At 41.2% G+C, this 72089-nt stretch overlaps 1 protein-coding gene across 3 annotated transcripts; it reads right to left on the minus strand.

Annotated features, from left to right (window-relative positions):
• Positions 1–9094: 9094 nt before the first annotated feature.
• Positions 9095–53531, minus strand: DWF5 (Ergosterol biosynthesis ERG4/ERG24 family). Of its 3 annotated transcripts, XR_015693439.1 has the most exons (14): positions 53272–53522; positions 52561–52783; positions 52339–52394; positions 52135–52237; positions 51889–51954; positions 51657–51770; positions 44523–44649; positions 38272–38372; positions 11806–11931; positions 10350–10414; positions 10183–10264; positions 9970–10052; positions 9367–9820; positions 9095–9281 (listed from the first exon to the last, which is right to left on the minus strand). XR_015693439.1 is itself a non-coding variant. In XM_087695010.1 (13 exons), the coding sequence occupies exons 1-13, from the start codon at positions 53376–53378 to the stop codon at positions 9754–9756; spliced, it is 1320 nt and encodes a 439-aa protein (XP_087551136.1). In that variant the 5' UTR covers positions 53379–53522; the 3' UTR covers positions 9095–9753. The 3 variants fall into 3 exon arrangements, 1 of the variants encoding a protein (XP_087551136.1); XM_087695010.1 differs by having other exon boundaries at positions 9095–9820; XR_015693440.1 differs by lacking the exons at positions 9095–9281; positions 9367–9820; positions 9970–10052; positions 10183–10264 and having other exon boundaries at positions 44402–44649; positions 53272–53531.
• Positions 53532–72089: the final 18558 nt, after the last annotated feature.

Below are 72089 nucleotides of genomic sequence, written 5' to 3' on the forward strand. Positions count from 1 at the left end.
TTAGTGGGCAAATAATCATAGTTTGATAAATATATACTTAGGACATATAGACACTAAAGTACCTAGAATCCTAGACTATCTTCTAAATAAAAAATGATGACAATTCAAAAACTCGGTCTTTCAAGCAAAGATAACTCATGTAATTGTCTAGCAACGTTTTAATGTAAGATCATAAAAGCAATTGGCTAGCAAACACTGTAACAAACAAATACTCATGCTAAAAGTAACTTAAACATAGAGCTAAGTTTATGCAACTTTTTTTTAAAGGTTTCACAAACACCAAGTGTACAATATGTATGATGTCTAAATAAGAATTTCAATTTAAATAAATTAGATCCTAAGATTATCCTCAGAGTATAATATACATACACATCTCTTGAAAAACCATTGTCATCCAATATGCTATCTTTAGAATGTTTTTTTTTTAAGCTTCCATATGAAAATATGTATGAAAGGAGGCATAGATGATGATTAGCTTTTCCTCATTAGTTGCCTCATGTATAGACTGATAACTTCTCAAGTTCTAAAATTCGCATGAGTCTTGTGCTAGCAGGGGTTGTGACTTGCCTCCCAATGAATATCAATGATGGGAATACACTTCTTTATTCAATTAGCTTGCGGTGTATTAAATTTATAATGGGAATGGTCACTTGAAAATGCATACATAGACATAAGGCTTAAAATAAATGACATTTACTCAATAAAACTATCTAATCTAAAGAATTGAATTGGAACTAACTTAGTAGCCAAGAGAGCATAAGCCATGAATAAACTACATAATTTCTAGGAGGTGCCTTACACAAAGAAGCTAGAATCAAATGATATAAAACAATTTATAAATGTTGTCTAATATATAAGCATAATAGACTAGTACAACTGATCATAAGTATGTATAACTTTTGGATTAAAAGTCTTTAGAAGTATACATTCTTACAAAGCTTATATCTAATGAACCATTTGCATGTTTAATTAAAGACTAGAATGAGAAATGTAAGATATCAATCTCTCTCTCTCTTTTCTTTAAATATTCTTTCTTATGCCAATTTCTCAAAGATTAGGATCCTCGAGAGTGTGTCATGAGAGTTTTTTGTCTAACAAAAATAAATAAATAGTAGGTCAATGTATGAGTTCCCTATTGTTCATCAAATTCTAGATGGCGAATACTTTTTTTAATTAGATTATTTATTTAAGATATAAGCAAATCTCAAACTGAGAGCCTTACTTGTTCATGGTTAGAGATTTTGAAGTATCAACATGTCTCCTCGGTTCTATTCTTGATTTGGACTTGGATGATGTTGTTTGAGGTTATTGGTTAGATATTTAGAGTTGCTTGTGGGAAAATTGAAGTAGTATCGATTGTTGAGAATAATCCCAAAATCTTGATCCATCCAGTCTTGAGTCTTTTGCATAGAAGCAAGATCTAAATAGTTGTAGATGGCAAATTCCACTTCACGCGGGCAAGCTCTGAATAAATTTGTGTAGGGAGAGGAGCAATAAACACTTATTTGTTGGCGTATTTGAGAGAAAGGCCTTATGGTGCTTTAGAAGGACGCCCTCCCATTTGAGTTTGTAGATTCTGCCCTTTTTATTGATAGGTATGGCTATGGCTATGATTTAATTAATTAAGGTCGGGATGGTAGGGTAGGAAATCTCACGAGGGTCCGGGATTACTAAGCGCTATCGTTAGCGGCAATAGTGGTAATTTATTTTATGCATGTGATTAACAGCAGGCGTGCTGGGAAGAAAGCCGGAAAGGACATTCTCAGCATAGATAGCTGTATGTACTGCTGCTACTTGAAGAAGTCGAGAAGAGACAAAAGCGTGGACCTCCTGAGTCCATGACTCAAACATTGAGGCCCAATTATTAACTCCACCAATTTGCAAGGAACAAGAAAGAAATTAGAGAGGAGAACGTATGCACGATACAATCTCCCACCATGCATATACTTATGATTCATCTCCTTTTTCAGCCTTCAATGCTTTTCTTGCATAAATGCCATGCTTATCAAATACACCTAAACTGAGGCTTACAAAAATAATAATCAAACCTTTTGGGCCTTACAAAATAATTGTATCCAATAAATTAATTGTGCATGAGAAAGATACACAAAAGTACAATAATTTCACACTACTAAGTTTTCAATCATAATTAATTTCTAAACATTAAAATGTGCTTTGTCAAGATATTTATTCCACATAAGTTTTGCTATAATCTACTCACCACAACACAAAGCACATTAGTATCATTCCATCTATCTAGCACCCTACAGGTTTGGTGAAGAAAAAACCATAAGAAATGACATTTATACAAAGATACATGGCAAGTAGGGTTTTCTAAGAACAGAAATGGTCTTTGAGATAGTCTAAGATATCCAATATTAAGTTTTAATAACTTAATGAGATATTTGGATGAATGTGAATACGTGCAATGACTTATTTTGAGAAGAACAAGTCTTTTAAGTTGAAAAGTATCAAAAAGTGACGTGTTTACAACAAAAAAGTAGTATTTTTGACTATTTTGAAAAAAGTTTCACAATTATGCCCACACTAACTTCTTGACCAAATTTGTTCATTTCGATTTGAGTACCTAGATGACCCTATTCTGAGTTGATATAACAAAATCATGGTCAAGACAAGCTGCAGCCAAGCACAAGGCTTGCACATAAGAAAATGAATTTTTTTAAAAGCGCTAAAGTAAACATGGAGAAGACTAACAAATGCTTGTGGATGTATGTTTGTGACAAATACCAGGGAGATTTGAGACTATTCTACTATTGTGATTAACAAGCATGAAGCAAAAGATAAGTGATTCTACCTCTTTACAAGTGCCTTTAGCCTAGAAAGACTTGCCTATAAAAGGTTTTTTTTTTAAATAGATCTGAAGATATCTTTACCTACTATTATAGGTGAGGGCTAAGAATGTTTGTGTGGTTGTAATTGAAGAGATCTCACAGGGTTTTACCAAGAAAGGAGAGTTGAAGTGGTTCTAAATTCTTTTAATGCATATTTGGGCTATTTTGGCATAGTATTTGATAGTATTTCCATGTGTTTTCTTCATATTTGCTCTAGTAATTTCTCCTAGGCTGAAATGGTGGTCCTGAGTTATCATCTCAAACAAAGTTTCCAAGAGTAGTACAATCTTAGGTGCAATGTATTCTGATTAAGGAACTTATTGCAATTGTGCGGAGTTTCCAAGAGTAATACAATTTCTAGTTGGATTTATTTGTTTTTCATGTTCTACAATATATGAGAGTTCTTATTCCAATATTTTTGTCTTCCATCTTTCTCTTTTCCTTGACTCCCAAAAGATTTAGGCCTAGATCTTTCCTAACCCTCAATAACATGCATACTCGTGCAATAAGTCACAAATCATGTAGACAAAACCTACGACAAACTATCTTATTTTCATAGTGAATTCCACTAAAGTATCATAAATATCATAATTCCATAGCATTTCTTGTTTCAATAGTGGATTTCAATAAAATGCCATAAATATCATAATTCCATAAAAATATCATTTGTCAAATACTTCCATAAGATGCATTTTGGAGGTGAGCTTGACAAGAGCTAATTAGAATTATGGCTCAAAGCTAGGGATGATGTCCTAGGAGCAGTAGAGAGAGGCTAAGTACATATGATACTGGAATGCTTCCAAATATCATTGTCTCAACCACTCCATGATGGCCACTAGTGTAGGGAGGGCTGAGTATCTTAGGGCAATGAAGGAGCATTCTTAATATGGAGACCAAGCAAGATGCTCATTCAAGTGAAGCTTATGACAAGGATGGTAGTTATGGTCAAGGAGATTCCACTAGAGATGAAGGTATGCCTAGAAATGGTAAATATCTCGATGCAACCAAAATACATGATGTATCATAGTCTCCACCCTCGTGGATACTACAACATTGAACACTTTTGCACTTTACTACAAGTCTCTCTCACCTTGTCGGGTTTTATTTTCAAAAACTCATTGCTGAGGATGTGGGGATGCATCCTGAGAGAGAGAGAGAGGGGGGGGGGGGGGGGGGGGGGGGGGGCGGGGGGGCGTACATACACACACATTGCATGTGCATATGGCCATTTGAATTTTGGCTTTCCATCTATTTCTAATGTTTTGTTTGGAGGGGTTGGAGAGGCCTATACTCGTTTGTTTGATGCCTAAGCCACAACAAAATATGGGAATTATAGATGGAGTTCATCGTGCAAGGCTTCATGCCATTGTTTCTCTTCCTTTTCCAATCTCCATGCCCTCTTCAAGCTTTCTTACTCATGCATGGGAGATATCTCCATCTCCTTGCATCTGATCTTTTGTCTCACCTCTTCCTTGCACTTGTCTTTTCAAAGCACCATGAGCCTTTCCAAAACATCTTATAAGTATTGGGTTTTGAGTAATTGAGAGGGGTGCCAAAGCATTGTCAAATCTTTTAGCATTGGATACTAGGAACTTTGAATTTGTTCTAGTTTGTCAATATGTTATAAACCACAATTGAAAGTCCTAGAATGAGGAATGTTTCTTGATAGGGGAAATGATCATATAATAACCTCTTCATTGATGAGACATGACTAAGTTGCACACTAGGAAGATGATCCTACAACATGTTCATTGATTACATGACTAAGTTGCAACTAGAGACTGAGGGCACACTCTGTAGTCCCAAATGCAAGGAATCCAACAAAAAAGTAAAAACCACTCACTGGAAAAAATAAAGCACCTTAGTATTTTAAAAAAAACAAAATAAATATCAAGGCAATGTTAGTGGGATCACATTTGGTTTAGGCAATGTTTATTAGTGTTTGGGTGAGATTGTTATTAGTATTTTTTTAAAAATTGTAATTTAGGTGTGTTTTAATTTTGTATTTTATGTTTGTTTGTATATTTTTTATTTTAAAATGTTTGATTTATTAAAGTAGCAATCAAATCTAATTGGAAATTAAACCATTAGGCTTCAGCAATGGATTTGTAATTTTTTAATTATTTTGTAAGAATTGAGACTTATAAAGTAGCAAGGTCTTCTTCTTCATATGGTTCCATCATTTCCAATTGTTTACACTCAATCTCTTGCCAACATGTATTATTTCGATGACCGTTATACATGTACCATCACACACTCGATAAGTGCGACCATGGAGATACTCGTGATGCCTAGTCTAAGATCATTAAATCAAGTGCTAGGGTTGAGTATAGATGTGCATATGGGTACGTATTATTTACATATATTTTACATCTGCAAAGGCGATGAAGACAAGAGATGTGGTTGTGTAGTTACATTGCTAGACATACCTTTGTAACTTTTTTAAAGACCATATTAATCTTTAGTCTCACGCACGTGCACATGCATGCACACAAATGCACACATATATGCAAGCAAAAAATATGCACATATAAGCACACATTTATGTAATTATATATTACCTATATGCATGCACATTTAAATATATATGTGTGCACATTTACACACACAAAAATAACTAACATATTTATCAATTTTCATAAACATATATGAACCCATCAACTTACCTCCAAAAAGATATGCACATCTAGCTAGTGGAGTAAATTGTTAAACTAGATGCAAATACTATAATCTAATGACCATGTGCCATAAGCCTTAGTATATGTTTAAATTCATTGTTAGAATACAATATTAACATTTGCTATGATGTCTTAATGTTGAAATTTTAGGCTTATTTTTTAAACTCTATTCAAAATCCCCAATTCCTTTTTTTTAGTACCCATCATACTCAAAATGGGTCCTCATTAATTGCTTGGCATCTATGGAGTAAGTGTTACAAAATTGAAAATTTGAATTATTAGGTTACATTTTACTACTAACTGTGTAGTTACTATTTTGATTTCCCAAGAGTATCCTCAAATAAAGTGTGTTTAGTAATGTGGTAATCTACTATGTTAGAGTTTATGTTACCCAAGCTTAGGCAATTTATTGCTTGGAGTGGATTGCGATTAATGTTACCCAATAAGCATAAAAGAATAATCTATAGTTAGCTTTATCTTTCTACATTATTGCCAATAGTATTACTCTTCTTTCAAGTGAATCCATTCATGGTCACAAATGTATATTTTAGGATGCCTCAAGGGAAGCAAGGCACATGGTTTGAGCTCCCGCACCCATGTAACTCAACCCACACTCTTAACCACTATGCCATGGCCCCCTTGGCTAGTTCATTCATATTCATTGTGCTAGTTTCATCATAATCATTCTAAAGCTTTGATGCATTGCTATGAGGATTTTATGTATGTTTATTCATGTTCTCCCTCTTTATAAAATTTCTTCACTTTCATGACTCATTAAATGGTAGCCTCTACTCAATTTGTGGTTTCATCACTCTATGTCAAAAGCTATTCAAGAATTGCTTTAGAAACTTCACATTCTTCAAAAGAAAAAAGCTACCAAGCCCCTCATTTTCAAGGAGATAGTTCAAATGGGAGTTTTTCACCTAATCAAATGTTATGTCCCCTTTGTCCACACTATTAATTGATCTAACTCATCAAGAGAATTCACACATACATATGGGTGAGTAAGATCCTATCAAGAGGGATAATTTCAATGTCCCATGAGAGAGGGAAATTTTCCAACACACTTGAAAAGGTTCATGGAAGACTTCAACCACAAACACTAGTCATACTACTGGCCTCATTATCTAGAACCCCTACAAGGAACCTAATTCTAAATGCAATTCCACAAAATTTGTTCTTCGTTTGGCAAGAAAAGAAATTTTGTGTGGCCTAACAAGTACAAATTTTCTAGGTTTTTAAAGTCAACCCTACAATACATGCCCCATTCCAAATGTGTGCATAGTATTCAAAATGTACGATCAGAAATAACCTTGCATTCAACATTCATTAGATGCAAACCTAAGTAATTTATCAACTACGAAAGCAATCTTGTAATTTGATTCATAGAGAATTTCCCTCATAAACTTGGTTTATAATCTCATCAATTGGCTCATTAACAAGATATGGATGTTACTTTAAACCTTTATGTAGGCTCATGCAACCCCTATCGCACTAAAAGCAATTTCTCATTATTGCTAATGGATAATTGAATAGAATGGCCACATTTGGTACCCTACTGGTACCCTATTGGCACTATTCGAGATCATGGATTTGGTACCCTATTGGCACCCTATTGGCCACATTTGGTACCCTATTTGGTACCCTATTGGCACTATTCGAGATCATGGATTCTAAGGTCTTGCCCATCTCCTAAACCTAATCATTGGCTCGTACCACATCCCCCACCCACTCTACTAAGAAACACAATAGATTTATTACATTAACATTGAAAATTGGAGGCCTCACCTCATTATTGCTCATAAAGTTTTCCAAGGGAAGCTACTTGATTTTTAATGACCAAAAGTAGCAACCTATCTATAGAGTCTCCAAATATAACGTTTGTAACTCATCCAAATGAAGATGATCCCACTCACCACCTAAACCTGGATCAATCTAAGGAAATCCCTACTAGAACAAAATTCCAATGACAATTTAGCTTCAAACTTTCCACCTACTTCCACCTATTAGAGACGTATCACATGTACATGGACCATCCGAAAAACATTTGGCTGTCTTACAATAATTTAAGTTGTCAACCCAATTAACTTTCAAGATACACCCTAGGCATGAGCCTCCAAAATGTTTCTTGGAAACATATATATATATATATATATATAACAAAATTTGTTCTTCCTAGGAAAGGAAATTAAGTTTTTTTGTGGCCTAACAAGTACAAATTCCCTAGACTTTTAAAATCAACCCTACAATGCATGCCCCATTCCAAATGTGTATAATGTTCAAAATGTAAGCCTAGAAAAAATCCTGCACTCGACATTCATTATTGCAACCCTAAGTAAATCATCAACTATAAAAGCAATTTTGTAATTTGATTCATAAAGGATTGCCCTCATAAACTTAGCTTATAATCTCATATGTTGGCTCCTTACCAAGATATGGATGGTCCTTTTAACCTTTATGTAGGCTCATGCAACCCCTATCACACTAAAAGCAATTTCTCATTATTGCTAATGGATAATTGAAAAGAATGGTCTACTCCACATTGAGTACCCTTTTGGGACTATTGGTTTGTACCACACCACCCACCTGCTCTACTAAGAAACACAAAGATTCATTACATTAGCATGGAAATTTGTAAGCCTCACCTCACTGTTGCTCAAAGCTTTCTGAGGAAAGCTACTTGTTTTTTAATGACCAAAGTAGCAACCTACCTATCGAGTCTCCAATTATGACGTTTATAGCTCATCCAAATGAAGCTGATTCCACTCTCACTACATAAACCTAGATCAATCTAAGAAAATCCCCACAACAACATATTTGCAATGACCAATTAACTCCAAACTTTCCACTATTTCCACCCATTAGAAACATCACCACATGTACATGGACCATCCAAAAGTCACTTCGCTGTCTTACAAAAAAATAAAATGTCGACCCAGTTAACTTTCAAGATACACCCTAGTAGCATGAGCCTCCTAAATGATTCTTGGAAACAAATATACATACGGCACAACTGTCTCAAAACCTTAAAACAAGTGCAGATAAGTGTGCAATGAGGCATTGCTGTTATGATTGTTGTAATACACCTAAAGTAGCTAAGAGAATAGTTTCAGCAAAGCTGAGGACTTGCAGGTGGATCTACAAAGCGATCATAAACTTCACTAACACAAAACTATTACTACACTGCGTATAGAGATATCACACAATTGACAACTCTTTGCAATCACTCCCTATCTTAGGAACTCCAATTTCACTAGCCAAAATATTTTGGTAAAAGCTGTGGATCATGTGCAAGGCAAGATACAAGTGACTACTATCCTTCTTGGCTTGGTTCTCTCTCTTTTTTTTTCGTAAATTGGTTCTCTCTCTCTCTCTCTCTCTCTCTCTCTCTCTCTCTCTCTCTCTCTCTCTCTCTCTCTCTCTCTCTCTCTGTCTGCGCTCTTAAGTTGTCCAAGTAAACAGAAACAAAAGGGATGACCCTCCAACCAGACAGAATGTTTCATGTCACCTATTTCGCAATCTACCAAGTAGAATTGTTACCATATTAACAAATAGAAATGGGTAGGGCATTAAACTGGTTACTGAATATATTTGAGCTCTAAGAATTTTCCATACAAAACCCTGAGGTCCCGCGATTCTATACCTGTATGTGTTTTGGATTAGAAATCTGTGCACTCTTAGAAAAAAACCCTCTATACACACTGCATTATGCAGCCCAGGGTCTCTTTAAAACTTTTGCTTGTAGATAAGCCTGCAGTGACCAGCATCAAAGACCAAAGTTGAAATTTAAAATCAACCTACTAGCTATAGCAATTCTGCAGCCATACGACACCCACCAATGGCATAGCACTTGTGCTAGCTCCAAGAACAAGAGTAGGCTGTCTGCAGATGGATTGTGTCGTATAATGTAGAGAATCCTCCCCAAAAGGTTTCAAAATTGAAAGATGGCTTGACATGCGCACATGCCACACACTGGACATGTCCTAGCTACAAAGGTTGATAAGGAATTTCCTCAAACCAAAAGGAAAAATCAGAGTTAACTTCGATCAAAGTACTTAACCCCTAACAGGATTCCAATCAGGCTAAACAAATGTAAAAACCACCTACAAAGTGGATTGACATTTGTTAAGCATTAAATTAAAGCTCAAGGATATCTTCACCTTCATAGCAAAACAGCACGATTGCATATAGCCCAAGATAACTTTTAAATGTCGCTTTTGAAATTAGTAAACCCATGGAATAATTTTGTAAGGCACCTTCTTGCAATACATGGTCCAATACTTTCCGTATCTGCACCGAATATGCACATGGCAAAAGAAGAAAAGAGAATTTAAATGAGGATAAAGATAGCAAGATAGTAAAAGGGAAGAGAAGGAAAGTATCCAGGGGGAGGCCAAAGGGGGAAAAGGGGGGGGGGGGGGGGGAAAAGAGAGCATTACTTTGACTGGCATCGATGATCATCTCTGATTGACCGATCAAACAGGAGAATCGTCAGGAAAACAACATAGAAGTATGGCAGAAACTGTTCATCAGATTATAAACGCAACCACCCAAAGTCAAAGTTAGTCAAAACAGGAAAATTTGAAGAGCATTAGAAAAGACTCAAGACAGAAGTACACAGAAAAATCCCAAGGACAAGAATTTGTACATACATGCGTAAACAATGCAGGTACACTCCAGAAAAATGCTGCCAATATCTCCCATACATAATGAAAATGTCGTGACATGCCCCACCTGAAAAACAGATATTATTTTAGAAGTGTCCTGGTTGCCTCCCTCGTCCCAAGAACTATCAAAAACCTGATATTGTCGAGCATACCAGCCAGAACATAGAAGCAAGCTTGACTTTGTCTCTCCCATGTCCGTCACATACGATGCTTCTATCTGCAACTCCTCATTCAGTGATACTTCGCAACTTGAATATTCATTAACTATTTACTTTCACCAATAGTTTAAGGGGATCAAAGCAGAGTTTATTAGACAATCAGATTTCTGAGAGTTGATGTAGAATGCAATAACTGAACACCGATAGAAATAAGGATGTAAAGCAATGAAGTTAACAATGTACAATAAACAGCCACTGAGGATGGTGCATGAAGCACTGTCAGTAAGGGTGCTGGAGAGAAGGGACTGATCTACTCATTGTGGTGCCAAACTCCAGAAAATTTTTGAACTCAATTATTAAGTGTACATGCTCAGGATGCCTGTACATAAGTAATACATGTAGATGACACTAAAATAAAAGGAAGGCCCAAAGTGGCTGACCATTATTTGAGATCATAGAATTGAGACACCTTGGCACCTCGCATTTGTTTAGATTCAGGTTTGATTGCTAAAATCCTAACTTTACTAGAAGTTGGACTGCAACATTAATTTGCCAATATTTGAAAACTTAGGCAATCACTAAAAGTTCTTGGACTTGCAAGATTGATTTCGACAATATTTGAATATCGCAGCAATCAACATTTAGTACTGTAAGTCTTTTGGGCTTGCAAAGTTGACTTTGTCAAAATTGAAAACTGAATTTTCAGCAGTTGAATTGCATCAAGATTTATATAGCATGTGTCATTTTTTGGCCCACTAGCTCCCACAAACCTTAAATCTTATGCAGGTTGAAACCTCATAAAAGCACAGTAAGCCAAAAAATTTATGCTTGCATGAGTTACGGCAAATCTCCTTTTGAAGTTTTGTCATCCAAACCCTGGCAAGTCATTGAGCACACTAAGGTCCAACAATCAATCATATGAAGGCAAGCCCTAGATCATTTCCTATGAGTTTGTTGCATAAACTAGGCCTAGCTCAATTACACGAGTCTGGGGTTGCAAACCAGTGCTAGCAGGGTTCTACCTAAACTCTTATCACACCTTAAGCATAAATTAGAAAAAGGACCTAATCAAAATGTTTACAAGTCTCAGCCAACTTAAACATCCAGAGAAGCTTAAATTTTGATATTACTCTTAACCACCACCACATGTTGTAAAACTCCACATAGTAACTACTCATAGCAATACATTAAAAAATGCTTTAACTTGCAAAGCAGTATCTCATGTAGTAACTTAGGAAAGCAAAATGTATAGAAACTTTTACATGCTCTTGCTTAATTCACAACTTTAAACTTAAACAATATTTTAAGCTCTTAACCATTTACAAGATATGTGCTTCATCGAATTATATACATTCATCAGATTCATGCTGAAAAAACTACATATATAGAGAATCAATTGTTGCTTCTTTTGATGATACAAATTCAATATCAAGCCAAATTTATCACAAACCTTGGATGGTGGCCTTCCCCAAATGGTGCACTTCCCATTTGTCCTTCGAAAGACTTGCCGTTGGCGATCACAATCATAATTGATGTAGATACATAAGAGCCCAGCAAGCAACGTGCTTAATGAAAGCTAAAATAACAAAAAGAAAAATGTTCAGACAATGCTCTAAGGACCAAAGCATACATATTACCAAAAAGAACACACATCAAAGAACACGTGAATTTAGGATAAAAGGCAATGGTTCAAATTCATTTGAATGAGCACCCTTTTTTTTTTTTGAAAGCTACTTATAGCCAATTGGAGTATGGTGTATGCACAAGGTCAAGTCTCTCAACTATAGAGGGGGTCCTTGTTTCCACTTCTTTTAGAAGGAGAAGAAACAAAAGGGCAAGTAGAACCAAATTCAATCTCAGACACCTGTGACTCACTAGGGAACACCTAGTCACAGCTCAAATTGAGATGGTAGAATATGCCTAAAAACACATACTACCAACACTATCAAAAGGCTAGCCATTTGGCAACAAGTGTCACTCAAAAGGCCAAAGGCACAACACCAAAGAAACCCCCAACACCTCTACCCCACAGTCCCAAAGTAAACCCCCACAATGAAGACAAGGTGTTGGCAATCAACAACATCAAGAGCAGTGGAATCTCAAAGTCACACTACCACTAGTCAGTCATCACAATCAGCATTGTTCTCAACTCCAAAGGACATGTCAAACTAGTCTATCGGACCTTCCATAGACTTCGGTCCTCAGGCCAATCTCATCTTTGTAGAGGCATCAGAGGTTGCGAGCTTGGTCCGCATTTACGAGTTGTCCACTAATGAGGCAACTGCAAAGGCCCACCCTACACGACCTTGTGGCCATTCAGCAGCTTGGATTGTGGACAATGGAGCTACACATCACATGACTCAGCTCAATTACATTTTCATCTCCTAAGCCCCTACAATCGAGAATGTCAGATGCAGAAACAACTCCTCTACCAAGTTTCAAGTTTCGTCACATCAAGTCTGGTATTGACAAAGGCCTGATCTCACTTCATTGGACAATATTTACCATGATCCTCCACTTGGGGTGAACCTTTTATTTGTCTATCAACTTTGCTGTTTGGAAAGAGCAATCTTCTATACAACAATCACAATCAAGGTACTTGATGCCAAGTCCAATTCAGTGATTACTCGCAATGAGGTACTAGCAAATAGACTCTATCTAATGACATAGTTTCTCTCCAAACTACATTGGAGGGCTCTTAAGTTTAATGATCATTTGGAGGTCTATGTGGAGCAACCTCCTGAATTCTCTTTCAAACTGTCAAGTCAAGGTCTTTCATTTGTGGAAAGTTATTTACAAGCCAAAGCAAGTACAGCGTTGTTAATTTCATAGAATGGATGAGTTTGTTAGTTTTCATGATTATCATTCTACCCCTTATGACCCGAATCTATACATAAAGACCACTTCATACAGGATCAACTACATCTTACTCTATGTTGATGATCTCTTCATGACGAGCTCAAATTTTACCACCATAGCAAATATAAAGGTCAAACTCTATTCTACATTTGAAATGACTAACCTTGGTTAGCTATTTGATTTCTTGAGCATAAAGGTTATCTAACATGGGGATGGAATCTCCATATCTCAATAAAAATATACCCTTCCATTAGTCCATTGCACCAATCAAATATGGCCCATAGCCACACCTCTTCATTCTAATGTGAAGTTTTCTAAGGATCCTCATACACAACACACCTTGATGAGAATATCCATCAATATGTGGTGAGTTAATTTATACTAGGTCGGATTTAGCATACTCAGTTTCATTGCGTAGTATCTAGGACGTCACATTGAATTGCTTGTTTGTGTACATTGAGATATGTTAAGTTACTTAATCTTATGGCTTACATTTTGTTAAAGGTTTGCTTTTGCAGAGGTACACTGGCTCTGATTGGACAGGAGATCATGGCACCCAACATTCCCATGGTGGTTACATCTCACTGCATGCAGCCCCCATTATTCAATCAATCCATAAATAGGAGATGATGGCTGCCTCCACTACCAAGGCTTAGTATCAAACTCTCTACAATGGCACCATGGAGGCCATTATATGAGGTTATTGACCAAGTTACAGTTCACCCTACCAACTACAATCTTCTGCAATAATCTTAGTGTCATTGCACTATTAGCTAGTCATCACCCGGGCAGGCACACACCACGTGGCAAGCAATCGGCCAAGCGCCACATGGCCTACAGTCGGAGTGCGACAGTCGACCTGTATTTTTCTGGCCATTATTTTCAGCCTATTTATAGGCTTTGTCTCCAACAATCTCAATTAGTTGTATCCCACAAATTTCTACAGACTGTGGAGACTGCCCTTGGGGTTGATGGAGAATGAGATCTTCGAGGTGGAGACATACATAGATATTCTCTCTGGACCCGTGTATAATTCTGCATCCTTATACAGCATTCTTCACTACAGATTTTCTGTTTCATCGTCTCTTTTTCTCTCTCTTCTCTCTTTGTTCACTCTTTATCTTGGTCATTCGCTTCCGCATTGCTTCACTCTAACATGGTATCTGAGCAGTGAAAGACTATCCTAGGGTGAACCCATCTGAAGAGGAGATTTCAACGTGACACAAGGCTGCGTTTTCCATCGCCTCCAACGGGTGAAGAAGGAGCGGGACAAGCCAACCATACCCCTAGCAAACTGTATTTTCACAATCAGAGGGGGCTGCTCTTTGTGTTTTGTGCAGGGTATTGTAGGTGAAGATGTCTTCTGAGGCCAAGACACAGTTTAAGGCAATCATGGACCGGAAGGTGCTAGTCCTACCGACTCTTACTTCAAATCAAAAGCTCGATGGTGAGAACTACCGCATCTGGTGGGTCATGATGCTTGCCATATTGGAGTTCTATGATTTGGCGGAGCTTGTTACGAAGGCTATCCATCGTCCTTTGTGTGACGAGTCCTGACTCTCTTCCAATGAGAAGGTGGAGTTGGCAAAGGCTCAGGCACATTGGGATAAACTCAATGCTCACATTCACTCGTTTTTATTTCTCTCATGTACTACAACTGTTATCTCTCATATAGAGCATTTGACGGTGGCTAGGCACGTATGGCTCTTTGGAAGTGCAGATGCGGACCATAAAGCGAGTCTCTTTGGAAGTATAATCGGATGACCGTCATAAAGTGTCACCAAGTGGTGATACTTTTTGCAAGTGCTTTCCTTATTTACTTATATAAATATTTTATTTTTCTTTTCTTTAGTCGTTGTTGCTTTTTACCCCCAGAGTTCTCTTGGATTAATCCGGGATTTTGCATGGCCAAAAGAGACAGCCATTGGGACAAATTGGACTAATGGTTTGTCTAAGCCTTGGGACCGCATTGAATGGACACTAAAGAATAGAATGCCAATGGGTTGGGACTATGTGCTTAGCCACTGGAGATGGTGCAAGACAATGAGCCTGGCCAAGATAGAAGATGCACATGTGAGAATACCCACATAATAAAAGTCACCGTAACTGAGCCACATTACACTTTTTGATGTGGTTGCAATGATAAACAACTTGAGGAATGCAGGAATCACCATCCCTACAATTTAGAGAGTTACTATTCGCGTCATTATCTTCATTTTTGCAAGAGGATTAATTCTCTGGTCTGTGCCGAGGTCAAATTTTGCACCGATCATGGAGAATTTTAGACCGGAAGGTTTAAATGGGAAAATTGCTACATGTATGCCATGTGTCACAATTTGGGCACAAAATCCCAAAAGAGAGAAAGAGAGAGCCAAAAAAAAAAGTAATAGACAGGAGGGGCAGATCTGAGCATGAAGTTTTGAGGGGCTAAGGGCAAATTGCTGCAAGTACATCAGCTATGGAGAGTACTTCTTCGTCTCTAACTCATGTACGGATGTAGAGCTTGCTCCCTCTAGTCAACGCTCTCTCAATTCTCAGAGGAAATGCTCTACATGATGGGCTAATTCAATCGAATGTACAGTTCTGTGTTTTCTTTGCTCTTCTGCTGAGGCAAGAGCCTCACTCTTCAAGTTTAGGAGCAGCTGATTGCTCCTCCAATGCAAGAACTAAAGAAAGTGTTGACCGTGCCACACAAGAACAAGGTTTTCAGCTCTAATTTAGTGTTGTTTATGGGACTGCTTTACAGCTGGAATGGTGCTAGGGTAAAAGGGTTTGTAGTCCAACTAGTATGGAGTAGAACCGGAATGGAATAAGGTTGAGAACAGGTCAAGAAATAGGTAAAAAACAGTAAATACAGAGTTCTGCAAACTACAATTCTGTACTTGAATTATTGAGTTATGGTCGCAGAAAGTGTTTTCCTACTTGGATGATATTCTGGATATGTTGTACTGTCCTTATGCAGCTGAAATTTACTCAGTAAGGGATGTTGTTCTGGATATGCTGTAATGTCCTTATGCAGCTGAAATTTACTCAGAAAAGATGAAAGCCAACTGTTCACAGGTTTTGAACTTTGAAACATTTCATTTTTTTTGTAACCTTCCATCTTTTAATTGATAAAGAAATACCGAGAGGGGCGCCGGTCTTCAGGGCCAATCTGGTGTTGAGCAAGGAAGTGAGGTCTCTATTTGTGTGTGTATGTGAAAAAACCAGGTATTAATTGAAGGGACTACCGCTTTATGTCAGTAATACCGGTTTCATGAAGCAAGTCTCTTTGGAAGTGCAGATGCGGAGCTTGAGTATCAACTAGTCATCATCCGTGCGGGAGCATATCAACAAGCTAAGGCAGCTTCAGATGCAGGTTCAAAACGCAGGGAAGGTGATCACTTCTAAAGACATGGCGATAGCTCTCCTTTCACAGTTACTGCCTCACTTCAGTGGTTTTTATTCTGCCTTGATTGCTTTAGGGCGGTCTAAGACTCTTTCGTGGAGAGAGTTGGTTGGGGAAGGACCAAAAGAAGAAGGACAAATCTAAGGAGAACAAAGACAAGGAGTCTACTTGTGCTCAGCACCATCACGTCGCAAGCTCCCCCTCCCGGGCTCTATCTGATCGCGCCCGCCCCCCAGTTCATTTGTGCCCCTCGCTCCGCCTGTTTGTTCCCTCCCACTCCGTCTAATCGTGTCCTCCCCCCCCACAGATCGCAAGCCATTTACCCCCCATCTGTCCGCCCCGCCTAACCGTTTTCCCCCTCGCTTAGCCATTTTTACCCTGACTGTCCGCCCAGATACGACTGTCCCCCCTGCCCCGCCTGGCCTTTTCCCTCCACCTATTCGCCCAGGCGTGACTACCCCCCCCCCCCCCCCCGGTGCGCTTCCTCTCTCTGCAACCTCGGATCCGTCTGCCGTGTATCAAAAACAGCAATATTCCCCCCCTCCCCCCCGGACATTGATCCCCCCACCCTCTAGTTGCTCCCTCTACCTACAGCAACTTTTCCCCCTCAAGTAGCACCGCGACGTGATTGATAGTTCTCTCAGAAGGGGCGCATAATGGAAACCTCTGGTCACACGCCTGCACACTCAGTAAGTGCCCCCCAGTCAAACACCTTGCGCATCGTCCTCTCTAAGGAGCAGCTCTTAGCCGTCCGAGCTAAGGAGCTGGAGCTAATGGAAACAACGATTTATGGTCAGGCAGTAGGACATTCCCCAACCAAGGCCCAACTTCAAGACTAGCTTCACTCCACGCTGCGCATCGGCACAGCGCAGATCGTGGAGGCAATGCAATCCTAATGGGCCAAGGGATCTTCATGGTCCGGCTCAGCTCAGCGAACGCAGCTCGCAACTTACTCGCCAGTTCACCATATGCGTCCATGAAGGGGGTCATATACATGGTCCCTTGGTACAGTGGCTTTACTGTGGAGGCATTTGCACTCGACAACAAATTCCTTCAGCACCCGATCGCCCTTCTTTTCCCCGGCCTGGCGATAGAGTATCGGCAGTTGGTGGAGGACTTTGCACGGCTCTTCGGCACTGTCCTTCCGCATCTTTCGCGGATGCAGTGACAGCAACAGGAGTCCCAAAGGTACAGGTGGCAGTAAAAGAGGTCAAGAATATCCCACAGTTCCTAGAAATTGAGGCAGACGGGCACTCCTTTAGGCAGCAGATCATTGTGACTGGGCAATGCCTACGCTGCCACGACTTTGGGCATCATGCAGTAGTTTGTACACGTTTTGAAGCCAAAGCAGCTCCACAGATAGGCCCACAAGTGGACGCTCACGGCTTCGCTCGGGTACAAAGACGACAGAGAGGGAAACGGCAGCGCGGGCCCCAGCTAGCTCCTCAGACCTAGCTTCGACAGCAAGGAGCATGTGAGCGAGCGACGCCCTCTCAGATTTGGACCAAGGAGTGGGACAAGGCCACCAGATAGCAAAGGTTTTATGTGAGAGAGTCGAGAGGCTCTCGTGGAGGCTAGATTGAGCAATTGGCAAGCACCACGTTGTCTGATCATTGCTCGGTTCTCCTAACACTTGACCCCCCAGCATTTGCCCTAGACACACGATCATGTCGGATCCCTAATTCGATCTATAGGAGGGAGGAGGTGACGAGACAGATAGAGCAGATTTGGACCAAGGAGTGGGACAAGAGGGACCAGATAGCAAAGGAGGTTGCGCAGGTCCTAGCCGAGTCAAGCAGAATCTGCCAAGAGGCAGCTATACAAGCCAGGCAGCAGAGCTGGGAGGAGGAGAGAGCACTCCGGCGGGACTTGGTAGCCACGCAATTATTACAGGAGACACCAGGGGATCCTACCCTCCACGCACAGGAGGTGCCCGCGCGAGCAGCCATTCTTGGCCTAAAGGACAGGCGCTCGGAGTTCTCTTTCCGAACCTTAGCAACTTTCTGAGCGCAGAAGGGGGACACAATGTGCAGGAAGTTCTTCCAGGTGCACCAGTCTCGCACCACAGGAGAGCAAATATGCAGCTTTCAGGATTGGGAAGTGGTGAAGGACCCCCTACTAATTGCCTTCCAAGAGATTTTCACTTCAGGACAGATGCCAAGGAGTCTCTCGGCAGGCCTTATCAATCTTCTCCCCAAAGGGGGAGACCGGTTGGAGCTTTCCTAGTGGAGACCGATCACCTTATTGTCAGTGGCCTATAAGGAACTAGCAAAGATGATTGGTAGGCGACTACGCCCCATGCTTCCAAACATCATCCATGACACACAGACAGGCTATGTCAAGGATAGGAGCATCCTTGACAACGTATTTAATTTCTTTGAGGCGACAGAGTGGGCTCAACACAATGGGCAAAGACTCGCCGTATTACTCTTGGATTTCGAGAAAGCTTATGACAGGGTAGACTGGGATTTCCTAGAGGGCACCATGGTGAGGTTGGGATTCCCCCAGGTTTCGTGGAATCTCAGCCTTTTACAGATTGGCCACCAGCAGGGTTCTCATAGGCAGAAGGCGAGGGGAGGAGTTTTGGCTGAAGAGATCGATTCGATAGGGCTGCCCCCTAGCCCCATACCTATTTCTACTCTTTGTCAAGGCGATGTCTCACTTTCTCAGATCAAGTGTGAGCAGATTACGCAGCCTCTGACTTCCAATGAGAGAGAAGACTGAGTTGTTAGACTCCGAGTATACAGATGATACAATCCTCTACATAGAGGACAATGAGTTGATGCTAGAGAGAATTAGGCTGGCTCTTGACGTGTTCTGTTCTGCAGCGGGAGAGAAAATCAACTAGCAAAAGTGGTTGGTTTCCTCACAAACCCGGACTCTAGCATGGAGTGGGGCGTCCACCTAGGATTTAGATGGGTGAGCAAAGGGCAAACCGTCCGGTACCTAGGGTTCCATGTGGGACTTGACATCACTCCTGCCCAACAGTTTCTTCATGTCCTTGATTCTATTCGGAGGAAGTTGACCTACTGAAGCACAACTCGCCTCTTCCTAGCCGGTTGAGCCCTGGTGGTTAACCAGGTCCTCCTAGCGACGGCTTGATACATCGCCTCGTGTTGGTGCTTTTCCTCATCTTGTGTAGTGCAGCTTCGCCGCCTAGTGCAGAACTTCCTTTGGTCAGGGTCGGATGGTTCTAGGGATTCCAAGGCCAAGGTGGCATGGGCGACCATCATACGGCATCGGTTAGAGGAAGGGCTTGGATCATAGACCCAGAGTATCAGAGTATGGCCCTCTTGGGCAAGCTAGTTGTCCACGTTTCACACCAAGCGGTCAGACCTGGAAGGTCTTATTGGAGGAGGGCCTTCAAGACTATAGACCGAAGCTTGGCGGTGAGTGGAGGCCATCCCTGAGATGGATCTTCACATCAGCCCAGATCACCCCCCCCAGATCACCTTTCCTACACAGCTTACTCCACGTGTGGCAGGGCCTCCGTAAGGCCCTAATCCAGAGCCCCCCAAGCTGCCAGGAGGAGATAGACCGTCAGCCGGTGATCTAGAACCCCCAAGTCAAAGATCAAGAAGGGGCACACATAGGTGAGCGTCCCCACATCCAATGGGCTGGTTCGGAGCTCCGCCCGGCTCGTACCATCAGGACATGGCGGTGTATAAGATGGCGGACAAGGAGGTCCTGCAATGAATATCAAGCTGCCAAAGAGGAGTGAAGGTGAGGAGAAGGGAAATAGACGCAACAACACCTCCGAAGTGGCTTGCTCCCCCGATACGAGAGCCGATAGAGCCCAAGGAGATATGGGCAGCTAGGTTTTCACCAGCACGCATCTCCCTATAGGTGGCAGGTAGAGTGGGCGATGCCGCGCAAGAGACTTTCTTCATTGTTCAAGATGGGGGACATCTAGCCCTTGAGAGAGGGCAGGATGCGGGGATTGCCGCCCTTTCGTGAAGAAGAATTCGGATGGTGGGCCTTCAAGGAAAGACATGGCGATTGGACCCCTGCGTTTTTTTGAAGGAGCTCACGGAGTGGCGCCTTTGGATCTAGGAGGGTAGACCACTTGATGAGCTAGAGTGGGATCCAGGAGAGTGACTATGGCCGGCTTCTGCAGTCGCCAAGAAGCCACCGAGGTTCCTAGAGTACACGTAGCAAGCACTGGGCGGAGCACAACATCACGGAACCTTTCCGACGGGCCTTTTAGCACCGCCTATGGGATAGCTCGAGGTCGAGGATGTCGTATTTCTTATGACTGATGGCACATGGAGGCTTGGTGGTGGGAAGTTGGCTTGCCTAGATGCAAAAGTATCCCGAGATTGTAAGCGCTGCACACAGCAACCTCTGGAAACCCCAAAGCACTGCCTATGGTTATGTAAGGAGGCGTTGCTTGTGTGGAGAGGAGCGTGCCGCATCCTTCGCCGTATAGCACCCAGCCTTGGATGTATCTCATGGAAAGCTTTCTGTTGGCAGGTAGTCAGCCAGGGTCGTCACTTTCTGTATGAGGCCGAGATGCAAGACACAATATTCATTATCGAGGCAAGATTGTGGAATGTGTTTATCTTGATAGACAATGGTAGTGCACACAATTTTGTGAATAACTCAGTTGTGGATAGATTACATTGCTTTCCTACTGATTTATATCAACCCCATAAGAGTACAAGTAGCTAATGGAGAAGAGAAAATTAGCACTCAAATGTGCTCATAGTTTCCATACAGTTAGCTAAGAATTATGAAGTATATGTGAATCTAAATGCTTTGGAGACGAGACCCGTAGATATTATACTTGGTTGTGATTGGCTAATGACTTTAGGAAAGATAACTATAGATTTCTCACCATTCTACATGGAGTTAGTTATTGATGGGTACCCTATCCATCTACAAGGAATCCCAAGTCTGATATTCACTTTATCAACATTGAACAACTCAAGGAGTACAAGAAGCACTCACAAATTTTTGTATTGCATTTGAATAAAGAGATAGAAGATTGGTCCAAGAATTCAACAGAGCATCCTGCTTTAAAAGTTCTACTTGAGGAGTACAAGGACTTGTTTAAAGTACTTACTTCATTACCTTCGAAGAGAGCAATGGATCACCCTATTGATTTTGAGGCTCGTTCAAAGCCATTCAATAAGCCAACCTATAGGTTTTCAAAGTGTGAACATGAGCAAGTAGCCAAGAAAATCAAGAAACCTTTACAGATGGCTTTACAGATGGCATTGATTGAGCCTAGTTCTTTACCTTCTACATCTCTGATCTTGTTAGTAAAGAAGAAAGATGGATCCTTCAAGATGTGTATTAACTATTGGGATCTAAACAATATCACAATGAAGAATATATATCCAATACCTAGAGTTGATGATTTGCTCGATGAGCTCAAGAGGAATAGATTCTTTATCAAGATTGATTAGAGGTCTGGATATCATCAAATCTCTATGCAAGAGGGTAATGAAGTTAAGGTTGCTTTTAGGACTGATCATGGACTGTACCATTTCCTAGTGCGCAGTGGAGTCCACTGCAGACCCCGCTTGGAGGTATGGGAGATCATAGGGAGTCTTACTGGATGGCATATCTAGAAGGCGCGGTGTCAGAAGGCTTTCCGTGGAGAGAGGCTTTCAACACAGGCGACCTTAGCAGCTTTGGACCTCCATCATCCACTCCCTCCGCAGTCGATGGGATCAGGTGCAGGGCTAGCCAAGAGCTCCGATGTCACTTCATGCGCACTTGGGGCGGCCAGGATCTGTTCTTCGTAATGCAGGCAGGCAGCCCCAGTTGGCGATACACCCCCACCATGGCTTCTTGCCCCCATCCCCCCTAGACCGCCTTGAGAGGCTTGTATACATAATGTATTTGTGACTTTGCATCAGCTCCAGCTAGTCTATCAAGCATGAGCACTCCACTGTAATCAGTTTTTTCGAGTAATATAATCAGCCACATTTTACTTGGAAAAAAAAAAGGAGTCTACTTGTCACATTTGTGGCAAAACAGGTCACTGGAAGAAGGATCGCCCTAAAAAGGAGAAGAAGGAGAAATCTTCAAAGGATTCCAGAGCGGTGGCTGCTCCCTCATCAACTGCTTTCCTCCATTTGGAGGTGGTTGCGAATTTGACCTTGACGGCTTTTGATGCTACGTCGACGGTCCCATTCACTCGGGAGTGGATTGTAGAAAATGGTGCCTCCCGGGACATGATTCCTTCTTCAACAAGTGTTACTCATTTGTGGCCTTCCCATGGTCAAATTCACATCGGTGATAGTTTGTCTATTCTTATTCAGGGACGGGGCAATATGCATCTTAATCCAGATGGATGTGACGGTGCCCATGTATCCGAGGTACTTTATGTGCTGGCTTTGGGGTATCATCTTCTCTCGGTGCACAAGATTTGTGCCCTCGGCCTTTTGGTTGAATTTGATGTGGATTCTTTTCGAGTTCTTAATCTAGGATTGGAACAGGTTCTTTCTTCAGGTTATGAGAAGAATGGAGTCTACAAGTTGCAATCTTCTTCTGCCTTGACTTCTCTTCTTCTTACCTCTCAAACTTAGTCCGAGCTTCGGCATGCTCGGTTTGGCCACCTCAATTATGATTACCTTCGGAAGGCATCTAAGGACCAATTTGTTCGAAGTTGGATATTGTGGTGAGCCAACAACCTTGTATATCCTGTATCTGTGGGAAGCAGATTGCTAGTAACCCAATCATTAGTCCAAAGACAAAGTATGTTGGTATGCACTATCATTCTACTAGAGAGCACGTGCCTAGATTTTGTGCCTTCATCCAACAATTTTATAGACATCTTGACCAAGCTCTTGCTCCTCAATATCTTCTTTTATGGATCCATGGTGCTTCCTTCCCTTCAACTTCAAGATGATGGGGGAGAAGGGGTCACCATAGCTTTTCCTTCCACCATCCAGTGGTGAAAGAGGGTTGCTTTTTTTTTTCCTTGGCGCTTACAAAATTTTGACCATCACTCTTTTCTTTTAGTTACATTTATACTTTGTATCATCATCACTTTGCATCTTGATGATCATGATTGTAGGAGGGCGCGGGCAATTGAGGGCACTATCGAAACTCACTGCAAAGCATTCTATTTGAACATTACACTTTGCATTATCCCTTGCATTAGCATTGTGCTTTTGTGAATGAAGCGCTTTGGATGAGAGAAAAACCTATCTTTTGATAAGTCCCTATTGAAGGATGAAAATCTCTATGCATCTATAAAAATTCCCTTTTCCTTCATCAAAGGGTAGTCTATTAGGCTAAAAATGCATTAACTTTAATTAAACAGTTCCAAACACAAATTAATTAATGAATTTAACCTTTTCCACGAGTTCTATAAATAGACAAGCTGCCCTCCCAATCAATCTCGTGTTTGCATATTGCAAGTGCTATAGCTTTGCTGCCCACACCATTCACGGAGAACATCTCAGCCAAAGCTGCCCCACACTGTCTACCATCATCTAGCGCATGTTTTGCAACCCTATCCTTGCTGTCCTCTCCTCATTCTGCTATCACCTACTATCCACCTTCACCTAGAGGCCGCGTTTACTGCATTGCTGACTCCATCTATTGCTGGCGACACCTCCCAAGGTTGTGGTTTGATCAGCTGCCCGCTGTCCTGACTGCCACATCATCACAGATCTGCATTTTGCTGATCAAGCTGCCACCAGCCTACCACGTCAGCCTGCTGACTTTGCAGATTTTCTCTCTCCTCTGCCTATCTAACACTAATCCAGCTAGCTACTGCTGCATTCGCTGCTGCCAGACATCTTCAAACACTACCTTGCTGCATTTTGGGATCCATTTGGAGTACAAGAGTGTTGCTCGCTCTCTGCCCTGGTCCTCGAAACGCAAGAGTTTGGCCGTCAGTATTCCTTCGCTGCACAGTGTGCTTGCTGCATGAGCATTGTATTTATTCAGATTCATTTAGCTTCTTATTCACTATGTTCACTGTCTCTAAGTTACCCTAACCCTAATTTTGTGTTCTTTTATGAATTTGTCCTATTGTCATACGATTGTGTTTTCAGAGTATGAGAGTGTTATTCACTCTCTACCCCGGTCCTCCAGAGACCGGAGTTTGGGGATCAATATTCCTTCACTACATGGTGTGTTTGCTGCATGAACATTGTATTTATTCGTATTCATTCAATTTCTTATTCACTGTGACCATCGTCTCTAGGTTACCGTAACCCTAATAGTGTTCTTTTATCAATTTGTGCAATCATCGTACGATTGTGTTTGAGTTTGTGTTAGGGTATTTTCTCCACATGGTATTAGAGCTAGGTTCTTTGTGAAGTAACCTAGACCTTGATTTGATAGCTCTCTTCTCAAAAGCCACGAACCATAGTAGGTTAGATGACTTTGAACACGTCTCCACCGACTCAGTCCCCAAAAGAGACTATGCTAAGAGCTTAGCAGGAGTGGCATCCACAACCAACTCTGCAAGATTCTGACACAGGGAGATCCTTTTGACTACATTGGTGGCATCACCGATAAGGAGCTGCAGCTGATCTTGTCTAACAAAGCTAGGAAATCCAAAGAGCTACGTCGACAAGCCTTAAAACATATCCCCGTCTTGGAGAGCGAGATCCTGAGTATGTTCCTTACTTTCGGCCTATTTCCCTTACTTCCTTGCAAGGTACACAAGCTTCTACTTCAATTCCTTCATCTATTTCTCTTTCTTTACCATCCTTACAGTATATTGGTAAAGAACAACTGAAGCAAGAGTGCCATATGCAAAATATGGTAAATCCCCCATGGATGACCCACTCATGTATGTGAATACACGAGGGGGTGATTATAAGAAAAAGTCTCGTAACTCTACTTCTTCCCTTCCTTCTTTTCATTATGCTTCTAAAAGTTAAAATGAGTTTGGTGCATCATCTTCTTTGCATTCATCATCTCTACTTTCATTTCAATTTTATTCCCCTAATCAAAATCCCGCCCACTTCTTCTGTTGCATCACCATTACCGTTCACACCTTTCACCTTTGCATATGAGACAACACAAGGTTTTGCACACACCACACCACCAGGTCCATCTCACATAAGCACAACCTTTAGAAATTAGGACCTCTTCATCTCCAGTTCCAAGTGGTGATTCTACACCTTTGGGGGAGGCTCCACCTCCATCTTTCAAATCTTTGGGTTACACACAACATGGGGTTCCTCCTCCTCCTTACCAAGGTGTTGATCAACTGGTACCACAGTTGCCTCCATGGCTTTACCTAATGGACCTATCAGTCACTCTAACATGCCCCAGCTAGCATTTGGACAAGGCTATGGTACTCTAATGCCTCCATTTCCATCAACACCTTATGGAAACATTCATGTTCCAATGCCTCCATTATCACCACCATATGGACACTCCCAACATATTTTTTCCTACCCACCACCTCCTCTTACTTATGCCCCTCCCTTCTACTCATTCTTTTCTAACACCTCATGGTTTCTCTTATTCATCGGCTGCATTTACTACACTAGTGACTCCATCTATTGCTGGCGACACCTCCTAGGGCTGCGTTTTGATCAGCTGGCTGCCGTCCTGACTACCACATCATCATAGATTTGCCTTTTGCTGATTATGCTGCCGCCAGCCCGCCACATTATCACCAACCTGTTGCATTTGCAGATTTTCTCTTTCCTCTGCTTATCTGACACTGATCCAGCTGCCTACTACTGCATTTCCTGCTGCCTGACACCTTCAAAGACTGCCTTGCTGAATTTTAGGATCCATTCGAAGTACAACACACTCTCCTACTCATACTCTCTGCCCCAATCCTCGAGGCATGAGAGTTCAAGGGTCAATATTCCTTCACTGAATAGTGTGTTTGCTGCATGAGCATTGTATTTATTCAAATTCGTTCAGTTCGTTATTCATTGTGTTCATTGTCCTTGCATTATCCTAACCCTAACTATGTTCTTTTGTCATGTGCCATTGTCGTACAATAGTGTTAGAGTTTTTGTGTTAGGGTATTTCCTCCACAAAGTTGACTTGGAATCCACAACATCGACGGCAAAACATAGAGTAGTCTCTATGGTAGTACCTCTTATGGCAGCATACAACATATATCTCTTTATATTTCCTCATCACCAACACCCAAACAAGTGGTTGGGATAGTCTTCTATTTTGTGATGTTGGATTTGACCATCCCTTCTTTTTCCACCATGGGCATAGATATTTTTTTCTTAAAGAAAAAAAAAAGATAGTTCAAAGTGGTTTCATCGCCTTTGCAGGTCTTGGTAGGCAATTGGACAGCTAACCAACACCCTTTGTCCAATGTCTTGGCCTCTCTGGGGTGGCCCTCTTGGCTTCCAAGGTAAGATAACCATCGTGTTTGTAGTCTTGGTAAGTTCTTTGGTAGCCATCCTGCACCCCTAGAGCAACCTCCATAGCGCATGGTCGCAAGGAGACCATGGTGCCGAATTATCCTCCTTGTACTCGATGGGCTTAGTGTGCATCAGATGCGTATTATTACCTTGAGCATGAAGATCTGAAAGCCGTTGCAAAATAAACTCTGTGGCCAAAAAGGGAGAGGTGACACAAAGAGTGGCTGGGGGTAGACACATATACTCTGGCAATGTAGAAAGCAAAGGTCCATCTCAACAAGCATCGGTGGGAGAGCCAATGATGCCCAAAGAGAAGCACCCAGGGGTCTATCCATCTACCTGTGGAGAAGTTATAGCACTGGAGTGTCAACCTATAAAAGGGAGGGTGAGTGGGGTGGGAGAGGAAGAGAAGGGTATCTTTGTCGCTTGGTGGTGCAATGGAAGGGGAGGAATCGATAGATGATGCCAAACCTACAACCTATCTTTGCCTTCTCTAATGAATAGGGTCTTAGCTCTCTAAGCTCCTACGCTCTGATACCATGTAAAAAAAAGCAACGACGTCGAGAGACAGTAGGGTTTGCAGATAGAAACATAGTGTGTATACAACAAACACTAAGAGAGAAGAAAAACTCAAAAACACAAGAAAAACACAATGATAATGCATTGAATCATGCTATGAGAGAAAAGGTTGATACTACAGAGCCAAAGCTCAAAAGATGACTACACCGTCCTATTTGAATCAAGTGGCAACACCTGTGGAAAATCTACACAGTGAAGGGAGAAGGGAGCAAAATCCAATCCTCCGAACAATGGGCTATCAAAGTAATCATTGAAAGGTAAAGGACAGCTATCAAGGGAGTAAACCACAATCCTCTGATGCCGTCAAAGATTAGGAAGATGATCACCAACTGTCGAGGGAGTAAAGTCAGTCTTCAAACGCCAAGAAGTGGCCTAGATAGCAAAATGGAAGTCCTAGAGTGTGTGAAAGCTATCAAACGCAAGGAAAGCAGCCCAAATGCTGACGCCAGGTGGAGTATGATGATGCCAAATGTAGAGGAAAGTCCTTAGGCAACAAATTGTGTGTCAAACTGATGCCAATGGTAAGAAGGTTGTCAAAAGGTGAAGAGTGTTGTCAGTAGGTGTCGAGAACTCACTCCAAGTAGAGGGAAGGCCTCTAAATGCAAAACACGGATCATAGCAAGACGCCAAGTTGATGAAAGCTGACATCAACTAGTGGAGAGCCTTCAAATGCAGCAATGCAAATTGCAAGATGACGCCAAATGTTGAAGACTGAAACCTGGATGTGGAAAGTTGATGTTTAATGAGGGAAGATGATGCCCAGGTGGGAGATGCTGAAAGAAGGCCGTGAGAATTACAATGTCTTCCAATAGGGGCATGGGCAGCAGTGGCGTGGAGAGACAAGAGTGTCAAAGTGATGGAAGAAGAGGGGAGAAGAATGACCAAAGTGGGTGAAGAATGAATGAAGTGACAGCCTATTTATCGACATAAACTGTTTAGGGTGAAGCATCACTATGTAGGCGTCCACCACTAAAAAAGTGACCAACATGCGGATGTTAGAAGTGGTCGTATCACAAGTTCACAAGCACCCACTAACTTATTTATGTACACTCTCTTTATTCTTTATTTGGTAATTGGCCAACCTATTTTGTGGTAGGACAATTCCTTTATTTTTGTCTATAAGAGGAGAGTGTGGCCACAGTCCATTCATCACACTTGTACTTGCAGATTCTTGGGGTGGAGAGAGGGAGCTTGTGGAGTGTGTGAGCCAACACTCAACCATTGTACTCTTGCCATAGTAGATTCCTATTCCCAGTTACATCTTGTGCATTGTCTCTTTCATCAATCTTGTGTCTTTCATTATTCATTATTCCGTTGCATGTTTTACTCTTCTTACATGGTATCAGATGTTTAGGTTGCATGACAAATGTTTAATTGATTGAATAAGATTGCTAATGCTGCTTGTTTTTTTTATAAGTGATCTATTATTTTGATTTGTGTTTTGCTACCGTCACCTTGTGTCGTTGACTATGTTGGTTGATGTGTGGTTCTTGCGTTGACAATTTGACCTTTGATGCTTTCATTCCTTTCAATCCATCTATCTATTAATGACATCTGGTGACTGTCACTCCTACTTGAGCCAGCCAGCTGCATACTATGTATTGGATGGCCTGCATTGGTGCTATTCGTTTACTCCGTCTGTCACAGCTTTGACCAATGATTTACTAACACCATGGTTGGATATATTGCATATGCCTTGACTTGATTTGACGTAGTTGTGCCAACTCGGCGTTGTTTCTAACGTGTACTACATTGATCTACATGTCTAGCTGGCGCTCCTAGCAACAGTGTTACCATTTGACTTGCTACTCGCGCTGGTTTCAATGTCACATACGCTAACCTTTGGCGTGAGATGCCTAGTGTCTTGTGTTGCATTGGCATTGTGTGCACTTAATGTCACCGACCACATGTGTTCATCGTGTTGATCTGTGCTGGTTGACTTTCGATAGACTATCGTTGTGATGACATTGTTGCTGCCTATCTTCCTTTGCGTTATTCCTATCGTGTTGGCTACAATTGGCACACAGATCATATGTTCGTTTCTTAATTTCTCTTTATTCAGAGGCTTTTGAAACCACATGGTCTTTCCAAACCTCTGTTCACATGTGAAGTCCATTTTGATGGTTGTTCTAGTGCTAGTGTTGCAGGTGTTCACATGCCTTGTTCATCTTTTGCATTTGTTTGTATTTGTACTCATAATACCTCACTTGTTGTTTTCAAAGGTTTGTGCATACATTCATATTCCCTACGCTCCTCTCTCCTAACTAAGGTAACATGCAAGTACTTTCCATTCTCATTTCACTTCATTATGATCATTCCGATGCTCTTGTGATTGAGTGATTCCATATTCTAATACATCTCATGAAGCCATGGTTGAGTGTTTATGTGCTTACCAATGCTTCTCAAAGAAGGTGTCGGATTGCTCCAGCATGTGGAGGACTCTCCACTTCTCTCAACATGCGGCCCAGTTGCGGTCATGCATATGAAGGCGAAGAGACGGAATGGTGTGCTATAGTGTCACATATGAAGAGAAGGAAGATACGACTGACATGTTGCTACTTCTTATGGTGAATATCTTGGCCGTGCTTGGCGGAGCACGAGACCGTGTACATATCTGCATCATCTTGGTTCACTCAAGGCCTAACAATGGCTCAAGTGGATGATTTTTCTCGGCTCTAGTGATACTCCACACCCACATATGCTCCTAGCCAGAAGGGGTAAGTGTGCAGGTGGAGAGAGGGCATACTGATGCTCTTTCATTACCGGTGGATTTGATGTGTGTTGTCAAGTTTACATCTTCTGGCAATCCAAACCTTGGACTGGTGTGTACAACTCCAAGTTCATGTTGGGACAAGTGACATGATGTGTTCATGTGGTCTCGCATGAGGGGACCCAAAGGGCATGCTAATGCTCTAGCAGAGGAATCTTGGTGTCACGGCGAGTTGTCCATGAAGCTTGTGCGACTACGAGAGATGCAGGTGGCTACCTCAACTACTTTGCTTTCAGAGAGGGCTTATAGCAAGTGAACTTCTTCTTTAGGGTGCTTTCTTACCAAGGCACGTCCCACAAAGTGTACATTCTTGGAGTATCCATGGTGCATCTTGGGTATTCTTGTTCATTGCTTGTTCACATGTGCTCTGAGAGAGGGTGTTAGAAGTGGTCATATCACAATTCACAAGCACCCACTACCTTATTTATGGGCACTCTCTTTATTCTTTATTTGGTAATTGGCCAACCTATTTTGTGATAGGACAACTCCTTTATTTTTGTCTATAAAAGGAGGGAGTGTGGCAACAGTCCATTCATCACACTTGTACTTGCAGATTCTTGGTGTGGAGAGAGGGAGCTTGTGGAGTGTGTGAGCCGGCGCTCAATCATTGTACTCTTGCCATAGTAGATTCCTATTCCCACTTACATCTTGTGCATTGTCTCTTTCATCGATCTTGTGTCTTTCATTATTCCGTTGCATGTTTTACTTTTCTAACAATGGACTCCAACCCTTTTTGGGGGTGTGTGACATTAATGTGACATTAAAGTGATATTTAATGTGACATTAAATTCACAAACATTGAATGTGACATTAAAGTGACATTTAATATGACATTTAGGTAAATCAAGGGGAACATGCACGAGGATGACCGTCCGGGCTCTTGGGCGCCCGAACGGGGTTTAGGGGAGCCTAGAACCAAAGAGAGTCCAAGAATAGTAGGACTCACCAAGGTTTGACGGCTGGCAATCGGATCACGACGGGTCTGGCCAGCAATAAACTAGGCAAGGCTGGGAGGTGAAAGGATCACTCGTGCTCATTCATCCCGACAGCTTTTTCTCTGGCTTTTATGGTCTTCTTCAGAGTCATCTGTCGTTGGTATCAGAGCCTATGGTTCAACTGACATGACCCGTCATCCGCCAGGTCGTCAGTCATCCGCCAGGTCGTCAGTCATTCCCAAGGTCGCGCGTCACCCGTCATAGGTTAGTACTGGCCGAAAAGGGACGCCGGAAAGCGTGACGGACCGTGAACCGTGAAAGCGTGACGGGCCGTGAAGGAAAGTGAAAGGTGAGACGTGCCACGTCACGTAAATGTGACACGTTACGGGAAGAAGAAAGGCTGAAATGAAATGTTAAAAAAAAAAGGCGCCAGAAATGTGAGGCGACTGTTGTGCACCAGAAACGTGAGATGATTTCTGTACGCGAGGTGACTGCTGTGGGACGGACGGAAAAACGTCAGATGATACATGACTGAAGTCAGGAAACTGAATTTCCAGCATGACTGCTTCACTGCTCTAGTCCGGGAAGGCAAAATTTGTTCCTTACTCTTCGGGTTTATTTACGAAACCAGCAACAGTTACCTGCCATTATAATCAGGAAAGTACTTTACTTTGTATGCAAATTTCTTATCTTTGCTTTCCAATTCCAATGTATTAATGGCAGAAAAAGGGAAAGAGGGAGTAATGGAAGGTTCTAGTTCTGGGGACCACCCTATGGTAGATACCCATGAACCAGAGATGCAAGAAGAACAGTGGGAAGAATTTTTTGCTACACGAGAACAATTTGATAATCTTCCCGCTCGTGTACAGGCTCAGGGGGTTCAAATGGAATTTTTAACTCAAACACTTACTGAAATAAAATCTCAATTAACTTTATTATTAGAAAGAGATAAAAATAAGATAGAAACCCCGGATGTCCCATCTTCATCGAAAGATTTAGATGTGACAATGCGAGATCCTAAGGAACCCCACCATAAGTTGAGGGATAATCCAGTTTTAAAGGATATGAAACCCCCTCAGTTTCACGGGGAGGAAAAAGATAGAAATAAAGATACAATCTTTAATTTCCTCCAAAAATGGAAAGATTTACATAAACTTAAAAATACCCCACCACATCTCCAAGCACTGGAGGCTAGTTTAACTTTGGGACCCAAAGCATATAAGTGGTGGCGAACTTTAAAGGAGGCAAATAAAATACCTGAAACTTGGGCTCAATTTGAATCCGTCTTTTTAAAAGAATTCCTTTCTGAAAATGAAATGGAAAGAAATTGGGAAGATTGGGATTATGTTAGACAAAAGGGAAGACCCCTGCTGACACATTTGGAGGAATATCGTGAGATAATCCTCAAATTGGAAGGAATAGATGAATTTCAAAAGACAAGAGGATTCATTAGGGGACTAGATAAAGCCTGTAAAAAGGAAGTAAAAAGAAGTTCACCTAAGACGCTGGAAGAGGCAATTAAATTTGCATTAATCAATGAAGATAGTGTGCGTCCAGGTACACTCACTAGTCTCACTGATACGGAGCCCAAGTCTAAGGAATTGGAAACCTCAAAATTTGTGGGCAAATTTAAAAGGAAAATGCCATTTTTTAAGGGTAAAAAACAACCTTTTGAAAAGAAACAATATGTGAGGCCAAAGTTAAGTCCTGATGACTTTGATAAGGCCAAAAAAGAAAAGTTGTGTTTCAATTGCCTATCCCCTAACCATGCTGCTTGGAATTGCCCTCAAAAGAAAAAGGGGGAAGACAAAGGAAAGGATAAGGACAAGGGCAAGGGAAAAGAAAAACAAATCCATGTAGTGCAGACCTTAGAATTAAAGGGGCATGAAATGTATAAATCTTTAGAGGACTTGCACATGGATGTACAACACAAGTGTTGTATGTCAACTTCTATGTGGCAGCCTACTTTTGGGCCACATGATTTAGTTAGAGTACATGGATTGATAGCTGGAAAAAGGGTTACACATAATTTTATAAATTATGCACTTGTCAAAAAATTGAAACTTCCCCAACAAAAGAGTGGGCATCAATATGTTGTTCGTATGATGCAAGGCCAAGACAATAAAATATGGGATACAATGGTATCCAATTTGGAAATTGAGATTCAAGGATTTAAAGATAAACTTGATTTCCAAATTATGAATATGGAAAGAGCTGATATTGCTCTAGGGAGGGAGTGGCTATGGGAATTGGAACCATCCTTAAAACGTAGTTACCATCATAATACACTGGAATTTGAAAGGGATGGTAAGACTTTTGTCATTTAAGGTGAACATGAAGTATCTGATAATCCTTTGTTGTGTTCTACTGAAGTTCAGAAGCTGATAAAGAAGGAAGTTTGTGAGGTATACATGTTATGGTCTCTTCCTATACAAAACACTTTTACTTTTTCTAATATAAAGCAACAATTTTCTTATGTTTGTGAGTTGAATGTAAATAATGAATTAAGTAGTTTGTTAGATGATTTTAAAGATGTGTTTCCTTCTGATTTACCAAGTGGCCTTCCACCAGATAGGGGTGATATAAATCACCCAATTGACACAAATAAGAATACACACCCTATTTCTAAACCACCGTATAGGTTAAGTGAAACACAGCACCAAGAAGTTGAAAGACAAATTAAAGATTATCTTGATAAAAGGTTTATTCAACCCAGTAATTCACCTTGGGCTTCACCAATTTTATTAGTAAAGAAAAAAGATGGTTCTATGTGACTTTGTGTTGACTATAGAGCACTTAATAAAATAACCGTGAAAAATAAATTTCCTATGCCCAGAATGAAAGATCTTTTTGATCAATTGCAAGGGGCAAAATTTTTCACAAAGATAGATTTAAGATCAGGTTATCATCAAGTAAGAATTAAGGCACAAGATGTTCCTAAGACAGCATTTCGTACTAGATACGGGCATACATGTTATGGTCTCTTCCTATACAAAACACTTTTACTTTTTCTAATATAAAGCAACAATTTTCTTATGTTTGTGAGTTGAATGTAAATAATGAATTAAGTAGTTTGTTAGATGATTTTAAAGATGTGTTTCCTTCTGATTTACCAAGTGGCCTTCCACCAGATAGGGGTGATATAAATCACCCAATTGACACAAATAAGAATACACACCCTATTTCTAAACCACCGTATAGGTTAAGTGAAACACAGCACCAAGAAGTTGAAAGACAAATTAAAGATTATCTTGATAAAGGGTTTATTCAACCCAGTAATTCACCTTGGGCTTCACCAATTTTATTAGTAAAGAAAAAAGATGGTTCTATGTGACTTTGTGTTGACTATAGAGCACTTAATAAAATAACCGTGAAAAATAAATTTCCTATGCCCAGAATGAAAGATCTTTTTGATCAATTGCAAGGGGCAAAATTTTTCACAAAGATAGATTTAAGATCAGGTTATCATCAAGTAAGAATTAAGGCACAAGATGTTCCTAAGACAGCATTTCGTACTAGATACGGGCATTATGATTTTTTGGTGATGCCTTTTGGCCTCACTAATGCACCAGCTACATTTATGAAGCTGATGAATAGTGTTTTACGGCCCTATCTAGAACATTTTGTAGTAGTCTTCTTAGATGATACCTTTATCTTTAGTAAATCAAGAGAAGAACATTTGGAACACTTACGATTAGTATTCCAACTGTTAAGAACACATTCCCTTTATGCGAAGAAAACTAAATGTGAATTCTTTGCACAAGAGGTCAAATATTTGGGGCATATTATCTCGAAAGAGGGAATCAACATGGATCCAGAAAAAGTAAGGGCAATTATTGAATGGCCATCTCCAAGGAACCTGGAAGAGCTGCAGATCTTCTTAGGTTTATCTGGATTTTATCGTAGATTCATTTGAGATTATGCTAAAATAGCTGTTCCAATGATTGACCAACTTAAAGGGAAAGGAAAGAGCTTTAATTGGGGAACAAACCAAAATGAAAGTTTTCAAAAACTAAAGGTAGCTATTGCTACAGCTCCAGTATTATTAATAGTGGATCCCAATAAACCATTTGTGGTTGAAGTTGATGCCACTGATAAGGCGATAGGCGCGGTCTTATTACAAGAAGGTCGACCAGTTGCTTTTGAAAGCAAGAAATTAGACAGTGCAAAACAAAATTATTCTGTTTATGAGAGGGAGCTGTATGCAATAGTACATGCAATGAAGAAATGGAGGCACTATCTGTACGGTGCCAAACTTTTGATTTTATCGGATCATGAAAGCATTAAGTGGCTTAATGATCAACCAGATTTACATGGGCGTAAAGTCAGATGGGCCGAACTCCTTCAAGAGTTCGACTATGAGATAAGATATAGAAAAGGAAAGTATAATATAGTAGCTGATGCACTCAGCAGAATGCCCATCATTAATGAATTGAGTTTTACTCAGTTCACTTCCAACTTGCTTGAATCTTTAAAAGGGAAATGCCTGATTGATCCGGCATATTCCAACATATGGGAAGCAATAAAAAATGGGGATCCAAATCAAAGTGCTTCTACTGAGGAAGAAATATCTGAGGATGTTCAACAAAGAAATGGAGCATCAGGGGTTGCTCAAACTGGATTCAAGTGGAAGAATTTTACCATTGATAATGGTTATTTACTCAAGAAAGGGTAAGGTATGTGTCCCGAAAGATATAGAAATAAGGCGCCAGATACTCTTTGAGTGTCATGATACCCCTAGCGCGGGACATCCAGGAGTTAATAAGACTTATAGTCTTATTAAAAGGCAGTTCTATTGGCTTGGAATGAATAAGGACGTCCTTGACTATATGGTCAAATGTAATAAATGCCAGGTTAATAAAGCTGAAAGATTGAAAATGGGAGGACTTCTCCATCCACTTGAGATTCCTTCAGGAAAATGGGAGAGTATCTCCATGGACTTTATTGTTGCTTTACCCAGAACACAGAGGGGGCACGACTCTGTGTGGGTGATTGTGGATAGGTTAACCAAAATGGCTAGGTTCATTCCAACTTCAACTGATGTTAAAACACCAGAATTGGCTAGATTGTTCGTAGAGAACATATACCGATTGTATGGCCTTCCGGCAAATATAGTTTCTGATCGGGATAGAAAATTTGATAGTCAATTTTGGCGTGCGGTATTTAGGAAGTTGGATACTAAACTTAGCATGAGTACCGCGGATCACCCGCAAACTGATGGGCAAACTGAAAGGGTTAACCAAATCCTTGAAGATATGCTTAGGGCATATGTAAGTAAAAGGCAAACTAATTGGGAAGAGTATCTACCGATAGCAGAGTTTGCATATAATAGTGCCAAGCACTCTTCCACTTGATATAGTCCATTTATGTTAATGTATGGGTTTCAACCCAGAGCTCCTTTTGCAGTAGGACTACATAAGGAAAAGGTTCAGGCAGCCAAAGACTTTTTGGAGGATATGAATAATATGTTAAAATTTGCTCAAGAAAATATTAAAAAGGCTCAAAATCGAGCTCGCGCATATGCAGATCCTCACCGAAGAGACGTCTCCTTTGAAGAAGGAGAATTGGTCTATCTTAAGGTCCCTGAACAAACTAAAACTATGAAAAAGGGACAATGTCCAAAGCTTTCACCAAGGTATTGTGGTCCTTTCATAATACTTAAAAAGGTGGAAGAATTGGCTTACAAGCTCCAACTACCTGCTGGTAGTAAAATACATCCAGTTTTTCATGTAAGTAAATTAAGAAAGAAGCTGGGTGATTTGGATAATCTAATCTTAAATGATGATATTGAGGAGCTATTAAATGACCAATCTAATCTACATGAACCAGAAAGAATATTAAATGTTCGTAATAGACGAACAAGGAATACTATTTATCAAGAATGTTTGGTTAAGTGGAAAGATTGTTCAAAAGAAAGCTCAACATGGGAGCGAGTAAGTACTTTAAAGAAAAGGTTTCCCAATTTACAGTTAGACCTTCCAAGTATCGTTTTCGAGGACGAAACCGATTCTTAAGGGGAAGGAAATGTGACATTAATGTGACATTGAAGTGATATTTAATGTGACATTAAGGTCACAAACATTGAATGTGATATTAAAGTGACATTTAATATGACATTTAGGTAAATCAAGGGGAACATGCACGAGGATGACCGTCCGGGCTCTTGGGCGCCCGAACGGGGTTTAGGGGAGCCTAGAACCAAAGAGAGTCCAAGAATAGTAGGACTCACCAAGGTTTGACGGCTGGCAATCGGATCACGACGGGTCTGGCCAGCAATAAACTAGGCAAGGCTGGGAGGTGAAAGGATCACTCGTGCTCATTCATCCCGACTGCTTTTTCTCTGGCTTTTATAGTCTTCTTCAGAGTCATCTGTCAGTGTGTCACTGCGAAACCCTAAATGAAGTTTGCAAACTGAAAAAGTGGTTTCTCAACAAGCTATTGATAGTTTGGGTTGTCACAACCTGATTGTTGTCAAGCTATGGTTAAGCCAAGTTTGACTGCCGAGTTGTGGGCTACGTGGATTTACCAATTCACCCTTTGCTATGAGGAATAGGGGTAGAAATAATGTTCTAGGGCTTACTCCACACCATGAGTTTCAAGACTAGTAAAATAAGATAGATAACCATGGATTGCAATGTGGCATTCTGTCGTGCCTATAGGATGGACAAAGATAAATGTCCAACTGAAAATCTAAGGTACATGTCAATTACTAACAATGGTCACAGGGAACATGTACATTCTTCTCTGTTCGGCAATCATATTCATCCCCATCTGCACTCATCGAATTCTTTTAGACAAACTGTCCTGATAAGTAAGGAAGATACATAAAACAAGCAGACTACAATTATGCCAGGTGAGCTTGATAGTAAGGAAGTTTGCCACAAATCAAAGGTGACACTCTTGTGCATGCTTACACAATTGTATGACAAACTTATTAGTTGAGAAAGTTATCCCTGTAGTCACCAGGTTCAAACTTCAGATTCCAAAGAACATTGATTAGAAGTATCAGAAGCCAGTTGAAGAAAGTTAATTTTCCAAGCATTAAGACAGCATAGCTTTTGCAAACCTGGGTGCCAAGAGTTATAGGATGATTCACAAGATACATTGCTGGAGAGGTATACACAGAAGGAACCCAAACTAGGCAACCCCAACAAATATAGAATCCAGCTGCAAAAACCATACCATTCCATCAGCATCACATTTTGTGAAATCAAAGCATACAAACAAACTGAGCTTGATAAGCTAACCTGGCTAAGCCTTTCCTCTCAGAAGTACATGAACAAACACTATAAGAAGTTTAAACATTAACCTATTGCCTCAACAAAGACTGCAGTCTGTTAGAAATTGCATTAGTAATGATTGCTATAAAATTGATTCAGGAACTTCTGAACTTATATGCAAACTATCCTTTTTGTACTTTGCAATTTTGTGATGATTGTTCCCCAGTCACATAGACATTTCTGTTTAAAAGAAAAGTCAGACAGTTTCAGTAGTTTTAAGCAAGTTCACCAAAAAGGCTGAAAACAAATCTGCTTGCAATCTTTTGACCTGTTGGCCAAAAAGGGTATTGTGAGTGTTAAGGTGACTACACCTTTACTCCACCACAATAGTTTTGCAGAGTGCAGGGATCTCTTGCAATGGAAGGCTTCACAGTCACCTCATAAGGTTAGCACTTATGTGCCTCCTGTGTGCTACGTGCCTCACCCATAAAAGCACTTGAACCAGTCACCACCCTTGAGGCGTGGTATCGTGGAAAGCCTCAAGTTGATCACCTTCATGTCTTTGGTTCTAAGAACAACAATGCACCAAGTTGGATAACAAGCTTTGAAATGCATTTTTGCTGGGTATGGTAGTGAAAGAAAAGGTTGTCTTCTGTCATCCCACAACTCCAAGGAATTTGAAAAGTAGAGATGTGGTCTCTGTAAAGACTCTGCCTGCAAAAGCAAGCCAAATGGGAGTACCTGTCACTTGTTTGATAGTGAATATTGTCAAAATTGGTGCAGCAATGGAAGTGTAAACATAAGCTGTAATGAACTGCTGAAACACAAGACAAAAGAGAAAGGGAAAGAAAGAACACAATATAGATGAGAACTCGGATGTATGCTCGGGAAATGGAATCCATATACCAAGACATGAGACGGTACAGATGCAATGTGAGTCACAAGCTGTGGAGGCACTAGCACCTGCTCCCACTCTCCAAGAACTGTCAGGTGATGAATAAATGAGGAGGAGGGAGCGTAACAATAAATAGGGCAAATAAATGCCAAAAATATGACTGGTCAGCCAGCATTAAATGCTCACCGACTGGCTGCAAATAATGCCAAACCACAATAAATAATGGCAAATAAAATGCCTAAATCATCTCTGAGCCCAGCTTGTTGTACCACAAGTACAAACTCAACCATGAACTGACTAATCTGCAAACACCCTCTATTAGATCATGGATGATCTGATACAACACAATATACAATGATAATGTCGCATCATAGTACATACAACAATGCCCATCATAGTAGAACCATGGATACCCAAGTAGTGGGTGCGCAAGCCACCACCAAGGTGCCTCGGAGAGAACCTCATGTTGATGTCGATCGTACCAAGATAGAGAAGATCATAGCAGCTCTCAATGTCTGTCAACAATGCCTCTGATGTAGCATACGAAACCGGCCTGTCACCAATGCCCCAGCGCATACATGACCATGAATTCCCCTTCTTGGGCCAGACCGCCAAAGTGTCCCCTCATATGAGCTCTAGACGAAAGCCACCCACTCTCTGTCAAAGAACCAGCCTATCATGAACTTGGATGTCAATCCTAGCTCTAGGATTTGTACCTGCCAGACTTCAGTTGATGCGTCAGGGACGTCCCTCTCTGGATCATGTGCATCTGAATAGAAATATAGATGAGGCATGGCTACCCCATCTCACCACCTTCTCACACTCCCTCTCTGGCACTAGAGAGTCGTTAGGGATGACCTCATCACCACCACTAGAAAGCAGTTGCGGAAGGGGCCACTAAGCCCTTCCCACGATCGGAAAAAGAAGAACCCTTCCGCGCCTTGGATTTCGCCTTGGCCGGAGGAGCTAAGTCAGAACCTAAGGCACATGATGACTCGTCGCAGGAGTCCGCGTCCCGCTTCGTCTTGTGCTCCTTTTCTTCCTGGAAGCTGCTAACTCCTTGCAATCCTTCCTTAAATGACCTTTCTTGCCACAGTGGTAACATTGGACCTTCGACTTCTTTGTCTTCAAACCCCTCTCTGAAGCGGCAAAGGCCTCACTTGAACCTCCATAATGTGACAGAAGCCTCCCCTATAGTCATAAAGTAGCCTCATGCTCAAGTAGCATCGAGGACATATGAAGAAAACTGACAGAAATCATAGATATTTGCGCATGTAAAGCATTCGTCACTCCATCAATGATCAAACTCCCGAGGAAGCTTGTAGAGTACCATACCAACAAGATGTGCCTTTGATAGGGCAGACTGCATAGTGTGAAGCTGGTCCTGGAGTTGGGTAATACGAAGTAGGAATGATTGAATCGTATCTTTGGGTTCAAACTTCCGTTGCTAGAGCTGGCCATAGAGAGTAACGGCCCTCATGGTGAAAGGAGCCTCATACGTCAACTGCAACTTCAACCATACATCTGAAGCTGTCCTACAAGACGTGACTGCCAATAGGACTTCTTTGGAAATACACCGAAGTAATGCCAAATAAGCACGGGCATCATCCGAATCCCATGTAAGCACTGCCTCCGCATGGTTGTCGTCATCAAAATCAGATGGAACAAAAGAAGGCTGTTGAGGACCTGCCATAGCTCCGCCAACTACGTACCATAACCGCTTCTAGATAAACCAAGCCTTCATCAATGCACTCCACATGTGATAATCAAGGCCATGGAGCTTGTCATTAGTGGATGTGCAGGGAGGAGCCATCTATAAAGGATTTAGAAAAGAAGTAGAGAAAAGAAGGGATTTTGAGAGGAAACACAACCAAACCACGAGCACAGACTGCAAAAAGCAAGAGTTCACATACAGTATAACCCAAAATCTAACCAAAATAAGCAAGCGCCCAACCAAGAGGAGATGCTAAAGCACCAAAACACAAGCTAAAATAGAAGCACAAGCTGTACGAATGCTGACATCAACAAAAAAAGCAAGCAAAATAGGGCGCCTGCTTGGAGTAGCAACTGCCTGATCAGCAAGGGTGAAAACAGTCATGAAATCAACAAGAAAACACAGAAAAAACACAAATCCTGAAATCTGATACCATGTCAGAATTGGTGCAGCAATGGAAGCATAAACATAAGCTGTAATAAACTGCTGAAACACAAGACAAAAGAGAAAGGAAAAGAAAGAACACAATACAAATGAGAACTCGGATGTATGCTCAAGAAATGAAATCCATATACCAAGATGTGAGACAGTACAGATGCAATGTGAGTCACCAGCTGTGGAGGCACTGAAGCCTGCTCCCGCTCTCCAAGAATTGTCGGGAGATGAATGAATGAGGAGGAGGGAGCCTGACAATAAATAGGGCAAATAAATGCCAAAAATACGACTGATCAGCCAGCATTAAATGCTGGCCGACTGGCTGCAAATAATGCCAAACCATAATAAATAATGGCAAATAAAATACCTAAATCATCTTTGAGCCCAGACTGTTGTACCACGAGTACAGACTCAACCATGAACTGACTAATCTGCAAACAAATATCCCCTTTACATATTAGAACTGCCTACTATTGAGCATTCTAATGCTCTTGGGAAAGTTCATAACCATTTCGTGCAGTAGTTAAATCAGCTAGAAATTCACATTGAATTTCCCCATGATTGTAATGCACCTTAATGGTGGCCATGTTCAGATGATGAAGAGCAGGGCAGGATGATGTGGCTGGCCAGTCCAAGGTGAGCAGATTGGATGGTGCATGCAACCACCATATTGTGGCAATGACAAAGGTCCATGCAGAACAGTTGTGAAGCAGTTTGTGATCAGGGATTGGGGTATTATGACGCTTTTTGCAGTCAGACCATTAAATTGTTAATGTGGCAAATTAAATGTCTAAAAGTCAGGCTGTCTATCATTAATATTGACGAAATAATTGGGTCAGGCCACAGAACTAAACAAAAACTATTGCACCCTGGGCAACTGCAACTCACCCCCTTAAGAAAGTTGGTAATGTCCTAACAACGGAACCACGAAATTGGCCTTTGGATAAATCAAAGGGGGCAGTCAGCCTTCATTTTGGAAGCACTTAATCTTAAACACAGAAATTCAGTAACATAAAGCGAAACAAACAGTGGATCTAGAAGGCTCTTTACACTAGAACACAAAGACTGATTGGCCCCAAAGCTTGGTGCCCCTTGCAGTGTTTACTTGTCACTATTGAAAGGTCAGTACAATTGTTCAAAGATCTGCCGTACTTTTTCACCCATCTCCAACTACCCTCACCAGCCAAGACCAAAAGCACCAGATCTGAACCAAAACACCCAAGAGCATACCTCGATGGAGACAAGAAGCACCTAAGGAGTAAAATCCATGGGAGGGGTGGCAGACTAGTCGGACAACCCCTTTGGTATCATGATAGGGATTGGCTGAGGGAGTAGTCCAATGGCAATATGACTAGTGGGTCTCAAGGGATCAGAATAAGCACATTATAAGCATGGGGGATGAGCCACAAGCACTTGATCGTTGACTCCCTCTCAGTGGCCAAGGGGCGAGCTACCCTTGGCATTTGAACGACACTCATTGTCAAACTAACCAGCCTTTTGGCAATGCTAGCAATATCTATTTCTCTGGACGGTATTTGCCATTCCAGCAATGCTGATAGGGAGATACTTTGCTCCTCACTAGTCAGCTGGGTCTTGGTGGTATCCTTCCCACCCCCTAGCTTCTCCTTTCAAGAGATGGAAACAAGGGCCCTGTCCGAAGATGGCAAAGGAGATTTCTTATGGACCTAATTGAACAACCTTACGTACTGAATTAGTTGATGTTCAAATTTACAGAATGTGGGCAACTAGGACGATGAGATGGTCTGCTGCATGAAATTGAAATATGTGGGTGGCAGCTTGTTCCTAAACAAAGTGACTTGGTCATTAGCTAACTTTGATCTAGTGTTGGCGAATTCGGTGAATGATCGCTAATACTCGGTCTTCCAAGTTGTTCCTTTCAATGATTTTGAACTCTTGGACTTCATGATCAAGGTTGATTCGTCGAGTACAATCATGAGCAACAATGGCTGACCAAAAATGCCCAATGCTAAAATGTAAGGTCAAAATGCTGCAGTTGAAAGTGAAACTTTGGCAAGAGACCTTGCATTAGTTCAATAAAAATTGTGGCATTTTTGCTCTTCCAAGAGTGACCAACCTTACATGAGGACCAATGGGGATTAGATTGCATTTCAGCCCCTCTACTAGATCCCATAGATCCTAAGAATCCAAAACAGATTGCATTAGGTTAGACCATGTTATGAACCATTAAAATAAGTCTTATCACTAAACGTGTGCGTTATAGCAGCAAAAGAATGGAAAGAGAAATGAGGTGTCTTACAAATGGGTGGCATTGGATAGGCTTGCGATTGACTAGGTGCTACATGCTTCTACTCCTATAATCACCTCTTCCTACATTCACATACGAGCATGGGTTTGGGTCTCCATGGTTACTTACACCCATAGCCTGCATTTCAATAGGAGAAATGAAAGGACTAGCATTAAGGCATCAGATGAAGGCTACTGCTAAGTGCTTACAAAATAATTCTCTAGGTTCATGCATCAAGGCACACAGTGCTCATCTCAAAGTCAAAGAATGGTATCATTCTCTTATCTCATTATCAACCTGTTCATGCCCTCAGTATGTCCAGCCTCTATCTTGAGGTAATGAAATAACCTCAGCAGCTGTAGGTTGCAACCAGCAGATGAAATATGTCGTAGCCGTAACAATGCACAATAGTAATACGAAAAGCAAAGACTCGTTTTTGTAGTCCATCCAAAAGTTATGAACATTGCAAGTCAACTTGCTTTCATCAAAAAGGACTATCGTTGAACAGAGCTTTCTATTCCACCCTTTCATTTCCTTTGACTCAGACTACACTAGGCTGCAACATAGAGCACAAAACACACTAATATATGCAATCAGGAAAAGAAAGAGACAAAAAAATTCTGACTTCTAGATAGCAAGAATCGCAGTAAGGACATCTAGCATCACCCAAAATCTCCAGTAGATGCATTTGAGAGAATCTCAGAAAAGTCTCTGTTGGACAGCAAACCTAAAGCTGCCTCTCTGGAATTAAGCAAAGCGATCACGGAAAAGCAGCACATTAACCGACCTCGATCATGAGCAATGTCCATGGTATTCCAATATCCAGATTCCCACCAAAAGAACTTTGTGATGTAGACCAACATCAGGACAACACTCACAAGCATTGAATCTGCAACTTTGCCGTGTACCTCATGCTGCCAAATTCAGAGAAAGATCAGATACATCTGCAAACTTTAATACAATTTTTTAACAGAACCCAACAAAGCCACTAACAATGAAAATCACCCCAAGCTTTATCTGGAAATACAAACATGCAAAATGAAATATGATGAGACTAATAATACTCTTGTGCAAAAGCCCTTGTTAAAGCAACCACTTGCTATGCTATGGACAAACATAGCATGTTGGAGAACCCCCTTGATTCTGAATACCAATTAGTCAGTCTAAGGGTTTTGCCGCATGAGGAGTTTATTGGTTTGGCTTTTGAAATTAAATTTTAGCATGCAGAAACTGCCCTTGCCTATCCACTTGAAGGTGGAGCAAGTGGTAATAACTCATATGGTCTCTTTCAGCTTATTTTTGCTACCATGGTTTAAGGAAGCTCTATTGGGACATCTTGCAATCCATTCAGTCTGTGTATGAACTTTGAAGAAATAGGGTAATAATCATGGTCAGCCGTGGATGTCTTTAAAACATATAACCCCAAAGCATTTGGGTAGGGCTGCCTTAGTAGATGTGCAAATGCTAGCATTACATGCTACAAGACATACGTGTCAGTCAACACCCTTCGGTATGGATTAAGCAAGTTAGGATGATCAATGGAAGATCTGTTAGCAGTTTAATCAGCTCACGAGTGAGTCTGTCGACTATTTCAGGTACTTTTTATTGTCATCATTCTGGTAATATGGGCCATTTATTGCTGGTCGACTGCATATTCATGCTGGCTGACCTATTTATTACTAAGCATTATATTATGCCTGTATATTCGGCTCCCTCCTCAGTCTGTATCATCATCTACTTGCAGATTCTTAGTGCAAGTCCTACTAGAGAGAGGAAGTCGGCGACAATGCCCACACAGCCAATGACTCACTATTATACATGAATATGTTATGTTTGGTATATGGATTCCATTTCCCGAGAATATCTCTAAGTTCTCCTTTTGCAGTGTTCTTTTGTTTTCTTCTATTTCCTCTTTTCTCGTGTTGTGCAGCCTATTACAGCTGTCAGTTGTGGACAGTCTGCCCTCAAACCTATCTGATGCTGATCAGCCTCCTACTATCTGCTGCAACCCAAGAGCCCTATCTCTGCTGCAAATCGGCCTGATTTACAGCCCGTGATGCCTGCATTTCATCTCAACTATGTGTGTTTTTTATTTTCTGCATTCATTTAATGCCGATGACTGCATTTAATGCTTTGTCTGTCTACATTTTGCTCTGCAGCTGCTGCATTTTGTGCATTTTGTCCTTGTGCAGGCTGGGCAACAGGTTTTTCAGCCTTCTAACAATGTTTTTTGACTGTTTTCATCCTAATTATCTCAGATTTTGCAATCATTTTCAGATCAGCTCCTCTTGCCACTTGAACTCGTCATTTGTGCAATCTGTGTTGTGTTTAGTTGTACTCTCTCTCTATTCTTTATCTTCTCTTCCTATCCTCTCCAGATGCATCCCTTGTTCTTCTATTGATGGTAAACTTCGCAACCCTGATTACTTAACATGGAGTGCTGTTATGAAAGCATGGCTTGTGCAAAAGTGACTATGGTACGTGGTTTCTAGAGCTATAGAGTGTCCTTAGCCTCCCACTCTTCTTTCACATGATTGGGACTGAGAAAACCAAGAGAAAGGTGTGCTTATATGGGATTCCGGTGATGCATGTGCGTATTCTACTCTTCTCGAATGTATCTCTAAAGAGGTTCTACCAATGGTCACCTCCTCCAAGACAACTTCAACAGTATGGGAGACCTCAAATGTTGTACGAGCCTCCCTCGACCATATGTGCAATCACCCTCTACGGACAACTCCAGCAGATGAAGTTTGAGCCTAAGGATACTGTCCAATCATTCTTACTTTGTGTTACATAGGTACGGAATCAACTTCAACACATGTAGTTTGCACTTTCAAAGGCTCATCTCATGGGGACTACATTCTATGAGCTCCCTCCGAAGGAATAGCCAATGCTTTGCAGGCCCAAACATCATCGATGCCAGTGAGCTTTATGTATATGTCATCAATGCTACTTGAGCGTGAGGCATCTTTGCAATTACACGGAAGGCTTCCATCCTAGCATGGTGGCCAAGATGAGGCCTTTGCAAATCCCAAGAGGGGTGACACGAATAAGTCGCAAGCTCAATGCTATCAGAGTGGTAAGAAAGGACATTTGCAAAAGGATTGTAAGGAGTTCGCAACTTCGAGAAAGAAGAAGAAGCAAGATATAAACTCCTCTGTTGAGTCATTCTCCTCCTCCAACTCCAACTCAAATCCTCCGGCCAAGGCGAAGGCCAATACACAAAAGGAGTCATCTATTTCAAATCGAGAGAAGGGCCTAGCTGCCCCTCCTTTTGTTGCTTTCTAGTATAGGTGATGCAGCCATTCCTCACGACTCTCCAGTGCCAAAGAGTGTGAGAGAATGGTGACGTGGAGTAGGTGAGTCTCATCTATACAAGTATACAAGTGCAAAGGTTCCAAAGGGGGACTTCCCTTCGACTGAAGTCTAGCGGTTTTTCAAATCCCGAAGCTAGGATTGACTTCCACATGCATGATGGGCTATTACTTGATAGAGAGCACGATTGGCTCCTAGTTCGAGCTCACTAGGGGAATACTTTGGCGCTCTAGCCAAAAGCATGAAATCCATCTTTGCGTATGCTCAAGGCATTTTTAACAAGATATTCATGTATGCTACTTCAAGGCATTGTTTGACAAACACAAAGAGTTGCTATAATTCTTCTCTATTTTTAGGAGCTGGTGCAATCGACATCAATATTAGGTTCTCTTTGAAGCATCTTGATCGTGGCTTGATCACCCACTACTTGGATATCCATGGTCCTACTCTAGTGGCCTTTGTTGTATGGACTATGATGAGTTATTATCATTGTATCATTGTATTATATCAAATCACTCATAATCTGAGAGAGGGTGATAGCAGTTTAGTCAGCTCATGAGTGAGTTTGGGCATGTGTAATTGTGGATTGGGCATTGTAGACTATTTCAAGAATTTTTTATTGTCATCATTCTAGTGATTTGGGCCATTTATTATTGACCGACTACATATTTATGCTAAACGACATGTTTATTGTTTGGCACTATTGTATCCCTGTATATTCAGCTCCCTCCTCCTCAGTTTGTATCCTCATCCACTTGTGAATTCTCAATGTAGATCCTAGTGGAGAGAGAAAGCCAGCACAATTGCCCACATAGCTAGTGACTCACTATTAAATGCAACTATCTCATGTTTGGTATACAAATTCCATTTCCCAAGCATATCTCTCAATTCTCCTTTTGCTGTGTTTATGTGTTTCCTTCTATTCTCTTTTTTCTTCTCTTGTGCTATGGAGTCTATTACAGCAGTCTTCTACGCTTCCATTGTTGCACCCACTACTAGCAATATCTACGAGGTCCAATATTGTGGTCATAATGTTTTTCTTCTAGCCTCTTGGCAAGAGGTCTTTAGCTCATGCAAAATGAAACCTTCAACTCATAGACAAACAAGTTAATCATTGTTCGATGTATATTGGTTGTCTTCTCAAGTTACAAATTCACCAAGGAAAAATATTGATCAAACAACACTTTGATAGAATGTCACCCTCGAGGTTGTGCAACTTAAAAATGTCATCATGCCTCCTAAGTTGACATTGTTGTCTTTTGAGAAGATTTGTCAAAAGTACAAGGCGCCTTGCCATAAGAAGTTCCAAGCTTGACTAGACATTTGAGGATTCTAAAGATTCCTTGTAGTCAAATTATATATACTAGAGCACGAAGGTGGAAGACCAAGTTAATAAGTATCTACAACCATAATGAGTAGCCCAAGATTGGTCGCATGCATCCATAGAGGCTAGAAAATAAGTATTGGGTCCTACAAAATATCTGAATTGCCAAAATATGTTTTTTCTCTTTTTTTTTTTGGGTTGGGGAAAGGGGGGGAGGGGGGGAGTTGTGGGGATTCTTCTATTGTTTCCCAAAATTGGTACAATAGTTGTTGAGGACATTGTGAAAAACCCTCCAATTTGAGCCTTTTAGGGTTTAGAAAGTATCAAGAAGACATTCAAAGTAAGATTTCCAAGTTACAACTTAGCTAAGATGAAAGAGACCCACTAAAAACACTAGCATGGTCCAATGACAAGCAATTTGAATAAAAATGTATTTTTGAAGTCATTTATCACTATTTCACCTTGAATCCTTTTTTAATCTTTCCAATCAACCATGCTAACACATCACCTAGTACCTAGTTATCAAACAAAATTGTCTAAGTATTTGAATAAATAAGCAAACATAGTTTATTGGCATTATGATGCATTATTAAGCTAAAAAAGATGCATCACCCATTAAACCTTTATAAGATTATTCAACAACCCAAAACTCAAATGCACTTAGTGTGTTCCAATGTCCCATAAGTAAACTCTCCACTTTTTGGTTGGTTCCTCGTCTATAAATAGAGTGTGTAGATCACTTGCATCCCAATCTACTCCAATTCATCCCCTACCCTCATAAGTCTACTTCATCCAACCTACTGTCATGCTGATCCTCAGTTGATGCCCTCCATCTGTCAAGCGTCTCCAACCTATTGTCATGTTGATCCTCAACTAATGCCCTCCATCCATCAAGCATCTCCAGTCTACATTTCACTCCAAGTTATTGATGTCATCACCTCCAACTCCTACGCTGGCCATCCACAATGATGCCTATCAAACTGGTATCTTCTTCGGGCTGTGTTTTTCCCTAGTTGTTGTCGCCATCATTCAACCTATAGGCATGGTCATCTCCAGTTTTACCACACTTCAGTCTAGCAGCTCTCACATACTATGTTTTTTCCCAACTTGTTGATATTATCAATTTCGATGACATCACGACTAGTTTGCCTTTGTATTTTGCTGTTTACAACATATGCCTAGCTGCTGGTTACACTCTGCATCATTTGGACACTCTCCTCAACCATAGCAGCCAGAAACGTCGGAAACGTTTAGAAACGAAACGTCAGAAACATGTTTCATAAGTTTCTTTCAACAGGGGGTAAAATAAGAAACGCGGGTTTTTTTATATAGAGATTTTTAATAGTTTTGACTGGGGAAAGAGGTTCTAAACCTCTATGGAACTCTCTCTTAAACAAAGAATGGCTAATTCATCTTGAGTGATAAGAGTCAATTGAGAATAATACATTATACGTTACATATTCATGATCCATTATTGACTTGTCACTTATGTCAAAGTTAGTCTTTGGACAAGCTATACTACGGTTTAGAACTCAAACATTATGATTCATACATATCATACAAAGAAATTTGAAATTAACATGTAAATAGTCTATCTATAATATGGATTGAGTCAAGCTGCAACATCATGATTCTCATTTCAAAACAATTGATAAAATGTCAAAATCGAGAATGAATCGTAATATATCATAAATAACTCATAAATGAGACTAAAGTCGTATAATATTCAAATCTCAATACAAGAATAGATGCTAGATTGACAAAGTCCAATAACTAAACAAAATTGCAAAAAAATCAGTCTCTCATCCAAAATCTTGAGCCCTCATGAGTCATTACATATCATCATCATCATCTTTAACATTGCCCAATAGTTTTTGTAAAAAAAAACCATGTTTTGGGTTCCAACTCACCTAAAAAATAATAAATAATAAAGACACCCACGTTTTTTACTCTTAGAAACATTTCGTACTTTAAGAAACATTTCGTAAGTTTTGAATTCAAAGAAACGTGTTTCTTAGCTGCTATGTCCTTGACACCTGGAGCCCGTATTTTGCCCTTCCCACCTGCTGCCCTGATCAGAGTCACTATTGGACAGCTGCTTTTTCGGTTCAACTCAGGTCTGACTGTTGTTTCTTCCCTGCTCTTGGAGGTTATCCACTGCTCCAACACACTCCCACAAGCTGCATTTTGGTACCTGCACACTTCTACATCAGATTCAACTCTGATTGGTGGTCACTACTACACTTGGGATCCATCTCCAAAGGACACCACGGATCACTTCTACATCAGACTCAACTCTGATTGGTGGTCACTATACTTGGGATCCATCTCCGGAGGACACCACACTCCATGGTGTCTGACTCCTCAACCCACTCCCACGAGAGCCATTGGCTGTTCGACAGCTCTGCCATTGAGCATTTCGTACACTTACATTCATTATTCATGCATTTGGTTGAACGTTCTTTCTTGTGTTTTCTGTTTCTGCATTAGTGTTTGAGTTCACGGTGTTTCAATTGTGGTCATACACTCTGTTTTCTTTTGTAGACCCTACAATATCTCCACGCGGTATTGGAACCAATGCTCTTCTAAAGAGTTGCCTGAGGTTATCATGGAGTGCTTGGTTTGTTAAAGATTACACATACGTCACGTGATGATTCGCAATGGCTAAAACAACTCCATCTTGGGATCCTCTAATGTTCCCTTGGTTCCCTCCTTCAATGGAGGCTCTGCTGATGTATTATGGCCTTGATTTGGAGGGCCTTGATTTGGAGGACAACACTCAATCATCTTCATCTATTAACCTTTCTTTTAGGATCATTCACCGATGCTCAACTCTTCCTCATCTCATACTGCTTCACAAGATGCATCTCAATTGGGACACTCTGCTAATGAGATTGATTACCTCTCTATTGGGGAAAGACTATCCACTCAAGACACGATCAAAAATCCAAAATCTTCACAATCAAGCCCAATGGCACATCCATGCAATCCATTTTTATGTGATCCTAATTATGTCTATATTGTCCCTTCGGTTATGCAAGGACCGTCTGTAAGACATCATGGGGAACCAGATCAGTACTAGTATGGATTAGAAGAACACTCTATGATTAGTGATGTTCCACAAGGCAATCCTTTATTTTTTGTTACGTTTGGATATGAGCACAAACAAGGAACATCATGGGAGTAAAATGTTGGTTCATCTTATTACTAACCAACACATTAATCTTCAAAGACATGTTTAGAAAAACCACAAACCACTGTCAATGCCAGGAGGCAGCTTACCTGCTTGATGCAGTAGGTGATGGCTAGCACTGCCCAGCCCATCATTCCAAATCTGCAATTTGTGAAAACTTTGATATCAAAAGACTTCCCAATTCGAGGGTAAAGCTCCATACCCTGTAGTTAGACACAACAAAAAGTGAGCCACAACAATAAAAAGACACAGCAATGTAGAGGTTACCCAGATCAACATAAGCTCTGAACTCTTGACATCTTAAACTAGGGATTTTCATACCCAATAAAAATCGACGATAGGGTCACCAGAAGATCCAGAATCTGAGGAGGATGGTGCAAGATGACCCTGTAACCAGATGAAGCCATTGTAAAGAGGCTAAGTTTGTGTGTGCACATGCGCACAGTAAGCATGTGCATGAATGCACACGTGTTTGTGGGCATGCGTGGGAATATAAACATCTACAAAAATATGACAGAAAGATAAAAGTGGGAAAGTGAGAAATCTAAAAACTGATGGAACTCGAACCTTAATGTACAAAAGTATGCAAAATATGATGCTTCCAAGAATCAACGCTGAGAAAATTTCCCCTAAATGATCATAGACGATTGCTGGATTGAACCACCCAAGTCTGCCCATGATGAAAATGTCAATGATTGAAGGAAGTTATGTAACAAGCATAATTAAAGACATATACTTTAGTTCAGCTAATCAAGTTGTAAGCCCTCCAACCTCCAGACCAGAACATAGGTGATGATTGTGATTAGGTAAGCTGCGACTCCATTCTCCTGTTCAAGGAAATACACCATTAGTAGTTCAACAATTAGCACCAGTGAAAGTGGAAGTAAGAAGCCATGCATATAGATGAAGGGGGAGGATGGACAGGATGAAGAACCAGAGAAATGCAGAGAAAGTAAATATTTCACTGACAGGATGTTTTTTTTAAAAGCTTACTTTGTATACTGGGCGATTACCCATTGGAGAAACTGGACCCAGCACTTCCTTTCCGGGCAAAAGAAGCTGCAAGGCAGCTTCAAACAATGCGTACGCACCTATCAGCTTCCATGCAATCGTAGATGGTCTTGGCCAAATGCTGTAAAATCCCTGTAGGCCATGTAGACGCAAAAATTCCCATGTCTTAACTGCAGAACCATCCATATGCACCATAGTGTACCACCTGCATTTTGATCAAATACAGGCATACAGAAGAATTTAGGCACTCAATCCGCTTCCATGCAATCATAGATGGTCTTGGCCGAATGCCATGAAAACTTTCTAGACACGTAGACGCTAGATTTCGCATGTTTAACTGCAGAACCAACCATAAGCATCACAGTGTACCACCTGGATTTGATTAAATACAGGCATACAGAAAAATTCAGGCACTACATCGCGAGTCATGAGCAACGCAATTGTCTCTGCTGGATCTAATCAACTTGTCAGAGTCGACGATTAAAACGTAGAGACATCCGATCGTGCTAACAAAAACCATAATTAAACCCTTAAGGCTTACACACAACGCATAAGAAACCATAAAACGAAGAACAGGAGGTATATTACTGCTCCAGATCGGTGAGGCCTGTGTGTTTTAAGCTTTCAGCCCGCTTGAGTGCGTGCGTGCGAGAGAGAGAGAGAGAGAGAGAGAGAGAGAGAGAGAGAGCTTACAGCAGAATCACGAAGGGTGGACAGGAGAAGAGCAGGGCCAGCATCGAGGCGTAAGCGAGCCATGGAGAGTGGACGTCTTTCTTCTTCTGCTCTCCCTGCTGAGCCATGGTTGCGGGATTCAGAATTCGCCTCCGCAGTTATCGAGCACCCACACTCAACGTACCAGATATATTTATATGTGCAAGCGAATGGATGCACATGAACCACACTCAGCTTCTCTACTTTTTGGTCCTGTGGGGCTAGACTGGGACCTCCGGAGACGAGCTAGATATTATGGCAGCTATTTTCTGGCTTGCCCTATGCCATGCAGGCTGCAGGCCTAGTAAAGCCTTTGTGGGACATTTTTTTATCACAAATCGATTTTTCTCTTTTTGTAATGCGAGTTCCTATTTCAACAAAGGTAGGAATACTTACAACACCCTTCAAAGATGGGGTGTAGGACGCTTGTAGCCACAAACCCAACTTAAGCCATGACACTAAGTTTCTTAGAGAACAATTTAAAGACAGAGTGGTCAATCTCTTGGGACTGTAGGACAAAGATACATTGTCCACGCAATTGGTCAATGCCATTCGCAAGTGTAAATTGAGTAAAGCCCTTAAAGAGCACACAATTTCTCCTATGCCATATGAACTTGAGAGCAATAGAGCTGAAACTATGACAATCAGCTTCCAAGTAGCTTGGTCTTAAGCACCTTGGTCGCAGAACAAAACAATTGCAAAGCCGAAATCTTCCCTGAGATTTGCTTCTTTCAATCACTTCCTAACTCGATACCATAGTAGTTTGATAGCAGGGCATTCTTAGAAGACATATTTTACATTCCCTTCGTGTTTCTTGCAAAAGGGACAACAAGGTGACACCGACATCCTCCTAGCAAGCCTTTCCCTGAGGGGGAGTTTTTTCATTACTGTTCATCAAGAGTGAATGGGCGATCTAAAGGGAGAACATGAGCTGGTGCTAGAGTAGGGACTAGTCCAACAAGGACTCTATCGAGCTTTTCTCATAGTCACTCGCGATTCCTATGGCTCTTGCCCAACAATGGAGGAGAGATGACATTAGAAAATACATGCTATGGTGTGCTCATTAGCATGCAGGACACCTGCCTCATCTTCCACAATAATGACGGTCTCTTTAGACTATTTGATCTTGAGAGAGTTATAGAAGAAAGAGTCGGGAGCATCCCCAAGTTTCTCCCACTTCCGTCTTAACAAAGTCTTAGCAATTTGCGCTAAATATTCCTCACGTTGTTGAATAAATTGCTCGATGTCCTGCACGAGGGCCTATAGTGTGAGATAATTAAAGAATTTAGCTAAAGCTCTAAGTAGACAACTCCTAACATAGGCAATAACATCACCCTCCCTTTTCCTACAAGCAGCCACCTTCCTCCCGTAGCTTGGTGACTTCTTTGAGGCACTATTGCCATCTAAAATCAGAAGGCAAATCCAGATTCCTAGCCCTTGTCCAAGCTTGGTCCAAATCCTTGATAAATTTTTTGTCTTCCAAAAATTGTGTGTTAAGGCCAAATGGTGGTTGACCACTTTGCATCATTCCTGTAATAACAACACGAAAGGAGGTAAGTATAGATCTTGGGTCATCCAACACATGCCATGAGATCTGTGAGTAGACAAGCAGGTCATGTTCCAATCGCTTACTAGTAGGGCGAGGGTCATCTACATGTTTTCTTTCAATTGGGACCACTAATTAGCCCTTTGTGCTAAAATGTTGGATGCGTATATTGAAGTGAGCAAGATAGACACACCCCAAATCTCCACCAGTACCACAACAACACTACCATCCCCTAGGTGCTATGCAAAGGATGGCTTGAGGTCTTCATGAACTAGAATTACTACACCACCTTTGCCTTTGCCCCTAAGGTCATGGTATGTTGAGTAGCCCTCAATTTGCAAGGAATTAATGCTTGTTTCATCCACCTTTACTTCCTACAATGCCACTACATGGGGCTTATGGCTTTTGATGAGACCAAAACAAATTTGTTTGCATAGATTCAAGCTGAGCCCACACACATTCCAGGAGGCTACCTTGAGCCTAAGAGACCATTTCAGCTGCTTAGCACAAGACATAAGGAGGTCATGCTCACCAATAGGTGCACACAAATTTTTACCCACAAGGGGTTGGCGGGTGAGTCTCTCGAGCGATACCCTGCCATTTCTTTTAGGTTCACTACTCTTTTTGCCTTGTGATTCAGGTAGCACATTCTCCTTATGGCGTGCAAACCAACTTTGGTTCCCCTTGTAAGGTTGAGCTTTAGCGTTGCTCCACTTCTCCTTGATGAGGGGGAGCATTTTCTTGCTACTTACCCTTGTCGATAAATGATTTGCTACTTGTGGTCTCTTCAGCTAGTGCAGGTTGAGCATTGGCAATGGTCGGCTTAGGATCTTCATCCTTCTTTTCTACCACTCTTCTCTACCTTGCAAGCCTTTGAGGATAGGACCTCGCATAGTAGCCCACTTGCATGGCTAAGGTAACACAAGTTGAAAAAGGGGGAGAATCGAGCATAATCACCATGCCCAATACATCTTGCAGCTACAAAAAAAATCAAAGGGTCATTACAACGATCCCATAGTATACAAATATGTTGTTTGTTGCACAATAAACCCCAAGCATTAGTGATAGTAGGAGCATCAAGCACTTTCCCTAGGGTCAGTGATGGCAGCAACCTCCCCATCCAAGTTCACACATGGCATTCTCATAGAAGTACCCCCTTAGGAGAGAAGGTGGATGACCAGGGAAGAGTATACACCAAGTTCCCATGGTAGCCCATAGAGAATGCCAGGATCCAATCGCACTCAACTTTCAATGCTAGGATGATCAAGTAGAACCCTCGGCCAACAAAGTGGGACTATAGTAGGGAAGCTTTCCCTTGATAGGTGGCTTCAAACCATCTTGCAAACTCCTCTTCCACCTAAGGTCTTCTAAAAAAGAAAAAGTATATTGCAGAAGCAAGGAAATCAACTTACCTTCTCTTGATATTGTCAAGGGGTAAGGAAATGAATACCTTATGCACCTCTGCTCCTTCCATTGCCATGGCCTTGCAGTCATTACTGCATCGAGATTGGTCAAAACATAGAGCCTTTTCAACTTCAACCATGTTTGGTTCATGCTTGTAATCAAGATAAGCAACCTTAGGGTCTGTAGACATGTTGTTTGTTCTCTTCCTCTTGAAAGAGGCCTCTTGCATGCATGTCAAGTCCACATGTGTTGTGTTAAAGTGGCATAATGAAAGCACTGCCACATTAGAGGAAGTGCCAGGTGTTAGCGCTCTAGATGTTTCCATGTCCCACCTTCTCTCCCACCACAAATTTTACTCCACAAATCGATCTTTTACAATGCTTTGCAAATGGCCAAGATGATCATGGCGTAGTGGTTTGCGTGTGGGTTGAGCTATATCATATATGGGTGCTAAAGTCCAACCTTGTGAGTCATTCTTCTTAGCTACAAATTTTTTTATTAAAAAAGCTAGATAATAAAAATTTTCTGCTTCAATAATAATAGGAAGCACCTATTCGAATCTGTTTGAACAAATAACTTTCCTTGTGATACTTTTTATGGCTATTACATTTCTTATGATTTTTAACTTCTTCCTTCAACATGCACAAATTGTGCCACATGCATTTTGATCTCTATCATGGTTAGATCTAGTTCAATTACCTTGTCTGTGGGCATGTTGCTTGTTGAAAATATCAACAATAAAAAGAATCTCACAATTTGCATTGCATAGCCTTCAATGTTTGTCAAAGTTGGATCTAGTTCAGTTTTCTCGTTTATAAAGCATGCTTGTGCAAATTCTTGCCTAAGAAGGTTACCTCACCCTATAGATTTAACCTCTTCCTTAGCTATGATATCTAGTTTCACATGAGAGAGAGAGAGAGAGAGAGAGAGAGAGAGAGAGAGAGAGAGAGAGAGAGAGAGAGAGAGAGAGAGAGGGTGTGTGTGTATGTGTGTGTGATGAGAGAAAAAAGTAAAGTCACACACACATGTGCACACGCATGCGTGTGTGTGTGTGCGCACACACACACACACATGTATATATATGTATATGTATGGAAGATAAAAAGGTTGAGAGAAAGATTGGATATAAAAGAGGAGACAGAGAGAAAGGTGGAGGTAGACACACACACACACACAAAGAGAGAGAGAGAGAGAGAGAGAGAGAGAGAGAGAGAGAGAGAGAGAGAGAGAGAGAGAGAGAGAGAGAGAGAGAGAGAGAGAGAGAGAGAGAGAGAGAGAGAGAGAGAGAGAGAGAGAGAGAGAGAGAGAGAGAGAGAGAGGGGGGGGGGCAAAGAAAGAGCATTTATTGTTATGATATTTTTTCATTTCTTTGTGATGGCATATACAGTGGTTTTTTTCTTCAGTCCATGCAAGTATGTTTAAGACTCAAGGGTTCGCGACATTAAACATAGTCTCTATCTCCACATCTCTTAATCCTCTCAAAATTCATGTTTAATGCAAGGGTTTGAAACATACTAAAATGTAAACAAAGCTTTTCCTACTAGTGACTAGCGACTCCTAGGATTTTGGGGGATGAGCATTTCTAGGCTCAATGTGGTCTAGAGCTTTGCTTCACTTTATGCTCTCAATAAATCTTAGGTGACAAACATGCATGTTGCTCCTTATAGTTTATTGAGCATTTGAAACTTACCTTTGCAATTAGTCAGTTGTATACTAAGATGACTTAGCATAGTTTGTCATTCTTGCCTTGTTGCAATTTAATGTATTGTGTTCACTTGAAATCTTACTAGTTGTTTTAGCCTTAGTGATTTCTACATATGTGGAGGTTTCAACTTCTCACATACTCTTATGGATACCTAAGTATAGTTTTTCCATTCATTGTTTACATGATTGATGTCATTGTTTCTTTGAGTTGATACATAAACTATCCCCAAAAAGTGCCACAATAAAGGTTCAATTGTCTAGTAAGTTTTCTAAAGTTTTCTAAATCATGTCAAAATTTTGTTTGCAAAATTGCAAAACCAAATTGGTGTCAAAATGTGCTACAATAACAATTTCTATTGAGCAAAGTAAACATAGTATATGTGAAAAACAAACAAAGCAATTTGATATGGATAATAGAGATGTGCAATAGTCTGCTAATGAACACTCAAATTAATACCAGTGTGCTTATCATAAGAACGTGATGAAATAACCTAAACTAACAAAATATAGATGCGTCTAAGAGTGGAATATACCATTGTGTTAGAACCAAGTACTTGAAAAACTATGAACAATTAGTACCCTTTTGTGTTTACAATAAGAATGTATCACAATATCAAATGAGATAAGACAAAAAAAAATGCATGCATCAAATAATGAAATGCATTGGTATATCAAGTCAAAGTTCTCAAGATAAGAATAAAAATATATTTTCACCATCTAAGACTAAACTCTCAACCAAAAGGACTTATAGTAGGTGGTTTTGGTTCTTTTGAAATTGTTTTATATAACTCTATTTATCTCGTAAGCAAAAACTATGTTAGTTGATGACGACATAAAATTGGCTTCAACTAAAGGGATTACTAGTTGAATTTGGTTTCATCAGTAAAGGCATTCAAATTTAGGATCACATTTAACATATGCTTATTTGAGGTGACTATTAATCAAACTTGTACTTATTAAGAGGCATATTTATTGGCCTATGAGAGGTACATGTCCATGAGAGGCATATTCATTGGCTAGGGGATATTATTAGTCAAGGCCCTAGAGTGTCCTTGGTCTATTTATTTGGATCTTTCAAACTATGTATAGTGCATATATGTGGACTCTTAAAGAGCTTTATTGACAATTCAATTGTTTCTAGACATATCTTAGAGGAAGTCAATGCATTTATTAAATAAAGTAAGTACATATCAAATTTATGCTAACATTTTTTGTAAACTTACTTGGTTTAGAATTTTCCTTATTATATTGTATAAGTAACTATTTGAAAGAATGCATATGTTTACTTCTTATTATACTCTTTGAATATTTATTATTGTTTTAATACTAATTGCCAATGGACTCGTCATTTGAATGTAGGTTAACAAAGAGTTCAAACTTATTTCTAAGTAGAAAATGAGGTCATTTGCTTTTCTATCCTTGAGATATATTGCAATATTGCATTATTTTAGAATATCTTTCTATAAAGAGTTAACTCGATTAGGACATGTATGATCTAGAAAAGTAATTGTACCTTAGAATCTAGGACTTTAACCTCAACTTTCAAAATCTAAGTATCTCAAGTGTAAGAGGCCCTAAACATGTGCAAAGTAAGCATAACCCTATTTGTGAAAAAAGTTGTTCATGGATCGTATTATTAGCAAGTGACCTTCTTTCCTTTGTAAAATCATACTCATGAAAGGTTAAGGCCGAGCGGAAGCACACAAGTGGAAGTAAGAGCAAAGCAAGAGCTATATTGAATGGAGAGAGAGAGAGAGAGAGAGAGAGAGAGAGAGAGAGAGAGAGAGAGAGAGAGAGAGAGAGAGAGAGAGAGAGAGAGCATATGTGGGAACTCCAATAGGCACACTGTTTTTTTTTTAATTTAATGGTCATTGAAAGAATAAAGAATAAAGAAACAGTAATGGCCACCCGCTACCTACATATAGGTGTGTGGTCACAACCTGTGAAGTAAACAAAGGGCGGTGCGGTGTAGGCACATATGCCTTTACCCCAAATAACCTTCCACTAAAAGGTGAACGTGCCTCTAGTGAGAAGAGAATAATAAAAAAGTGATAAATTACAAATATATATAAAGTACAAAAAGATGAGGAATAGACGTCATCTCATCCTATGCCCATCATCTTCCTAAGAAAGGCAAAACATTCTGCTAAGAAACTTTTAGTGAGTAGATTTGCAGGATTCTCATCAGTTGATCTTAACAAGCTCAATAGACTTATCCTCTACCACGTCCCTAATGAAGTGATAACACACCTTAATGTGCTTTGTCTTTGCATGGAAGATAAGATCCTTGGCTAACTAATAGAACTCGAATGCAAGGTAGGAGTAATAGCAATACCAAGGTCCAAACCCATAGGGCCCGACTCTAGAAGAGCCTTCACTATATTCTTTCTTTCTTGTGGAAATTTCTTTCTCTGTTGCTTCCCTATCTTACAAGATTCATATGGTTTGTTTATTTCAATTATTGTAGGTAGATGAGCAAGCATACCTTGCTTATGCATCTCCTTTAACATTGCAAAACCAATGTGACTAAATCCTTTATGCCAAAATTTACTTGTACCTACACTAGTGGTGACTATAAGAGCGCTTAGCTCATACAAGTTGTTCCTCTTTTCTCCTTTGTGGGAAACTTTGTCAACACTGTCGATAATTTCTACACCTGTCTTAGTGAACCTCACCTCATGGCCAAGATCAAATATAGAAGTAACTGATAGAAAATTTATCTTAATTTCTAGAACATAGAACATATTTGAAATTTCCTTTTTCTTTTCTTTTTCTTGTTCTCTCTCTCTCTCTCTCTCTCTCTCTCTCTCTCTCTCTCTCTCTCTCTCTCTCTCTCATTGGAACTTGCCTGAGTACAACCATTGCAATATGTTGAGGCTATCAGCCTTTCAATGGGTTGGAAAATGTCAAGCTTTGAAGGCTCAAGAAATGGATATTACAACGGTGATTGTGCCCTAGCCTTGTTGTTAGAGAAATAGTTGTTGAGATGGGGAGATACACTTGAGAGGGAGAGGAAACACCAAGTGACAAAGTAATTGAATGTAGGAAACATCAAGTGACAAAGCAACAGAATGGAAACTCAAGATTTGAAGCCAATATCATCATGAATAGGAGCTTTCTTTGAAGATTCAAACATTTGGCAACATCAAGACAATAAGATCGTCTAGGAGACTTCAACAAGAGACAAAGATATCATATACCCATCCACAACAAGGTCCTTAGTTACTTCGATGAAGACATCCCTTGAATGCATCATACAATGGTCATCTACCTTGTGAGGAGAAGTTGTAATTGCTTCATCAAGACCGAGTCTTCATCAATAAGTATAGGTTCTTCTTTAACAACTACTATATCGGCAACGAGGCATTGTGCTTCACAATTCTAGGCTCAATATTTAAAACAAGGAAAAAACAAAAGGAAATTTCAAGGCATTGTGCTTCACGATTCTAGGCTCAATATTTAAAACGAGGAAAAAACAAAAGGAAAATTTCAAAGGAAAAAAAAGAGAGAACAAATGGGGAAAAAAAGAAAGGAAAAGAAAAAGAAATGTACCCTCACATGCAGTGCACCACACTAGGGGTCCTCAAGTTGGATGCATCCAATGGCTTCAACCAGCCAACTCTATCTATAACCCCCTAGCCTTTCCCCAACATCCCCCACATTTACTTAGGGTACATCAGGGTCAGGACATATCTAGGGAGTCTTGACTTGCCTTGGTTAGTCTTGTCTCTGTAAGTCACTGGCACTTTTTCCATTTCCCCTTCATTTATCCCAGTGCAAGAAAATCACATTTGAAGCAAGTAGGAAAAGGCATTTCAAGTAGAAAGGGACCACTTGCCTCAACTACTACATTGCTTGATCTAGTAGAGAACCATGTGCTTTACAAGCTTATTGGATTGGACTCCATCTTTCGTCCATCTCACCAATGAACCTATCCACAGTTTTGGGTCCTTGCATGTGGGCATGCCAATCCATCTCCCAAACTCACAATATCATGTCTTGTGTACAAATAGAAAACTAGCACTCTCTCCTAGAAAGTCATTACATGTGAGGTTTTACTTTGCATGTATGAAATTTTATGGAGAATCTAAAGTCATTCCTTCTACTTCAACACCAAATCTCCCATTTTCTATACCCTATAATTCATTTTCCTTGGCCATTCACACTTTATAAAACAAGATGTGTCATTAATCCAATTAGTTTCCAAGAACACCACCATCTTCTTCAAGCAGAGTCACCAACAACATTATTATAATTTCCATCTACCATAGTACCAACCCACCCTCATTTGTCCCATTAGTATAAAGAACATCTTCTTGAGTAGCTACAGTTCTTCACCAACCACATGCATTACTTCTTCAGAGCTATTTCATTGATCATCTCAACATTCCACGTCTACCTTTGACACGAGTACCATGGCACTAGCACTTGTCTCAGAGGGGAATAATGTTAACAATATATTGTGAAGGCTAAAGTCAAAGAAGATCAAAGTGTAAGTGTCAGCAAAGTGCTGAATTCATTTTTGGCGGATTATTATTTTTGGAGTGTTGTAGTTATTTGTTTGGGCACTTGCATTATTTTTGTATTTTATTTACATCTGATTATTATGGTTGTATTATTTTGTAAGAGCTGAGCCCACTTCTGTGCACATTATATTTTCACCCATAGTTGTATTTGTCACACCCACAACTATTGTGTGGGTTGTACATATGGATTTATAATCGAAATAGTGTGCACTAGATTTGATTGTTGTTGGGGGTAAAGGCACTTGTACCTATGCCACCTTGTATTTACTACACACATCGTGATCGCACACCTTGTACCCCTTTGTAAAATTTCAAATATGAAGCAATGTAAAATGTGTAGTCCAAAAGAGACACACTATAAAATATTGCTAGGAAAAGGAAAGGTCAAACCCTTTTGTCTCATTCCAAAAATTGAAAGGTCCTTAGACCTTAGCCAATGTATGCAATTTTGAATTTTTATAATTCAAGAAAGGAAAAGGAGGTGGTTGCAGCCGTGGGATTTGGGGAGGTGGGAGGTTGAGGTGGTTACACCCTCTCTCTTCCTTTATCTTCTTCTCTCACGGTTCATTTCTTCCTCTCTCATTTTGGCACAACACTTGCCTTCTTGTTCTTGCTTCCCTCTCTTGTGCTTTCATTGCAAGATCTCATGGAGAGTGAGGAAGAGGAAGAGGGTGAGGATGGAAGACTTTCTCTCAATTTCTTGTGTGCCTTCTCTTGTGTGTTTGGAGAGCATGGTTCTTGGTGAGAAGAAGGAGAGTTTTGCAGGTTTTGTGGCCAGCAAATGTATTTGCAGCCTCTACCTAGCCGGTTCGTGCTTCTCTTGGTGCCGTGGCAGGGTGTTCTTCATTTGGTGCACTGGCCGGGAAAAGAGGTGGTCATGGAGTTTGCAAGAGAAAAGGATTTGCAGTCTATATTTTAACCATAGCAAGCTATCTTTCTTGGCTGCATTTTCAAGGATCAAGAAGTTGAAGAAGAGGGGTTTTTGAATGTTGCACATGAGTAAGAAGAAGGAGAAGAGAATGCTGTCAATTGTTCGATTGTTGGCCTCCAAATCCTCTCCATTCCTATCCATCATCTATTCCCTTTCACCCTTTACGCCATATACCTATCTTCTCCATCCCTCGGCAGAATTAGAGTTTGGGTACTCCATCGCAGCTCCTGAAGCGAAGCAGCCATGCCAAAGAAAATCAGCGAAATCAAGGATTTCTTACTGACTGCCCGCCGTTAGGATGCTCGCCCCATCACGATCAAGCGCAGAAAGAATGTGGTTAGCTATGTCTACTCCACGCGAGTTTTTCCTGCCCCGATCATTATCGTTCTTGCCCATCAATGCTAAACCTCTCCTTCGCCAGACTACTGTCCTCTGCCCATACTCATTTTGGCATCTCCGTCCTCTCTCGATGCTAGCGTATGTTCCATTCTCCCTTATTCCATACTGCAATACTAGAGACGAAAATTTCCAGCCTGTATATATGCCATGTATACGTGCTTTGCCTTAGATCTTCCAGTCTGCCTACCGATGCCATCCCAATAGCGAATCCTTCCTGGCGGCAAGATTAGTGTACCAATGCTTTACTTTCAACATAGCGGTTGCAGCAACCCTCATCTCCAACTCCTCTTATCCATTACGTGGCAAGGCATGAACTTATCCAGACTCCTACAATCATTTTTATTTAAAAAAATATGTTAACCTTTTACCTTAACAACACTTCAATTTTATGAATATTCATCCTTCTTCATGGTTATTCATGCACACATCTCATTTCATCTTGAGCCGATTCTTCTCTTACCAAGATTAGCCCTTTCAATATACACACAATTTTCCATTATCTTTTCATTTTAATAAATTTGAGTTCTTGTTATTTATGTGTTTGTAATAAAATTTTCCTTTCTTTTCCTTTTCGAATGAACCGGGTGGAGTACCTCATTTCTATATCTCTTGTGAGGGTGTGCTTTTATGTAATATCTTTTTCGGGTTTTCTTCATGAGCTTTATAGTGTGGTTATCTTTCATTCTAACTGAAGTGTGATGTTGCTCTTGTGCTCAAATTGTTGAAGAGCCCCATCTTTCGGGTATTTTCTTGTAGTTTTATTTGGCATGTGTTTGTGACCTAGGCTCAACGTCCTAGTTGTGTGTGCATTTTTTGTGATTATTTTCCTTTCTAAATCCAATGACAATTTAAAGACAATGAAGAAAATAAATGAAGATTGACGACCGAAGATGAAGATGAAGATTTTTCCAAGAGCTGATTGTGGTTCTTCTTCAAGTTTGTTCGCGGGGACGCTTCACACTTAAGCGTGGGAGGAAATGATAACCAGGAAATCAGTGCAAATAAAGGCACAAAAATGTGCTCACATGGAAACAACTTTTTGTAAAATGACTCATTGCAATTGTACCCCTTTGTAAAATTTCAAATATGAAGCAATGTAAAATGTGTAGTCCAAAAGAGACACACTATAAAATATTGCTAGGAAAAGGAAAGGTCAAACCCTTTTGTCTCATTCCAAAAATTGAAAGGTCCTTAGACCTTAGCCAATGTATGCAAATTTGAATTTTTATAATTCAAGAAAGGAAAAGGAGGTGGTTCCTCTCTCATTTTGGCACAACACTTGCCTTCTTGTTCTTGCTTCCCTCTCTTGTGCTTTCATTGCAAGATCTCATGGAGAGTGAGGAAGAGGAAGAGGGTGAGGATGGAAGACTTTCTCTCAATTTCTTGTGTGCCTTCTCTTGTGTGTTTGGAGAGCATGGTTCTTGGTGAGAAGAAGGAGAGTTTTGCAGGTTTTGTGGCCAGCAAATGTATTTGCAGCCTCTACCTAGCCGGTTCGTGCTTCTCTTGGTGCCGTGGTAGGGTGTTCTTCATTTGGAGTCAGGTATGTTCCCGTTTCCCTATGCACCCACGGGATGGGTCTTTGCTGTCATCACAAGACACATCACCCTGTTCTGTACACTGCACTGTAAGGCTCCCTTGCCTTCCTTCTTGCACTTATGCCAGACGGGTTGGACGCACTAATGCACCATCAACTGTGCACCCTGGCATACTCTTTCTGCACCATTTCCCCCTTGTCGATTTCTCAATCGGGTACGAGATATGGGTTTCAATCCTTTTTCCTCGAGTGATATTAGTCATGGGGCGAGTGCCTGTTCTTTCATTCCAATTGAGCGACGATGAGTTGAGTGTAGTATCCCTCATCATCATCGACGAATTTCCTACGATTCCTTCCATCAACTACCTCCCTGGGTGCTGGTGCGTGGTCCCTGCCATGACGAACATGTGCCACAAAGAGGCCTTGGTACCTCCAGAAGCCGACAACCACACTGGACGTGCCATCGACACTCAACCTCGATTCTTGACGAAACGGGCCAAGTTTTTCTAACCCTACACCTTCTGTTTCTTCGTGACGGTCATGTTTTAAGTGTGGGGACATTAGTGGATGGTCTGTGGCGTGGTCCTAGGTCCCTGTTGCTCGGTTAACCCTATCCGTTACAGTCTTAAGTGTGGGGACGCGTCCCTACGCGTCTACATTGCATACCCTTCTGCATATGCCTTACCTTGCTCATGCATGTATGCCATGACTTGCTTTTACCCTAATGAGATCCCTTCCCACCCACCCGGTTATGTTCCACCCACCCTTGGGGCTCTTCCCTTGCAGTTTTCCTTCATTCCCTGATTTTGAGGTCCTGTCATGTGAATACACCCTACGTTCACCAAAGTCCAAATCCAATCTTATGGCCCTGTTCCTTCCGTTGCACTGACCATTTTTCCTTTTTACCTACCCCTGTTCTGGTGCACGGTTTTTGCGTTATTAATTTTTGAAGTATTTTGCATCATTTAGCCGGTTTTCCATGTGAACGCGCTTTTCTTACTTCGGAACCGTGATCTGATGTCATAGCCCTGACAACCACTTTTCCCCTGACATTTTTCCTTTTTCCTCCGCATCATTTCGATACACGGTTTGTCCCTTATTAATTTTTCGGGTTTTCACGACTTTTTCGTGCGTATTTTTGACATTTTTTCCATGTGAACCTGCCCTGTTTGCATCAGACTTCCAATTTAATCCGACAACTGTGTCCCTTGTTCCTTCCCCCACATTTTTCCTTTTTCCTCCCCCCTCTTTCGACTTCCAGATTTTTACTTATTAATTTTTAAATCAGTTTTCGGGCGTATTTTTGGAGTTTTTCGCATGTGAACCCTTCCTACTTCCACCGGAAATGCGCTTTAACGTGATAACCCTGTGTCATTCCTTCTTGCAGACATTTTTCCTTCTTCCTACGTGTCATTCTGGCGCACGGTTTGTCCGATATTAATTTTCGATTCCATTTTCGGGTTTGTTTTTTGGGTTTTTCCCATGTGAACGCATCTTATCTCTGTCAAAATTATGTTTTGAGGTGATAGGATTGTCGGGCACATCTTTTTGCACAGTTTTCCTTTTTTCTGCACCTCATTCCGATGCACGGATTTTTCGATATTAATTTTTAATTGCGTTTTTGGTTCTTTTTTGTGTTTTTTGCACGTGACCGCCCTTTACCCCTCCCGGAACCTCCGTCATATATTTTTCTTATTTTTCCCCTGTCGTCCTGCCCACTTTTTGTTTTTACGCTATTTCGTTTTGACGTCCGGATTGGGAGTTATTAATTTTTCTTTATTTTTACGTGTATTCGCGCGCAAAACGCCCTTTTCCGATTTTACGCGTCTCCACGCGCCCCGGTCGTGTCCGTATGACCCATACCGTCATCCCAGCGCCATTTCAATCCCGTCACGGTAAATTTTTTTACCCCGCCCCGCGCACGTGCGCGGGACGGGGATACGTGCCCTTTTGACCCTGCCCACCCCCTACCCTCTTGACCCCTACCCAACCCATGGCCCCCCATGGGCCCCCTCCCCTATTCCCCCGCCCATTGCCCCTGCCCACCCACCCTGCCCACCCCTTCCCCCCAACCACCCGACCCTTCCCTCCAACCACTTCCCCCCTCTTCTTCCTGCATCTCCTCCTCATCTCCCTCTCCTCTCCCCTCCTCCTGCATTCCTCCCTTCTCTCCCTTCCTCCTCCCTCTTCCTCCCCCCTCCTCCTCCTCCTCCTTCCCCTTCTTCTCCCGCTTTCTCTTCCTCCCTCTCCCTCTTCTCCCTGCCTCCATCGCCTTCACCCCCCTACGTCCCCTTCTCCCTCCCTCTCCCTTTCTCCTCTTCTCCATCCTTCCTCCTCCTCCTCTTCTCCTCCCTCCCTCCTCTCCCCTGCCTACCGCCCGTACGCCCGCCTGGTGCTCCTGTGGTCCCTTCCTCCTCGCCTGCGCCTGGCCGCCCCGCCCGTTGGCCGCCCCCATCGCTCCTGTGGACGTCGCCGCCCTGGTCGACGCCAGCCTGCGGCATTCCCTTCCGCCGCCACCTGCCGTGCCGCCCGGTCCCTTCCTCCTCGCCTTCGCTCGCTGTCCGTTGCCTCACCCTCCAGTGGACGCCCCCGCCACAGTCGACGCCGCCTGGACCGCTGCAGCTGCCCGCCTTGTCGCAGCCTCCCACCCGACACCCACCGTCGCTTGACGATCCGCCGGGCTGCCGGAGCACCTCGCCAGGTGGCGCTCGCGCCCTCTCCACAGTCGCCGCCGCCACGATTGCCGTCGCCGCCATCACGTTCGCCGTCGCCGCCGCTGCTGCAGCGCCACCGCCGCCCGCCACTTGCCGTGCCGCCATCCCCTCCCCTCCTCCTCTTCCTCCTCTCCCTCCTCCTCCTACCTAACCTAGGTTAGTTCTCCTAACTGGCAGTCAGTTAATTAACTTAATTAGGTTAACTAACTTTAATTCAATTACACTAACCCTAGTTAACTAGGTTAAACTAACCCTAACCTAGTTAACTCACCCCACCTCCTAGTTGGCTAACCCTAACCCTAACTACTAACACTAACCCTAACCCTAACCCTAACCCTAACCCTAACCCTAACCCTAACACTAACCCTAACCCTAACCCTAACCCTAACCCTAACCCTAACTAGGAACCCTAACACTAACCCTAACCCTAACCCTAACCCTAACCCTAACCGTAACCCTAACCATAACCCTAACCCTAACCCTAACCCACCTTAGGTTACCTAACCCCCTTTAGGTTAGTTTCTACTAACTGGACTAATCTGACTTATCCAACCTGACTAACCTAACCTGACTTGACTTCCTGTGACTTACATGACTTACCCAGACTAACCAGACTTAACTGACTTACTTCTAACTGATTTATCTGATTCACATGATTTATATGATTTAATTAATTTCTAAATTAATTTTCCCATCAAAATAATTCAGAAAAATTTCTAAAAATTCCCTTTGCTTTTTGCCAATTGTTGGGAGTTTGTCCGCTGGAAATTACCTACCCTAAAATTTTTGACAATTAAATATTTCCTAATTTTACCCCTGAATTGCCAATAAATGTAGAAAATTCATTTAACAATAGTAAACAATTCTAAAAAATTCTAAACAATTTCCCTCACCTCCCTTGCTCATTTTCCATTTATTCAAGCATAAATAATCACAACTTAACACAAAAAATAAATAAATAAAATAAAATAAAAATAAAAAACCAATACAAACCACATTAACACATCTGCTAAGGTGTTGTCGTTGTTGTTTCATCAGTGCTCTTTACTTTTCCTTTACTGGATTCACTTCTTTTGGGGAACTCTTCCGTGCGCATTTCTGCATTACATACACACCCCTTCCAGGTATTTATTTTATGTGTTTTATTTATTTTTATTTCCCCCTTAATCACAAATTAATTGTTAAAATGAACTCTTTATTCTCCCACAGTTTCCACGCGCATTCGCGCTCAACACACACATACTTTTTAATTAAAATAAACCAGCCGTTCACTTAGCACGCGCTATGTGCGCTATGGAGGCACTTTAATTTTTAATTAAAATGAACCAGCCGTCCCATGCGCACGCGCTGGCAAAAAAGCGCTCCACATCACCTTAATTTGTAATCAATGAACTTGTATTTAGAGACCCAGTTGGGTATCGAAGTCCGGGATTCGAATAAAAGCACCGGTTTAACCTAATAATTAGTAATTTAATTTATAATAAGGAACCGCCATTTTCTTGCTAAGGTTTATCACCTAATAAAAATTCACCCATTCTTAATAATTTATTAAAATAAACCCTTCATTAAATTAATTCCCCCTCACTGCACTTCATTCCCCTTTTTAATGAACCGTTTCGTGGGATGGGTATGCGCAGTCATTAGCGTTATTTTCCATGGTCCAGTCTTGGTTTATCAACGATGTAGTCTTGATATGTGTCGGATGTGGTATTGTTTTGGTTTGTTGTCTTTGATACGGTTAAGGGTACGGTATGCAGTTTTTTCTTTTCTTGGCTGTTACGGGGTTCAGGGTGTTTGTCTGATGCATCGCATGAAGCTTTCGGTCGCATTTGTCTCAAGGTCATGTCGAATTTTTTCTAGGCTGTGGTTTGCTTGGGGTTAGTTGGTCGGGTCAAGTTTTCTTGTTTGGTTATTCTCTTATCCTTGGTTTTTTGTCTGTTGCTTTGCAGGCATTCTCCTTGATTGTTTGTGTTTGTGGTGTGTGTGTAACCATCTGAATGGCGCCTTCTCATGCTCCTCCCCCTATCCAGTACGTCCCATTAGTTAGTAGGGATTACTCTTCCCTACTTACTTTTGAGCCTCTCACGAAGGCGGGACTCGCTGCTTTTGTGGCTACTTCTTTTCCATTGCTTCCAGAGGATCCGTCGTTATGTGATGAGTTCCTGGCGTCTTACAGCAAGAAGACAAGACTAGTCCAAGGAATTTCTATGACTTTGACATCTCGAGGCTTAGGGAAGGCTCTGTCTCTACCCTTCAAAGGTGAACCTTTTGTGACCACTCGTCAGCTTTTCTCTAATGAAGGGATTCTAAAGCTGTTGCAAAAGCAGACAAGGGAAATCCTCGATGTTAAGAAGGTGATCAACTCTTCAGGAGTTTCCTTTTCTATGATCACTAATCCCGTATGGAAGACGATCTGTCAGTTTCTTCAGGACAGGTTTATGCCTGCCAAAACGCCATCCCATTATTTGTCCAAAGAGCTTTTTACAGCTTCCAGGATGGTGTTGAAAGGAGTTGCTATTGATTGGAGCACTTACCTCCTCACTAAAATGGATCAGCATTTCGTTAAAGTCACCAAGGGTAATGTTACCAATGTCACATATGGATCATATTTGTCTGCCTTCTTGACCTATTCAGGTTTACAGAAGACTATGCCTCCACCTCCTCCATCAGATCCAGTACCTCCTCCTCCACCTTCAGAAGAGTCAGAACCCATTGACATAGAGGATGACGATTCTCCGCCTCCCCTGGTCATACATCGCAAACGCTTGAAGAGGGTAGCGGATAAAACTCCTTCTGTACTTCCTTCAGTGCCTATCCCTGCTACTTCTGGCAGTGAACTCCCTGGGTATCTCACTTGCAATAACCTGTTCCGAGCACATCGAGAAGGATCATTGGACATCTCAATTCCCTCCTTGAACAATCTAGTTTCACGAGATGCCATTCCTTTCCTCTGCAAGGATATTCAAAGTTCCATTGAGTTGTCAGTGACAGCCTGTGTTCAACAGCTGTACACGTCTTTTTATGAAGAGCTCATGCAGTCTAAGGACCAGTTGCATCAGGCAACATCTGAGTTAGCTTCTGCTAAGGATACCCTAGCAGATTTATTTAAGCAAATGGAACAACAAACCCAACTGGTTGCCACCCAAAGCGATGAGATTTCTTCTTTGAAGACCTAGTTACTCGAGGCTCAATCCCAAGTTACTAGCCTTTTAGAGGAGAAGGAGAAAATGTCCAAAGAAGCGAAGGAGTTCCAAGCTATCTTAGATGACAAACTTTCAGCTTTACAGACTGCTAATAACACAGTGGCCAACCAAGCCTCCCAAATCCAGCAGTTGCAAGATCAACTTGCAAAGTCCCGCTCTGTTCCTCCAAGCCCTAATGTTCCATTGATTCCTTCTCTTTCACAACAGGACTTGGCTGCTCTTCAAAGACAGGCTACTTTGTGCCCTCTATTCCAAGATAAAGTGGAAAGATTGCAGTCCAGAATGGACTTGTTATGGTCTACCTTTGAGCAGTTTCAGGAATATGTTCTACCAGACCATTCTTTCTTTGTCCACTACCACTTACAGAAGTTGGTCTTCTACATGAAGCTTTCCACGATGGATTTACCTTTTCCAGAGGATGGCTGGAGTGGGGTTGGTCTGCTGAGTTGTTGACAGAGGTAGTCAGAATGGTCTTTGAAGATTCTGTCACGCCAGATACCATGTTGATGTCATACATGTATCTACGAGGAGACTTGTTAATTCCAGATGAGGTGGATATGGCATGGTATGTGGGGGATGTGGTCTTACAGGCTATTTTGTATGTCAATCATTTGGAGTTGCGCATAGCTGACATGTTTCAAAGTTATTCCTCCAAAGTAGCTGATTGTCATGATAATTCGTGGCATCCCATGATTGATTCGGTGGTCCTAAATCAAAGATAAAACATAGCTCCTACCTTTGCCCAGAGTACTAATCAACTGAGGATGGATCTCTTAACCTATCTTTCAAAACATAATCTGTTTGCTGCTCCCTTCTTTGATGCCTATCATAGACGATCT

This window comes from Lygodium microphyllum, chromosome 15 (assembly GCF_053477565.2).
Source record: "Lygodium microphyllum isolate KBCC chromosome 15, Lygodium_microphyllum_v1.1.10, whole genome shotgun sequence".
NCBI classification, from domain to species: Eukaryota; Viridiplantae; Streptophyta; class Polypodiopsida; order Schizaeales; family Lygodiaceae; genus Lygodium; species Lygodium microphyllum.

Bases quoted from the DNA above. Each gene is read 5' to 3' on its own strand.
- DWF5 (XM_087695010.1), bottom strand. From the start codon at position 53,378: ATGGCTCAGCAGGGAGAGCAGAAGAAGAAAGACGTCCACTCTCCATGG. The intron at 10,415-11,805 runs GTTTGTGATAAA...GAGGAGTTGCAG, and splicing joins GGGGAAGGCCACCATCCAAG to ATAGAAGCATCGTATGTGAC. The intron at 10,053-10,182 runs GTATGTACAAAT...TCTGATGAACAG, and splicing joins TACCTGCATTGTTTACGCAT to TTTCTGCCATACTTCTATGT.